General features: G+C 38.7%; 1 protein-coding gene across 1 annotated transcript; it reads left to right on the top strand.

The window, feature by feature from the left end:
• The first annotated feature begins 43,085 nt into the window (after positions 1–43,085).
• HOXB13 (homeobox B13) lies at positions 43,086–68,569 on the top strand. Its single transcript, XM_026669619.2, has 3 exons — positions 43,086–43,782; positions 49,573–49,833; positions 67,992–68,569. The coding sequence occupies exons 1-3, from the start codon at positions 43,086–43,088 to the stop codon at positions 68,567–68,569; spliced, it is 1,536 nt and encodes a 511-aa protein (XP_026525404.2).
• Positions 68,570–72,089: the final 3,520 nt, after the last annotated feature.

Raw genomic sequence — 72,089 nt, 5'->3', positions numbered from 1 at the left:
CAAGCAACACAAACATCAAAGATTAAAACAATTGGGTTAGTACCGTCCTTGAGCACGGTGGTGTGGTTTAGGTAATAAAGTTTTCCTTCCCCTTCAGGATCGGATCTGCCAGAGGTTTTTGGAAGTCCCGCCCATAAGGTGACGTTGAGACGTACAGCTGCCTTGGGATCGTAGCAAATGGTTTTTGAGTTCATCTTGCATAAATGGTACATGGTCCCATTGTTTTGGCAAGTTTTTCCCGTAGGAAGGCACTTCTGCGGTTGTTGGGTATGGTAAATGAGAGTTAGTTGAGTGGAGCCTGCCTGCGTGGTTTTGGTCAGGCAGGGGGTGCAACCATCTGATGCGCTGGCAGAGTTCTGCGATCTCTTAATCCGATGTAGAAAAGGGGTGGCCTGAGCATAAATGTCAGGCTGACTTGCGAATTGTCTGTGATAATGACGAGGTGAACGGGGTCTAAGGACTGTCCAGGATTCATAAATGTTGCTTATGGAATCATAGAGGCGTCTACCGGAGCAATAATAGGTGGTGGCAGTGGGCGAAGTATGAGGAGTGTAGTTCGAGGGGATGTTCAAAAGTGTTGATCTGGAAGGAAGCATTGCTGGAGATGTGGGGCCACGGCTTAGGGAGCGTTGACCATCTGAGGTAGGGGGGAAAGATGTCCCCAGATGCGGTGCAGGTCAGCAGGAGGGGAGTACCTGGCGTGAAGTATGTCACTCGAGATGGAATGGAGACCTTGGAGGCATGTGCAGCAAGAAGGAGGAAGAGGGTCGGCAAGGCAACGAGACGAATCATGTTGATATGTCTGCAGGTGGTGACTTTTCTACCTTGGGGTGGTATGGTCTGATGTGCCGTCCAGGAACCCACAGGACACGATCTGGAAGCTGGATGGCTGCGTAGCCACGACCCCAGGTGAGGAGAGCAGCAGGACCCTTCCAAGTAGGGTCTGACAGTTGGCGGTAGTATACCTGTGGTTTGGGAGAATCAGGGAGGGGGCGGAGGAAAAATGTCGCTCCGCGGCTGTCATAGCAGGGGTGCCAGAGAGGTTGAGGAAGTTGAGTGTATAAAGACAGAGATTAAGAGTGTCTTGCATCGCCGGGAGGCTAGGGGTTCTTTTCCCTTTGGTCAAATGTCTTTCTAACGCTGTTTTTAGCGTTAAGTTAGCCCTCTCTAGTGTATGCAGTATCTGTTTTTATTTCATTTGGGCGTCCCAACGATGCAAAAGTGCGAATGCAATGATTGATGACATGTTTGGAGGCTTCTCCTCTTTGCGGAGTTGCCATTATGAACCCTGAATAAGTATATTGTAACATGCAGATACTTCCAGGGGGCAAATGAAGGAAACTGAGTAATGTCCATTTGCCATATTTCGCAGGCTTTCAACCCGCGGGGATTTACCCCTAAGGGAATGGAATGGGCTTGTTGACTACAGGTGGGGCACTGCTGTCTAATGGCTGAGGCTTCAGCCATAGTGAGGTTGAAATGTTTCATGAGAGCTTTGGTGTTTTGATGGAAATAAGAATGGCTCTCCCAAGGAGTCAATGTGTGTGATGTCATGATGCCTGCAGCCGCTTGATCAGCCACATCATTGCCTTCCTGGAGGATTCCTGGGAAGGGTTGGTGGCTACGAATGTGTGCTACAAAGAAAGGATGTTGACGCTGTGCAACATCTGTGTTGTAATGTAACAAAAAGAGAGAGGAGGTTTTTATCAATTGCAGGAGAGAGGTAAGAGTCATGAATAGTGGAGACTATTTGAGTAACATATAGGCTGTCTAAAATCAAGTTGATGGGTTCGTTAAAATTCTGGAAGACTAATATGGTTGCAGCAAGTTCAGCTCTAAGATATTATGTCAGCAGGCTTTTTCCCCCAAGTAAGGGCTTCAAACAATGGAGAAAGAATATCAGTGGTTAAAGACAGGAAAGGTCGGGCCCAGTTTATGGTACCCAGATATTGCTGAAGTTGAACCAGAGTGGGTTGAGAAAATAGAGACAGAGAGGGAAGTGAAGGATAGGCAGTAGCAGAAAGCATTCTATAGCCCAGATATGCGTATGGAGTTAGTACTTCGGTGAAATCAATCTGTGTTCTCTGGAAAGGCCAGCCCACTAGGGGTTGCCCTCCCATTTCTTTTTTCCTTGCTGCTTTCTTGTTTACTTTCAAACATATAGTCCGAGAGGGAAGCCCCCCCCCCCTCGGGCAGATAGAGGCTGCAGAATCCTCTTGCAATCCTCATTTGCATTTTCAACAGCCAGTTTTAACAGAAGCTTCTTCATTTGAGATTTGCCTATGAATGGCTTTCTGAAGCTCCTCTATGAACGCATCAACGGGACAGAGAGAGAGCTCCTCTAGAGTAAGAGAGCTTTCTCTGCGTCCCTGCACCATGGCTTGTGCGATTGCTCCCATGGGTGTTTGATCCTCCGCTGGATTTGAGTTAGGAGGATTTATGGGTTTAGAAGCTGTGGGGGAGGAAGCTTCTAACAGGAAAGCGTCCTTTGTTTTGGTTTCAGCTGTATAGGGAGGAGGAGGATCCCCAGGGGGGGCTTTGGTCAGCGCTGAGCCATGGATTGTTAAGCATTCCATGACTGTCCTCCACGTGGTCAGAATTTTTGGCAGAGCCCTGGGGTTATCATGAAAATAATCACCCAAACGTTGCCATGTGGAGACTTTCAAGGACCCTTTCTCCGGATAAGCCGGATATTGTGTGTAAATGTAAGTCAAAAGGATGATAAGGTCCTTTTTTGTTGGAACCGGGAGCTTTTTGCCCTGATTCCTAAGAATCCGAATTGAACTCTTCGTTAATTCCCCTAATTCCTGCAAATGTGCCATCTGCTCTTTGGAGAATTTTCCGCCCATACTCACCTGAAGGGAGGATGTCTTCTTTGCTGAAGATTCCTGGGGAGGGATCCGTGACACGAGACGGCTTCCCTGAGTTGCAACTGGCTCGTCCGGCCGGGTGAGATAGGCAGTCGAAGAGAGACGCACCCGTTTCTTTTAGCGGATCACGTCGGGGTCACCAATTGCGGCTTTGCTCCGCATATGGAAGGCTTCTCACTGGGTGGTCGAATGCATCAAGAAAGACACCAACGCAGGTTCTATCTTGGGTGAGCTGCCCCGATCAGGGTTGGGGGAACTCTTTTTATTGGGAACACACAAAAGGGGTGAGTTTCATCCAATCATTATGTTACATGCGTAGGAATGTTAGTGGATGCATGGCATCTCCCAATTGCAATGCCATGGTAAATTTAAACTAGCAAACCAAACTGCATTTCAGTTAACTGCCCTTGTGACGTGTTTTATGGCCTTGTTCCTGGTGTCTGTTTTCAGCCTACGTGAGACCTGGCATGCACCGGAACCATTGAGGTTGCTCATGTGAGGCTTGGCACACAATGGAATTGGCCCATTACAGCACGCATGCTGTCAGCAATGGCCATTTCTGGTTAGCACCTGCTTTCGAAACTCTGCAGCATTGTTCAAGGACAGAGCTTGTTTGTTATCTATTGCCACTTCCCACTTCAGTCTTGTTCCATGCAAGTCACTAACTGACTGGTCAAAGGGCAGAGAAAGGCATGAAGTGAAGTAGGGGTTTTGTTTGGTTTTTTGCAAATTCTCCTTCACATCTCTGATAGAATGCACTTCTTCTGTTTTATGCCATAACTCTTCTTTGTACCTCTAACTTGTCAATAAGGATGCATTTGAACCTGGGCTAAATCCCCCCCCCAAAGAGTCCTAGACTCACATTCAAAAATAGCAAATTCACAGATAGTAGATGTGGAGACCCTCTATATCTGTGGCCAGCTAAGAAAGGCAAAACATACAGATCAAAATATTAATGTTGACTAGGCTACTCCTCCAAAAATTAAGGACAGGGATTGAAACGTGGATAAAACAAAGCCAAGATAATCCACTAACCACTATTATTTACCTGTCCCAAAGTAAGGGTAGCCTTACATATCAACTTTACTTCTAAAGCAGAATTGGACTCACCCAGTGGGGCAGCATATCTGATAACAGCAAAAATTTCCTACCAGCTCAAGAGCTGGTGAAGTCCCCTTAGAAGATGTAATTTCCTGACAGGCATACAGTGTCCTGTCCTATACAGAGGTGGCATTAGCTGGCCCCAGATACTATAATGTGGCTTGCTGGTAAGAAGAAATCAGAAAATAATTATTGTACTGCAAAATATTCACTTTGGCAAGGTTTTGATAGAACATGGTTCCTAAACAATGCTAACGGAGATCTTATATGTTTTGTTTTGCAGCAGTGCCCCTTGTTTTGTTAATTCAGATAAAAAGGAAGACAATAACAGGTGCTAAATACACATGGAAAACACATCCATTTATTTAACTGTTAATAAGTGTAGTCAATGCAGTTTAAATTATAGAGTGTTTCCAATCATCTAGTATAAATTTAAGGGAGTTAGAATTCAATCTAAATCATCTTATTGTGACTATAGATTGGTGGGGTTACCTCCACATATGTGTGACTCATCTCTGTTATCATTCAAGTGTAATAAAAGGGTCTGGTATAAAACTTCCCTTGGCAAAAAAAAAAAATCCACATTCCCTTCTAGTCAAAGGGTTTTCTTCTATTCTTGTGCCAGCTCCCATTAATCTCTGACACTATTAAAAAGAGCCATTTTAAGATCTTATTTTTTGAGGAACTGGATTTTTGGAGAAGGATTCATGTCAGGCTGCTGGTCAACTTCCTGTATCTTATTACCTGCTCTGGGCTCAGATTTCATACTCGAAGACTGCCTCACATTTTACAAGTACAGGCAAGATAAGCACTTTCTCTTCCCTGAAAACCATTTACAACAAGGCATCAAGCCAAATGAAATACCAGCCTAAGTTGTTTGGTTTGGCCAAATGTTCCCAGTTTTTTTTTTTCTAAAGTAGAAATTATTCTGAATTTCAGCATCATCCTGAAACTAGCAGTTAGGTGGAAGCATGTGATGAAATACAAAAGTTGCTTTATATAATTAAAGTGAATCCATAACAATGAAAGTCTCACCAAGAGGTTCAGCCAAAATTGATGATGTACAGCTCACCAAACATATTAAGCAATATTTGTACAAAAGTATATACTTCATGTGTATGCAGGACATATTTCATTACAACCAACTTTTATCCGTTCTAACCTTCATTTCAACCCATCTAGAAAGAAACAGTATTTATGGAGAAGCAACTTTGAATACCAGCATTTTAATTTTCATTCTCTGTCTATCTATGTCTATCTCTGTGTGTTCAAAATCTTGAATTCAAAAATTCAAGATCCTCACTCTTGAACCTTTAATTACACAGTTAGTTTTGAGGATTGTGTCTATGAAAGTAACTGATCCTTCTATTGTAACATTTCTATGAAGGAGAGATAGGGGATATTTCATACAATAGGCTTTGTTTGATATTTTAAAAGGCTTTCCAAGCACATCTTTCTTTCAAATTCTAAAATTTGTGCCAGGTAAATAAACACTACCACTTCTTCTGACACACACACATTAAAAAAAACATTGCAAGAACAAAGTCAAAAGTAACATGAGTTACTACTCAGTTTGGTAAGTCCTGCAAATATATATTACATCTGAATCCTGAACATAAAGCATTTGGGGAAAAGAAGAGAGGAAAAAGGGATAAATCTTTTATTGCATGCCACGAATCAGTCCCTGAATAAAAACACTGTTTAAAATGTACATATTTAAGGCAAATCTGTATTAAATCGAAATTCGTTACTTTCTTCACGTTCACGGAATCATTTACGATTTGTTAAGCATGGCATTAATAATTTGCAATAATTTTTATAATAGCCTGGTTCAACTCTTCTGGAAAAAACACAGATGTTACATATGTATGTATTATAGATTATGTTGTTGTTACGTGTTAGGTTTTCTGTCATGTGTATGTTACTATATATATGTAATAAAATTAAAACATTATTCAGATTATAAATTGGCGGGGAAGAGAATTAAATAGAAAGAAGCGCAGGTTTTCAAAACCCGGGAGAGTTGTGCCGGATTTCAGGCGCGGCGAATAAATATTCCCCAAAGTATTTGAAAAACCGAGGCGGCTGCCAGCGCGCTGCGGAGGGAATTATGCCGCCGAGTGAGCAACACAGTAAGTATATGAATTCTTATCAAAAGATAAGCGCTAAGCAAAAAGAGCAAAAGGTCTAACATACATTTGTTCAGAAGATGTTATGGAAAATACACACTGTATTCCCAAATCGTTATAGGGAATCGTTATAGATTTAATTGTATTGTAAAGAAATCAAACCGGGCAGCAGTAACTCCAGTAACTCTCTGGAAAGTCAGTGGGAAAGCTGGAACGTGGTGGGCCAAACTGGACTGAACAACAACAAAAAAAGAACCGAGATTTATTTTTATCCAGGTCATGACGGAGCTTTCCTTCCTTTCTGACGGAACCTGGCCCCTTGCAAGGAAAATTATTATTATTAACCCAAATTGAGAGAAAAATGCAACGATTCGCTCGCAGGAAGAAAAGAAAGGAATTTACAGCCCTGTTATTGCCAGGGAAACGGCAGCTAGTTTTTAAAATCATGGTTATGGCAAAAAGCCCGGAATTTTTCCTTGTTGTGCAGCAAATACTTGAGACGGGAGTCTGCAAAATGCCGGGAAAGGGGAGGGAAGGGCATTTTATTCGCTCAATAGCGTTTGCGGTAAGACAAGCCACGATCAGGCCTTGCATTCCAACCTCTTCGAAATATTTATAGGGGCTGCGGTATACAAATATTTTTTAACAAAGACGACTAAAGATGTGTTTATCACAGTTTTAGTAAAAGTAGGGGTAATAATGGGTGTGATCCATCCGTTTTACAGAGGTGAATTGTTTTTTCCTCACTCTCGTGAATATGAGTAAGTTAAAAGCACATACCTACACAAAAAGTCAGCAGAAAACAGGGATTCTTACTACCTCTTAATTTATTCTGAGATGCTTTTCAAGTGAAAAGGCACCTTCCTTTTCTCTTTTCTTAATTTTTTTTTTAAATATTTGTTATCTTTGTGTCATTTTTCTCTTGGCTTCTTTATTTATCAAGGACAGTTCAGGACTCAATTCAGAGAAATTATACTCCATAGGAACCCTGGGAATTAAAGATGATGGCTAAAGGATTTCAGCTGCATTGCATTTGGGTTATCCCCACCTTTCATTTATTTATTCATAGTCATAACAATATGATTATGGGTAGTGTACAATAAAAGCGAAGAACAATAACTTCAACAATATGCTGATAATAATAATAATAATAATAATAATAATAATAATAATAATAATAATAATAATAATAATAATAATAATAATAATCATCCTTTAAAAAGATAGGGAGAGCATTGATATTACTACAATTTAGCCACCTCATTCAATTTCACACAAGCCACTTTACTAGAAGATTTTGTCATAATTTATGAGTACAATTATTTTTCTGGCATTGAGTTTGAAGAGGACAACTTTCTGCTGTCTGCTGCTCCCCGTCTTTCATGGCAAAGTGCATGGTTTGAGCCCAAGACATTTCTGTACACCAGTATTTCTTAACCTCAGCAACCAGAGAAATTCTGGGAGTTGAAATCCACAAATCTTGAAGTTTCTGAAATTGAGAAATAATGATCTAGGCTACAAAACTCTATGAAGAACCTTGGCAATAGAAAAGAAGGCAAAGAAGAGGCAAAGATTGTGTCTCTTCAAATGTCAAAATCTTCCACTGTGTATAAAAAAGAAAGTTTCCTCTGAATTAAATAATAATAATCTGATAACCAAACTATCCTAGATCAGGATCAAAGGACCACACCTAACAGAACACTTCCTGAAATCCCATGCCTGCGGCTTGCCAGATCCAAGAGTTTCCTATGATCTTTTCCCACATGGCCCAACATAAGCTTTACATGGCGCAACATATGCTTTATCAACATTTATTTTTACCTGTTGTGTCTTATCTTCATCTCCTCAGCCCAAGTGAGGCAGGTTTTAATGGTCAGGTTGGGTCACCCAGTACTTGGAGTTGACTTGAAACAAAAGTAACAGTAGCAGGATAGAGTCAGCAGTGGAGAAATAAATTTCATGCCAATATAGTTGACATTGCTGTTTCCTAATAGACTAAGGTTTATAAGAGCCCACATGGTTTGCTAGATCTACCAATTTGAGCCAAATGAAGAAAAGTGGGACATATTAGAGGCTATAAACTCATTAACAGGAGTTTCCCAAACTGATTAAAAAAAAAAAAAAGAAGCTAAGATGGCAGTTATATGGGTGCAATCAAAATTCTGCCTGACTTTATATGTATAGTGTGTGTGATTTACATAAAAACAGGTGGGCCTTCTATCACAGCATCTTATTTTTTTTCTGACAATACCCTGCACACAGCCTTGCTAAATAGTAAACAAAAAGTTTGAAGGATTGTTCAGCTCAGGAACTTGTGATGAACCCACACTCAAATATAATTGTTTTTAAATGAAAAGTTTATTTTTAGCTTCTCATGCTTCCAGATCAACCAAAATGTTCACAAGGAGAGCTCTTTAATTTTATTATCAGTTTTATTGATGGTATAATCTTGTGCACAACCATATGTGGCTCATCACGTTGAGTGAGGCTTATTTCCAGGTAAGGTTTTTATAAATTTAGTCTTGAGTGTAATAAACTTTGTTAAAATATCCATACTGAATTTAAATAGATTTTGAAAGGAGATTGGGATGTCCTCAAATTAAGCTTGGCTCCTGATAATCTCATAGAGTTTTCTTGGCAATTTTGAAGAAGAATTTGGCTTCTTCGGAGATACTTTCTTTTATTTCCCATCTAGCCTACAGTGCTAGATTCAGGTATTATAATGATATATCCTTTGGGCTGTAGTAGGCTAGATGCCTCTTGCTAAAGTTTTAAATGTCCAACTAACATACTTGGGGTTGACAAATTCCCCACTGATATCATTCAAAACCACTCTAGCAACAGAATAAATTTCAGATGCTTCATTAAAGCAATAGGAAACATGAGGTATCTATCATAGTCCCACACACTTTTTCCAGGCTAAAATGTTTCTGCAGAATTGATCAGCTTTTTATCTTAAGATTTATGAGTAATAAAAATATTGGACATTCTAAAGCTACTTTCTCTTTTCACTCCTCTTGTCTCTCCACATTATAACAGAGGCTAGGGTCACGTGTCACACCAAACTTATGGTTCGCTTAACCATGCTCTTTTGAATAAACCTGAATTGATTTGGTGTGTAGACTATAACATAAACAAAACTTTGAAGCTACAATTGCTGGGTTTTCTGTAAGGCAGATGGTGGATTAGAATTAGGGTGTCCCAATTCCCAGCTCATCCTTTCTCCATGAGTATCTACTGGTTATAAGGTGCTACAACCACATCCCCAATCAGTGTGGTGGCAATAGCTCCCCAACCCAAATAACTGAGGAAGGCTAGATTAGTACAAAGCCACAGTCGCTACATTTTATATTATTAGAAAAATATAAAACATGTTTATTTGACTGTAAATCCTGGCATTTAAAGTTTCATTGTTGGTGGGGTTCCTCCAGTTGTTATCTAACTGTAGCACATTCCAAGAGAGAGATCTATAGTGAACATTCACTACTTTACAATCGCAATAAAACACAGAAAAGATGCCCTCAATTAAAATTTGATGCTTGGAAATAATGTGGGCACATTCATGCTTTTTTTAGGTGGGGAGAAGATTTAATGAGACTAAAATATCTCTTCTGGGATGTTTGTCAACTCCCACTGTAGCCTAGAGTTCTGGGATTCCAGGTGGTCTCTTTTCCAAATATTAAGCAAGCCCAGCCCTACTTCTATTTTGAGACCCAAAAAGAATGGTCTGGTGCTCCACCTACTCTCATTTCAATAGATGCCTCAATGGTAAATATGTCACTGACAGATTAACAGAGTTGGAAGGGACCTTGTAGGTCATCTAATCCAACCCCCCCACCCAAACAGATCTTATTCCATTTTTGATAGATGGCAGTCCAGTCTCTTCTCGAAAGCTTCCAATGATGAAGCTCCACAACTTCCGAGGGCAAGCTGTTCCATTGGTTGATTGTTCTCACTGTCAGAAAATTTATTTTTATTTCCAGGTTAAATCTCTCCTTGTTCAGAATCTCTCCTTGTTCAATTTCCATCCATTATTCCTTGTCTGACCTTCAGGTGCTTGGGAAAATAGTTTGACTCCTTCCTCTCTGTGGCAGCCCCTCAAATATTGGAAGACCTCTATCATGTCTCCCCTGGTCCTTCTCTACATTAGATTAGCCATACCTAGTTACTGTAACCATTCTTCATATGTTTTGTCTCCAGTTCCCTAATCATCCTGGTTGCTCTTCTCTGTACTTTTTCTAGAGTCTCAACATCTTTTCTGTAATGTGGTGACCAAAACTGGATGAAGTACTCTAGGTGTGATCTTACTAAGGCTTTATAGAGTGGAATTGGTATCTCGACTGTATCCCTCTGTTAATGGTACTTAGGATTGTACTGGCTTTTTTGGCTGCCGCCGCACTGTTGGCTCATATTTAATTGGTTGTCCACTAAGACTCCAAAATCCCTCTCACAGTTACTGCAATTAAGCCTGGTATACACCCAGTCTATATACCGTATTTGCCGGCGTATAAGACGACTTTTTTGCCCTGAAAAACATGCCTCCAATTGGGGGGGTCGTCTTATACGCCGGGTCGCCTTATACGCCGGCAAATAGTAATTGGGAAGCACTGCGGCTGCCGCGGCTGAGGCACTTTTGCGCACCGTGGAAGCGAATCCCGTGAAGCCGAAAGGAGCAGCCAGCCTTCTCCCAGCTCCCAAGGAAACGAGGCTCGCACCGCCCGGGCTCCGCTGAGGTATCCGGCTGGGGCTGTCAGTTGTTGTTACCACTGGCGCGGCTCCGCGCGGCTCCAGTCTCGCGTTGCCTCGGGAAGGGAAAGGCAAAAGGAAGAGCCGCAGCTGCCATTGCAAAGCGCCGCCGCGGCTCTTCCTTTTGCCTTCCTTCCCAAGGCAACGCGGGACTGGAGCCGCGAGCCGCGCCAGCGGTAACAACTCCTGACAGCCCCAGCCGGATACCTCAGCGGAGCCCGGGCGGTGCGAGCCTCGCTTTCCTTGGGAGCTGGGAGAAGGCTGGCTGCTCCTTTCGGCTTCACGGGATTCGTTTCCACGGTGCACAAAAGTGCCTCAAAAAAAAAAAAAGTGCAAAAGTGGAAGGCGTAGCGGAAGAGGGGCGAGTATATAACAAACTATATTTTGAGTGGAAATGTTGGGGGTCGTCTTATACGCCGGGTCGTCTTATACGCCGGCATATACGGTATTTTCTTGCCTAAGTGTAAGACTTCACTTTCTTCTACACTGAATTTTATTTTGTTAGATAGGGCCCATTGTTCCAGTCTGTCCAGATCCATTTGGTACTGTATTCATACCTTATCCAAACTCTTAACTTTATGCTGGAGAAACACTTTTCTTTTAGCTATTTGTTTCTTTGAATCATTCTATCAATCACATACCTGAGTTTCTAAATTGCCTTATTTCATCAATAAATAATCACAAACACCTCATTAAGGATTAAAGATAATATTGGGGTGGAGGGCAGTAGTTTGTGGCAGGGCTGTGCTTCTAATGTCAACCAGAGCCTCTGGACTTCAACTCCCACAATTCCGTAGCCAATACCCTGTTTCTCCAACAATATGGCCTCCCCCAATAGGAAGTCCCAGCATGTTTTATAGGCATGAAATGAAATTAAGCCCCTTCCCCCAAATTAAGGCCTATATTAAAACATGCGAAATGGGGGGGAATGGCGGGGGGGCTTGCTGTTAGGAAGTACTTTTGTTGCACACCCGGATATGTTGCTGCCTGCGTTGACCCTGATACAAAGTGCCCCACCAACGCCGAGGTCAACATCCAAGCAGTCGCCGCCCGCCTGCCCGAAGATGCAAGGGGGGGTGGGAATTAAGTCACCCCCGAAAAGATGGCCTAGCCATTTTTTCGGGGCTCAAAAAAAAATAAGACCAGGCCTTATTATATGAGAAACACGGTAGGAGAACTCTCCCAAAATTTCTCTCTTATGAAATACATCTTTTGTGAAACTATGTCAAGTGTGAAGAGATTGGTAATTGTTTTTCCTGCAACTTACTAGCATGGTTATCCCTCAAGGAAAAAAAGAATACCATAACATGAAATGGCAATAAAGGCAATAATACAAAATAAATAAATAAATAAATAAACAGCTAGTCCTTGACTTATGACCACAATTGAGCCCAAAATTTATGTAGCTAAGTGAGACAGTTGTTAACTACATTTTGCCCCATTCTATGACCTTTCCTGCCACAGTTATAGGGTTAATCACTGCAGCTGTTAAGTTAGTAACCCAGTTGTTAATTGAATCCAGCTTCCCATTGATTTTGCTTGTCAGAAGGTCACATAACCAAAGGACATTGCAACTGTAATAAATATAAATCGGTTGCCAAGTGCTTGAATTTTGATCACATGACCAGGAGGATTCTGCAATGGTTGTAAATGTGAAAAATGGTAATAAGTCATTTTTTTTAGTGATATTCTAACTTTAAATGGTCACTATGTGAACTGTTGTAAGTTGAGGATTATCTGTAGAAGACCAACAGCTTATTAAAAGTTACCATGACTCAGCATCAAAGATGAATAAATGTGAAGATCTAAAAGTACCTTGGAAAAGAAACAGTGATTCCTAAAGTATAACAGACAGAAAGAATATTAAGCCAATTATTATTTTTGATTCAGAGAAGAATCTTTCTTAGACTTGTATCCTCAGAATTTTCTGTACTGGAGTAATAACTTACATGGTTTCTTCTTTTTATATAAATTTTGGCATTTTTCTTTTCTTTTTAATTCTTTCAGAAATTTGGTATTTTATGCAACTTTGTGTCTCGTTCATAGCACATTGACTGTTCGCCAGAACTGCAACTAACACGAGATTAGTAGTAATGGGATGAGGCAGCAATAGCAGTAACTGTTAAACTAAAGACAGCTTTTTTACGGAGTGTTTCATATGAAAGAGCTTTTGCCAATATGGTGTTTATAGATATCAGGTTGGAATTGTTAAATATTATTGTTTACGTTTTAGGTGTTATTTTAAGCCATTATATTTAAATATGCAGAAGTTTCCTGCAATGCAAAAATATAGAAACATTGTAAATAAATAAATTAATAAATAGATAGATAGCCAACATGAAAAGCACATGCTGGAAATAGATGGCAAAGATATTCTTGCTGCCTACCAAATAGCGGTAATTAAATTGATCCAGAATATCCTAGTTATGATTTTTTAAACCATGATTTGCTTAAGCCTGCTGAATATGTTACAATTGGCTCATTTCACACAAAGAATAAGTTGTAAGTATTGGTTCAAAATGACTAGGAATATACTATATATTAATATGCATGCTAATGCATAGTAATATGCATACCGGTATGCCAAAAATAAAAGAAAACCACCTTAACACAATAGATACACTCAAGCTAGGTGTCACTTAATACAAACCATATTTCAAGCTTGTCAATAATGGCAAGTGGTTTAATCAGACAAAAATAAAAAAATAAATAATTTATTTCATTTGCACAATGACTTAGTGATTGTCCAAAGTTTCATTGGATTTCAGTTGCACACAAAAGTGATTGTATATACTCCCATGTAAACATTAATGTACAACTCTTTTCATCTCTTTAAAAATCCAGGGGCTTTAAGACATATAAAATAGAATCTCTGATCACGACCATAATTTGTTCCATAATTTTGGTGATTTTGTCATCTTCTAATGTTTTGTCTTCAGGAATTTTGGGGTCAGGGGTCATGTTTGATCACCACCTGAGTATGTGTTCATGACCAGATTTTAAAATGTTGTGAATTCTTTTGGTCAGAACCCGATTTGGTCATGGTCAGAAGCATTCGTGTCAGAGGTTCTACTGTACCGGTAACTCAAATATGTAATAAATATAAATCCATAACAAAAATGTAACACATGAGTAAGATTATCTATTCATTATCACATCATAGTGAAAGCATCTCAATGCCTTGGCTGCTATGCAAACCTTTGAAGGTTTTCAACTTCAGGAAATATATATTACATTATTATTATTCATGAAACATGAAACTCAGTCAACTGAACATTTAAAAATGTATCATAAATATTATTAACGGGCATTGATGGTTGATACGGGTTGCTGCCAGCATCCTAGGTATCAATCAAATATCTTCTTAAAATGTATGATGTTCTGAGTAGCGCAGTCTTTTGCAGCTTCGCTGGCGCTATAGTGGAAACTGCAACTTCTTATGTATTTTGCAGAATTCTTGGACATGGTACCAAGTGCCCCAATGACAATGGGTATTACTTTACATGTTTCATCCATAATCGCATAGTTTTGATGGCCAGGTCATTATATATATATATATAATCATATATATATTAGTTGTTGTTGTTGCTAAACAAATCCTGGTTCCCTATTCTAGATATCTAGGGGCAAATTTTGACTTAGGAACTTCTAAGCAACTTGGTCTTCATATATTTAAGAAAACATATGATTCATCACTATATCTAAGATTTACCTTGTTGGTGAGATGGGTGGCAAAGATATTTCAGGAATAACTAAATAGCCTGGATCCTATACTTTTCCATACAAGGACAGTTCAAAAAATGATGTGAAGCAAATTGTCTCTCTTTCCAGGACTTATGCATTGAGAAGAAAGATTTGATCTATCACTCACAAACAATGGTTTACCACAAAGCACTCACAAACAATGGTTTACCACAAAGTGCTCATGTTAATTCCCAATAAAATTTCAAGATCTGAAAGCTTGAACCTCTCCAAAGAAGAACCTCTCCAAAGAAGTATTTCTTGGCCTAAAGAAATAGACAAACAACATTATTTCCAATTTGTAGGATCCAATTTTTATTGGTTGAAACCCACCCAAGGTTTTGATATATCCAAATTCCTGTACAAAGCTCAGAAGCAAGACATGCCAGCAAAATGATGCTGAAAAGGATTCAGTGTCATTTTGAAAGCTACTTGTTGCCATCACAATTAGTTATCTATTGTAGAGTGCGGCTTTGCTCCGCATTTGGAAGGCTTCTCACTGGGTGGTCGAATGCATCAAGAAAGACACCAACGCAAGTTCTATCTTGGGTGAGCTGCCCCGATCAGGGTTGGGGGAACTCTTTTTATTGGGAACACACAAAAGGGGTGAGTTTCATCCAATCATTATGTTACATGCATAGGAATGTTAGTGGATGCATCGCATCTCCCAATAACAATGCCATGGTAAATTTAAACTAGCAAACCAAACTGCATTCCAGTTAACTGCCCTTGTGACGTGTTTTATGGCCTTGTTCCTGGTGTCTGTTTTCAGCCTACGTGAGACCTGGCATGCACCGGAACCATTGAGGTTGCTCACGTGAGGCTTGGCACACAATGGAATTGGCCCATTACAGCAGTAGAGGACATAGGGAATGACCCTGGTGGACAGGAGGAAGAGTCACTATCAACTATCAGATAAGTGAGGTTCAAATATGAGCCAAGAAAATAACCTAAAAGAACCGCTCAGACAAACCCCTCCCTAGTTCAGATGAAATGGGCATGAGGGAGAAGGGAAGTACGTTCAGATTTAGAAGATTCGGTTACTATAATTGTTACAATAAAAGTAGTCCTGACATATATGACATTGTTTCTTAGAGTGGTCTTCCTTGTAGGGTTAAACATCAATCAACTGAAATCAACCAACCTTTTTCTTCTGCTCATCAAGGCCGTTCTCTATTCTTATCTTCAATGAGTTTGTCCGCTTTCCTTTAAATACAATAGTTACACATTTTATTATCTGATTTTACTATTTTACTATTTGAACAGCATCTAAGATAATTAAAGGCCTGGAGACTAAATGTATGAAGAATAGTTGCAGGATTTGAGTTTGGCTAGTCTAGAAAAAAGGACTGGAGGGGACGGGACATGATAGCAGTATTACAGTATTTGAGAGGTTGCCAAAAAGATGGGGGATCAACTTATTTACCAAAGCACCTGTAGGGAGGACAAGAAACAATAGAGGGGAACTAATCAAGGAGAGAAGCAACCTGGAATTAAGGAGAAACTTCCTAACAGGGAGGACAATTAACCAGTGGAACAGCTTGCCACCAGAAGTTGTGGGTGCTTCATCACTGGAGGTTTTAAAGAAGAGACTGGACAGTGATGGTATAGAATCTCCTGCTTGAGCAGTGGGCTGGACTAGAAGACCTCCAAGGTCCCTTCCAGATCTATTCTGATTCTGATTATTAAGCAGCATTTTATCTGTCTTGAGTATTTAATCATTCAACCTCATTAGATGTAAATGGGAACATTTTCCTCAAGTTTAGCTTGCATCCTGGTCAGAGGTGGTGTTCAGCAGGTCCTGATCAGTTCTGGAGAACTGGTAGTGGAAATTTTGAGTAGTTCGGAGAACCGGCCAATACCACCTCTGACTGGCCCCACCCCCATCTCTTCTCTGCCTCCCATTGAGTCCCAGCTGATGAGCTGGGTCTTCTTTTGTTGCCCTGCACAGGAGAACGGAGCTGGAAAGCAGGTTAGTGGGGTGGGGAAGGGAATGGGATTTTGCAGTATCCTTCCCCTGCCATGCCCACCAAGCCATGCCCACCAAGCCACGCCCACCAAGCCACGCCCACCAAGTCACGCCCACAGAACTGGTAGTAAAAAAATTTGAATCCCACCATTGATCCTGGTGACAATCAACCTTCCTGAGTAAACCAGACAGAAAAATAGCTAAATTTACTTTATTGGTTAGTTGCAACAACATAATATTGCAAGTCTGAAAGTACAGGAAACCTTAATTGCTTGAGCCAAGAGAGCAGATCTTTCCTAATGGTTAAGCCACTGGGACTCCTATTTCTCTTATCTAATTGTTTTCTAAGCAGTTTCTCTTCCACTCATCTCCCAAGGTCATTCCTTTTTCAGGAACTTTATGAATACATCCATATATAGCAGTTTTCTTGGTAATAATATGGAAATGATTTCACCATCATTTTCCAGGGCTTTTTTTGCCTATCCAACCCACAGCTGGATTTCCTGGTCTCTAATCCAAAAATTAACTATATTCTAGTCTGCTTACATTTTAGATATCAAAGTTAGCTAAGTATTTTCTGTCATTTGTTGACTCATCTATTCTGAAAAATGAGAAAAACTCTGCATCCAAATTTCTCCTTAATATGTAATTTTATATACTTCTATATTGACCCCACAGCTCTTTTTTCTTAGCTAAAATTGTGGTTTTTCATAGTGTGTTTTTCATAGTGTGTTCTGCCACTATGATTATTTGGGATTTCTTCTGCTGAGTTTTTTACTTGTACGATAACTCAATCTACCTTGAAGCATAGTGGAGCTTCAAATACTTTTAGAGCTTCATTGTCTTGACCACTGTTAAAATTACAGTTTTCCACTCTATTCACGGAGTTGACTCTGAATAGGAAAAGTTTAAGCAGAGTCATCAAACATCCATCACTTTGGCCTAAGTGGCCAAAGTGAACCCCTCTTCTTAAATTTACATTTATGTTTAATGGAATTCCATTATACTCTTATTGTCAATGTGATTTGCGGGATATTAGTCAAAAACAAACAAACATGCTGAATGTTGTGGTAATGTGACTGACTTTAACAACGTCAGTTGCTTCTGCCATGACCATTTTTACTTTCTTTGACATTCCTCTCCCTTGTTTCATTTTCTTCATTTTTACTCACCAGAAACTTTATCCCAATATATTAAAAGGCTTCAGTGTTCCCCCTCATCCCCCCTCGTGCAGTTTCTGTGAGTTTGTGATTTCTGCATTTAATTGTTTACCTATGCTTTTAGATCATACCTGGCCATTTCAGTTTCTTAGACCAACCTAAGTCTAAGGTCAACACACACCCTGAAAAAGTGTAAACTTTGCCTACTTTTACAGCATGAGATGGGAACAGGAAAAAGGTTGCTTTTCTCTTTCTCTCCTTCCCTGAATCACTCTTTCAAACAAACAAGAATCACATGATAGGTGGATGCACCTTCCAGAAGCTGACTGAAAGCTTTTCCCTTTGACCTTTTAAAATTACTATTTGGCTGGGAGACTAGCTACTGGTTTTTATACATACACCTCTCTGTTGTCATATTTCCAGACATCTCTTTTAAAGAAGCCTGCAAACAGGCTAAAACCCTTTTCAGCTGATATTTGCTTAGTGCTGTATTTGTGTTTGCGTCTCTGTGTTAAGCTAAGAGAAAGTACCTCTAAAACATTGTTATTTTTCAGGCTTCTCTTGTAAAAAGAAACTAGGATTTGCTTTGTCTGTTGTGTAAAAATGGAAGGAAAGAAGGAAGGAAGGAAGGAAGGAAAATAACATAAACTAATAGTTACATATATTGTTGTTTTTTTGAGGTTCACTTTCATGATGAAATCGACTCCAACCTACAAAGGTTCACTTCACAATCTATAGGTTTCTATTTAAGGATTCTCTTTCTTCTTAGACTAGAGCCCATAATATAATAAAGGGAAAACACATCCATTATTTTGCACTGCAAAGACAACCAAAAATATAGTGACTGTAGCTGCCAAAAAGGGAGTTTCCTTGGGCTACCCAAATGTTTTGTTTGTGTTGCATCTTTCATATCTTTCAAAGACAAATATACAATATTTCTAAATGATACTCTATTGAAGTACATCACATATTTTGGTTGTATTTGTTTGTTAAAAAGGTGACAATGAACAAAGTTTAAGAAGTAAAGTGCAGCTTTATGCTAGATTGAGGGGACAGATGGAACTAGATTTTTCTTCATCAGCAAATAACAGAGAAATATATCAATGTGAGAAAGAAAGTTTATTATACATTTATTGATTTAGAGAAATCAATAAATGTGTATGTGTTTCTCTTCACAGTGCTATATGGAACTAAGAGTTGGGTATGTCAAAGAAACAAAAACAAGTTACATGCATTGAGAATAGATTATTTAAGAAATATTTTGTCTGTAAAACAAGAAGAAAAGCTATCCAGAGCAAGTGGATTAATTAATGACTGATGATCGATCGATTGATTGATTGATTGAATGAATGAATGAATGGATTGTTTTTCAAAAGTGAGGAGTCAGTATTTTGCGTAGCTTGGAAATAAGAACAGAATGAATGAGGATTAAATTGCAAAATAAATATATGAAGGATGACTGAATGGGTTAAGAGAAGGAAAAGATCCCAGAGATTGTAGTTCAACTGAGTTTCATTTACATATATGTAACAATGAAGAAAGGGGAGGGAAGGGACCTAGTCCAAATTAAATAATTTAACTTAAACTAAACTGCAACAAATGTAATTCAGAGACTGAGGTATTTATCAAGCACCCATCTACATTATGTAGTAAGATACTATATTATCTTTGGCTATATATGGAAAGTATTTTATTCCTTCTCACGCATAACTTTTTGTTAAGTTCAGTTTACTAATTGTTTAAAAAGTATTGGCATCATTCTGTTTTGACTAAGAAGCAAGAATAAACAATCTTGAACATTTTAATGGTTGCAACTAAGTTATTTGTAACAAAAAATAATAAAGATAGCAAAATAAAAAAAAACAAATAAATTTATGCCATTAACCATCAGTTATCCCTTAACAGCTCCATTTGTTGCAACCAAAGAAGCTATTTACCCCTTTGGAAATGGGCATTACACGTATGTATTTATTTTTAAAGCTGCCCAGCTTCTCAGTAACTCTGAACAATGTACAGATTCCAGATACTGGAAAGAAGAAAGGAAAGATGGTCACTCAAGTGGAACAGATATAAGAACCTCTCACAAAGAAATCATATAATCCCTCCTAGTTCAAAGCCCGAGGAAAGAGCCAGGTCTTTAGGACTCATTGAAGGGGAAAAAGCAGGGGAGATGCTGTTCAGGAGGATAGTTCCCATCAGATGGCATTGTTTAACAGAAGAGTCCTAGAGCATGCCAACTCTGGTTTAACAGTATGGTCAGGAACAACAGAGAGAGACAATCCTTGATTAATTAGGCCCATTTGTGTTAACTAACATTTTGAAGTGCACCAAATCTACTGATAAGAATGCAGTTCACAAAGCAGAGGTATTGTATGGGCAAAATGTGGCATGTCCATTACTGCTCTCACTGTTGCATTCTGTACCAATCGCACTTCTAAATGGAGGTTAGCCTCAATAAAAACGCACTGCAGTAGTGCACACATGAAGCCAAAGCATAAAGGACAAAGAAAGAACATCAGGCTTGGTGTGAATCCGAGTGAAGATCCTCCTGGTTAAAAGTGCAATCTATTCTTAAAGCAATATGTGAGAGTCCCAACCTGTGCACCGGTTTCATTCTTTCCCGAAATAATCGATTTAAGTCTTATTTCGTAATCTATTTCCCAATCTCTCAGCAAACAGAACAATAAAGTCGCAACAACCACCCGACAAATATTGCCGCTGCTATAAGGGAGGGAAGTCTATAATCACACACACACACACACACACACACACACACACACACACACACACTCCCGAAGTGAAATCAAATTCTTGCACCCTCCCTTCTCCTTTCTCTTGGAGAAGTAAAGTTTAGGATAGCGCCTCAAGAAGGCTTTTAAAAAGCCCTTCGCCGCAAAACAGCCTTTCTCTTATTGGTACCACTCGCATTTCAATCGCTTTCCCCGATCGCAGTGCAAACTAGTTTCTGAATCCGCATGAATTAATTTCAATAGCAGGAAAAGAGATACGTAGTCTTCTGTATCAGATGTAGTAAAGATGCGTAAGGGTCCTTCGTTTTCCGAGAGCATCAGCGCATTCTCCGGGCCGGGATATCAGGCCAGACGTTCAACACTCGGCGCCACAGAATGAGCTTTGCACGCACTCTAAGAAAGCTCGCTGAACTCAAAGGGAAGTGGCACCTGCCGCTCGAAACACATCTTCACTGCTCGAAGATACGGATGGCTGTCGCTGTGCCGAAGGCGAGCAAAGGCTGTGCCTTTCTCCGTCTGATGCATTCATAGAGCAATTATAACTTTGCGATGAAGACGGCAGTGCTGAAAGGCCTCAAGACTGACGCCGAAAAGGAGTAAATCTGCAAAGGATTGAGGCCGTTGTCTGCAAATTTACTCCGAAATAATCATCGGTTTGTGTTCTACAGTATTTAAATGTTTGCGCTTGTAACTATGCCCGGACGATTGGCGCGGAAAACACTCAGGAGTTCCAAGGGGGCAATTTTTCTCCCCAGTTTTTATGGTTGAAACGCCAAGAAATAATTGCCTTTTCTGAGTTTTTCTCTTTTCTTTCTCTCAAAGCAAGAATGAAGTAGAACTAATACACGAGATAAAGGAAATGTAGTGAGATTCCCTGGATGATTTGTTCTGCGACTCTGTTATTTAGCAAGAGCAGATTAAAAAAATAACTTCCCCCTTCAGAACTAAATTGTATTGCTGAAAATGGGAACATCTGAGCATCCTGAAGTGATCCTAGCGCCTGTGCGCGCTTCAGCGTGCCTGAGTGAAAACTTCTGGCGCGCGCAGACGAACGAACTCTGGATTCCACGTGTAGATCCTTGACTAGGTTGGTGCAAAAGAAGTTGCAGCAAAACCAAATAGTGAAAAATATTTGAACTCGAAGGGAAGTGGCACCTGCCGCTCTAAAATACATCTTCGAATGAATTAAAGAATTAAAATCGATCACTCCGCCCCACAGTCGCCTATCATTTCAATGGCACCGCCGACAAAGATTATCCGGCTACTATGATACCAAATCTACTAGGTATATCTAGTTCTCCTGTTCAGTTTGCAAAAACCTTCGATGTGTGTAAGGGACGAGAAGTCAAACCTTGAAGATGGCCCAATCAATCCCAATCAACACGAACAATGCTAAAGCAGAGGGCTGTCCAAACATTTGAAGAATCTCAGCTTCCCTTAATGGGTTACAGGTTAATTAATATTATAACTTTCTGACAGTTTTTTCAGGAGTATGACTTTTTCAAGAGGTCAATTTGTATGAGAAAGTAGTTATTATATTTTCGATTTCAACCTGGCATAGGAATATTATATTAATATTCACAGATCACATGTCCCTACACCATTTTTTTTTAAATGATACATTGGGGGAGGAGTCTCCATTTCTTTGCTGCTTCTTCACCCCTTCAAAAGTCAGTCCATTTCAGATTTCATCTCAGGAATCCAAGTAAACAAATATGAATCCACAAAAATGTAATTGTATTGTATTTTTCTATAGTATCCTTCCTTCCTTCCTTCCTTCCTTCCTTCCTACCTACCTACCTACCTACCTACATACATACATACATACATACATACATACATACATACATACATACATATTTTGTAATCTAGCATCCCTAACATATCTCCTGTCTAGTCTGGACATTTTAATTTTTTTATTTCCAAATGACTCCCAATCAAAAAGCAAAAACATAAATGTTTTAATCTAATATTTCTAAAAACATAGATTAGTTGTTCTAAGTACCACTCTTCCAGGAAATGTGCATAGTAAATTTATTCAATCTGGTACAATCCTGTTGTTTTGGGTTACAACTTAGTTTCTTGCTGGCTACAGAATTAGGGAGCTTCTAGCTTTCTTTCAAAAGGAAAATTAAATAAAAGGGTCCTTGTCTGCATTACTTTTAAGCAGTCTGATCCAATATGGAGACAATATCTGTTTCATAACTAGTGAGGTTTATCCATGGCATAACTATTTCAAATAGAATAAAATGGAGTAGAAAGTTACTTTTAAAAAAATAGATGATCTTTCCCCTCACCTCCACCCTTCCTCCTCCTCCTCCTCCTCCTCCCCCTCCCACTCCTCCATCCCTAAAATCTAATCTACCTCTCTCTCAGAAATAAATAAAAGAGGAATTTTAACTCTGTTGCAGACTGACTGGAAGGAAACTAGGTCAGAAGCCTCAATCCAGAAGCAACTGCAAGAGAGAAGAGATGCAAGGTTGGTGCCAATGGATGGAGAAATGTATATTGAACTCACAGTTTTCCAACAGCAGGGCTGGAACAGCAACTTCATATCTCTTCAGAAGTATATATTATATAATTTGCTTTGTCAAATTAAAAAGAATGCACATACATTCAAAATACACACACACACACACAAATCAGAATTAACAGTGTAACACAACACCAAAAATAATAGGGAGAGAAGGAACACCGAATAAATGCATAAAATCTGGAGTCTACAACAAAACCTTGTAGTTTAGATGGTCCCTATTTGGAGTGGTAATCTGTCAATTTTGCCATTTCCTACAGTATTCCATTACTTGTGTATTTGTTCCTCCCTTCTGCAGCTGTTAGCCCCCCTGCCTTCCAAACATGTTCAGGCCTCGCGGCACTTTTGTCCTTCTAAATATTTACCATACTTCTACAAGCCACACAGTTCCCCTGAGCTGCCCTTGTGAATGAATTTTAGAGAATAAAAAGATCATATATCTAATCTGGTCTTCATATACAGTAGGAACCAATAATCTTAGCTCAGGAACCATATACAGTTCCCCTGGTCCCTTTTGTTGTTTTAAAGCCCCATCCTTTTAGGATTTGCAGCACTGATTCTCTCACAGATTTTAATCTGAAAATGCAAGAGTTTGCTCTCCATGCCTAACAAAGTTTTCAAATAGAACTACAAATCCCTGCTACCTGCAAAATAGAATTAAAAACAAAATTGGTCTGACATACTTGACACAGCTTGGCTTATGGCTCTTGTAGATAAAAATAACCCAAAAATGCATGCAATCCCAAGCGGTTGACCTTCTCTGATATATAGACTAGGTAACATAACCTTAAAGTTGAGGCAGATAATCCCTTTTATAGAAATTCACTGGCCAGTTCTTCTCCCAAAGTCCACCAATGCATTTAAAACCTTATGCAGTGACTGATAAACAGCCCCAATTTAACATTAGATACAAATTATCAAAGTATCTTGTGTTGTGTTCAATAATACGTCATGGTTTATGTCCAATAAAATAAACCATATTATGGCTGAACACGATGACTGAATTTATGTAAGATGCTAGGAGATTAGAAGGTTTCCACAATATACTGAGTCACAAATAAACCAATCCCATTTTAGTCTGGGGTATAATACTGTGTGAACCTATCCAATTAGGTTATCCAACTCTAATCTGTGACACTTTATGAACTTAAAATTCCAACCCCATTCATACTGAAAAGTTTGAATGAGCTTATCTGCAAAACATATTATTTGAATAGTTATGACTATGGAAGTAATTTGTTCCTTAAGACTGGAGTGTATGGGTATTAGAGAACATATAGCTAGTGAATTATTATTATGAATGAGGTATCCCCTCTGGCTTTATACAAGCATTTACCTATTTATTTTATCATTAATTTGAACATCTTCTCATCTTCAAAATAACATTCTAATGATTAAAAATTTCAGTTACTCACAATAATGGGACTTGGAATAAGTATTTTTATTTGTCACTGATTGGAAATAAAAGCAGATTTATGGAAAACAGTTAAAAAAAAACCTTGTAGTTGTAATAACCTCTTTTTACAGCTATTTCTTCCACAGCAAAATGAAACCTACATGTGAAAGAATGTTTAGAAGAAAAACCACATTTACAAGGTACTATAATTGCTAGTTTGAAGCTTTGAAGATTTCATTCATGGACATCTGGTTTGAGATTGGCTTTCTCCAAAGAGTGTGAACTATTTTTAAAAACTTTCAGAGGAACGCAGGTCCTATGTCTAATCTCAACTTTCCCAAGCTATACTATAGCTCCTAATATTTCCAATCGTCAGTTTTTGTCTGTTTGAAGAAAACATAGCACACAACCCAACAATCTTTCAGCTCAAATCAGATATAGATTTAGAACTCTGTATTGAGAAGCACAATACAAAACTAATTCAGATTCAGAATCATGCATTTTCTTCCAGATTTTGCATGTTTTAAAACCAGCTGGAGTTTCTCAACAGTATGCAATCAACAATTGTTTATTTCTCGAGTTACTGAACTCTTAACAAAGGAACATAATTCATAGGTTAATATTTCTTGATTTCTTTGCTAAATATTAAGTTTTCTCATTCTATTAGAGATAATATTTAAGTAAGTTATGTAAATAATTATAAATGAAAAAGATCTTGCAGATGCTGTCTTTTCCCCAGCTGAAAAATCCAGTAGAAATCTGTCTAGATAACATGCAAAGTATTAATTGCAGTTTCTGGGAAGTACCAGTTTCCCACTTCTCTTCCCAACCTCTGTAATTGTCAAATTGAATCAATGTAAATATATGAATATTCATTAAATGAAGTCATAACTATCTTCTGTTCTGCTTCTGCATCCCATCTGCACTATTGACAATATAGTATATCCCAATATCATATTTCTTTCTGTCCAGGGATTCATTTAGATTGATTCCTTCCTTCCTTCCTTCCTTCCTTCCTTCCTTCCTTCCTTCCTTCCTTCCTTCCTTCCTTCCTTCCTTCCTTCCTTCCTTCCATCCATCCATCCATCCATCCATCCTTCCATCCTTCCATCTCCATCTTCATCTTCATCTTCATCTCCTCATCCTTCATGTTTATATTATACCCATTCCCAAAGATAATTAAGAGAAATTGACTCTGACCTTCCCAATCTGGGTACCTTCCAAATTTAATCCTAGAATCTTCTTTCCATCATAGTTTTCCAGATAATCACTCCACATATAATAGAAGTATTACTGTTCATTACAGCAGCTTTATTTAGATGTACATGGGGAATAACAGATAAGAAATAATTGCCTTAAATACAGTTGAGATTTTTTTCTCTTTTTTGATTTAAAGGGTCTTTATGAGAGTCTGCTTGCTAGTCAGTGATTTGGCAAGACTGGATCTTTTAAGTCAGTGATCCCCAACCTTTTTTATGCTGCGGCCCGGTACCGGCATCAGCTGGGCGCCGCGACCCGGTACCGGCATCAGCTGGGCGCCGCCATCTTTTTGATGAAAAAGTGCTTCCGGTGACCTCACCGGAAGCACTTTTTCATCAAAAGATGGCGGCACCAGCGCTTCGATGAGCTTTTCCGGGTAGAAATGGCTTTCTACCCGGAAAAGCTCACCAGAAGTGCTGGTGCCGCCATCTTTTGATGAAAAAGTGCTTCCGGTGAGCTTTCTACCCGGAAAAGCTCACCGGAAGCACTTTTTCATCAAAAAGATGGCGGCGCCCAGCAACCAGCGGCCCGGTAGGACTTGTTCCGGTCCGCAGACCGGTGGTTGGGGACCCCTGTTTTAAGTGATGGCCTGCATTTTTAGAACTTTCTCCACGTACAATTAAATGGCTGTTTTAATAGAAATTTCTGAATTTTTCCAGTTTGCTATATTTTACTGGGTACCAATATAGTGCTCTTTTAATTTTTTTTTACAGTGTCAAGGGATTGTGAAAGATGAGTTGATTTCTTTTAATCCATTAACTGATGAACTGAGGCTTTTTAAAATGTTCTATAGGTATCTTCAGAACAGATAAGCTATGATTCCATATATGTTTTTTGGATTACATTTTCATCATCCTTGATTATATACCATTCCGGCTGGGCAGATGGAAATTGAACAAGAGCTATGACTGTGAGGCCTCAAACATAACATTAAAGAATAACACTCTCATTTTAATGCTTTTCAGAAGCAAATGTTTTTCTCCCTCCCTCCTTCCCTCCCTTTGTTTTAATCATATATAATTATGTAATTATAATCACAGTTTTCCAGGAAAGTGTTTCTCAATCTTGGCAGCTTGAAGACATGTGGATTTCAATTCCCAGAATTCTCCAGCCAATTTCCAAGGTTGAGAACTCCTCTAGATGGTTTCCCATGAAACTTTATTATATTAATTGCATAGTTACATATGATGAAAACAAAGGAGGGGAATGAAGGATAAAAATAATCACTTTTGAAAAGTTATTGGTTTAAAATACGAGGATGTTATTGACTGACGAATCCAGGAGTTGAAATCTATACATCTTCAAGTTGCCAAGGTGGAGAAACAGTGCTCTAGACCTATATAAGGAAGAGGAAGAGGAGGAAGAGGAGAAGAATATAGCTATTGCATTTCATAGCAGTTTACTAAAGGACATAAAATATAAGAACCTGAAATTATGCTGTATGTTGAATTATGTTCTGATGGTGAGGATTCAGTGTGATAGTCCATAAAGTTGTGGGTTTAGAAAAAGAGATAGTGGCAATATTTATGCTTTGCATTTATTTGATTACTGGGGACAAATCTAGCATCTTCAATTAAAAAGATGTGATGTCATAGACTTAAAGCCATGAATAAAGTTTTAAACAATTTATTTCATTTTTCAAAATATTTTAAATTTAAATAAAAAGTTATAGCAAATGAAAAACAAAAATAGGATTGCAAAAACAATATTAAATGAGAAGGAAAGTCTACCTTATGTATTAGAGTTTTCAATAATCACTGATTCACTAATAAATTATTGTATAATAAATTATAATACAGTACTATTAGTATAAAATCTTATTGTAGAATAACACAAAATCTCTGCCAAAGTAGTACATATTGCTTCATCCTTTGATTAGTAGAAAATATTGTCTTTTTCAAAACAAAGAGATAATGCATTTCCAAAAGCATTCCTTAACATCTGAAATAATATTTTTTTTCAATTTTTCAATATTATACTTTTAGCCACTCAATACGACAATAATTCCTGAGAAACAGTCAAATTCAAAAAACTCTGGTATATAAGTCAACATCGCATTAACATCTTAAAATTTAAAGATTATTGCATAAATCTATTTGTACACATTAAAATATCATTCCAAAAGGATATCAGATAATCATGTAACCACATGTCCAATTAACCCTCACATGTGTATGGCTTGAACACAGACAATCTGATGTCTATCCTTTCAAGTACATTATTTAGGAATTCTCAATACAACTTTTGATAATCAACTTTATCCAAAGCATTGATACCATTTAAACAGTTTTATGGACATGAAACCAGTGATGGAGCAAAATTGAAGATGCTAGTTCTTTAGCCTTGGAAGTGTCTTCTTTAAAATAACTTTGAACTTTTGATAGGACTTGAACTAATGATAAAAATAAAAGTGGATCATTTAGGGTTATACCAAAGTTAACTCAATTTTACTCTCAGACACCTCAGCAAGCAATTCAGGGTTCTAGCAAGAACAACTTATCCCTACACACCAAGGGCAATGTAGCAGACCTGCCTTAGCTTTGGGTGGAACCAAGTGGCTGGCAGATGTTAGATAGGAAGAGTCAGTCAGCAATAACTGGAACTGTGCGTAATGTAATCCACATACCACTTAAGCAAGCCATCTTAGATGAAATGGTGGAAATATCCATTGCTAGTTTTAATATAATGTTAATGTACTGGCCTAGATGACTTTTGAATGTGAAGAGAGGTAACATCAACTTGTTTCAGACAGCAGATAGTTAGAACTGATCCTGTTGATCAGAGAGGAACTGAAAATAAAACATAAAACAAGAGAAAAATTAAGATGGCAAAAATAGAGAAGAAGCAAAGGAATGGCCTTGGCAATTTTTGGTACCAATTTTGTCCAACACTAGTTCTGCCCCCTCCTATCCTTAACCTATCCTGAAGCCAGGCTGGGCCTACCATTAAATAAATTAATGTAGTCACTTCAGAAAAGAATGATAATGAATTTGGAATCAAATCTCACCAGCTACCCTTTCAAGTTACTTCCTGAAATAAATTCTTCATATTTGCTTCAGGCTCTGTTCTAATTGCCATCCTGTATGCAGAGCTGCACTGGAGGTGGACCTAATGTCTGTCTTTAGAGGTAACTGCCATCACAGACATGATGCATTAGTCTGAGGCCTGCCTTATAACAATGTTAACCGGAAAGCTGTAGGCTAAGTAGAAGTGCTATTGTTACCAGAGGTATGGTGCATGAAATTGACTGGAAACATTATTAAATTATGAAGTCCACTGGTTGTTTTGAATTTTAATCTATCAAGTCAAGTTGTTTTGCTTTTATATTTATATTTATATTTATATTTATATTTATATATTACATATGTTTTCTTAAGTTTTCACGGGTACTTACATGTATGGTATTCAGCTTTGTTCGGGTATTTTCCCATGTCATTATAGTTGTGCTTTTAAAGTTGTAGCAACATTTCAGCAGAATCTCATCTGCCATCATCAGGCTACTGTATTAAATACAGAATACACAATACACAATACAAAAGCCTGATGATGGCAGATGAGATTCTGCCGAAACATTGCTACAACTTTAAAAGCACAACTATAATGACGTGGGAAAATACCCGAACAAAGCTGAATACTATACATGTAAGTACCCGCAAAAACTTAAGAAAACAAATATATATATATGTATATATATATGTATATATATGTGTGTGTGTGTATATATATATATATGAATGAATGAATGATCTACACGTGGAACACGAAGATCTGCTTGTAAGTTTCGACGTGGTTTCACTCTTCACTCAAGTCCCGATAAAAGAAACTCTCGAAATCATCAAAAATAATTACCAACCACCCAAACACCTCATGGAACTAACAGAATACTGCTTAACTAACACATATTTCATATACAAAGGACAAAGATACAAGCAAATTGAAGGAGCCCCTATGGGATCACCACTGTCACCCATCATTGCAAACCTGTTCATGGAAGAATTCGAATCCAGAGCCCTAGCCAATGCCACCCACAAACCCAAACTATGGTTAAGATACATCAATGACACATTTGTTATTTGGCCCCATGGAAAAGAAAACCTAAACAATTTCCTAACACACCTAAACAGCACACCCCCCAAAATCAAATTCACCATGGAAACGGAAACAAACAAACAACTACCATTCCTAGATGTACTAATCTACAAAAAACAGATGGCACACTAGGACACACCATATACCAGAAGAAAACACACACCAACCGCTATCTCAACGCCCAATCCACCACCACCCAGCACAGATAAACTCCGTGGCACTAATCGCCAGAACCAAACGCCTGGCAGACAAGACACACATAAAGACTGAACTATGCACCCTGACTAAAGTACTGACAGCCAACGGCTTCCCAAAAGCAAAATCACTGGCTTGATCCACAAAAACACACTGACATAATGGAGACCTAGAAGATGAACAGACCTATGGAACAGCTATCCTGCCCTACATAAGAGGTACTACAGACAAAATCAGTAAGATATTACACAGGCATCACATCAAGACTGCCTTCAAAACAGACAGAAAAATAGCAGCCACCCTAAGAAACCCCAAAGATAAAATTGACCTGGAAAACCAAAGCATATATGAAGTCCCCTGTGCATCATGCCCTGCCACATACATTGGATAGACCAATAGAAGAATAAGTACCCACCTAGATGAACACAAAAATGCAGTAAAAAAGCTGGAACACACTTCCTCACTAGTCCAACACATGAAAGACATGAAAGCCACAGATCATAGCATCGACTTCAATGGCACCAAAATCCTAGCCAGTATAGAAAACCCCAGCCACAGAATTATCAGAGAAGCCATAGAGATTGAAAAAAGACCTGAAAGCATTCATAGAAGAGATGATTCCACCAGACTGTCAATTATTTGGAAGCCTGCACTCACAAACAAAAAAATATCCACACCACAAGCCAGGCAAACACCTGGGCACAAACAGATCCCCCCTGATACCTCCAGCTCAAACACACCCCAACCAGGCACCCAAATGAAACCCAGCTTCCTAATAAATGATAGCCGTCCGTTTACTCGGAGCCAAGCCACACTAAAAGCCTCCAATACAGGAAACACAATGTTGCCAGCCAATCAAGACAAAAAAAACTACAAAACAGACAGAAGATATTAGAAACACCAATCAAGCAGAACACAGCAAAATCCAAGACCAATAAACACAGACCAAGACTCCCAACCAATCAGGATGAAGAAAAAACCATTCTGGCACAGCGTAGGCTAGCACCAAATTTAAAACAGAAACGGCTGTGAAAGTCTGACTCACAGACGAACACTATACAGAAGCCTGATGATGGCAGATGAGATTCTGCCGAAACGTTGCTACAACTTTAAAAGCACAACTATAATGACGTGGGAAAATACCCGAACAAAGCTGAATACCATACATGTAAGTACCTGTGAAAAGTTAAGAAAACATATATGTATATATATATACATACATACATACATACATACACATATTACAGTGACAGGTTAAAATCACAGAAGCATATTAAGATTTATATACCTACAATCCCAAAGCTGTCTGCTATTGAAAATCTGGAGGATTGCATCAGCATTTTCTAGGAAAGAATTTGCCACCTCTGAGACTCCAGATGTTAGTCTTCAGCAATATGAGATCTATAATATTGGGGATTATTTTATCTTCAGATTATAGAGACAGGGAGTCAGTTGAGAAATAATTATTTACTAGACCATCTAGTAAATGAAATATACGAGCAGGAATTGACCAATAACTGCCTGAAACCTGATCCAGATATTAACCTATGCAAAATTGTATGCAATATGTATGATACATCATATGCAAAAATAAGTGAATGAGGAGCAGAAGAAGGAAGAGAAATAGCTTCCTAGATTTTAAAAAAATCATATATGGTAAATTATTGCTAAAGGCAAATTCAAAACCTGAAAAAGTTTTTTGCAATTATTTGTGAGCAAAAATCTAAAACAAAGATGTTTAAATTCAGAAAATGTTAGAAATCTGGATTGGATTAACAGTGTGGTGTGAATGTGAATTTTTCATGAACAATTCTGCAGGTGCAAATAAACTCTTTTGCAGAAGATGATCCATAAGCCAGAAAAGCATGCATCTTCCTCCCTCCCAATTTGCATCCTTCTCCAAGCATTATGAAAGGAGGGTGCATGCTCCTGTCATGGATCATCTATTGGAAAAGGGTTGACTTAGGGCTATAGTATTGTTCAACAGAAATACAAAAACAAATGAGGAAACATATGTATGAAGGATTGTGCCACAAATTTAAGCTACAGTCATCTTTTAATTTCACCTTCCTGAAAATGAGACATTTTCTGGCTTCTGGTGCATACATGTATGCACCCCAGGCCAATGTGTTAATTTGAAAGCTCAGTTGTTTAGGTAGTGTCTACACAGCACGCTAAGACATTTTGTTGCCTGAATCAGAACAACAAACAAACTCTCTGAAAATTAAGCTGTATAATACTCAAATCCAGCCAAATACCATGTGAGACATTCTTCCCTCACACTTAATTAAATAACTAATAGTTTACTTATTTTTCATGGCAAAAGAAATTTGCTACTCAAATCTGTTGTGTGAACCTATGCAGTGATACCAATGGCCCATAGTAATTCCACAAGTGAGCCAGTACAGGCTTAATAAATTACCATCAGCTTTACAGTTCCAGAGCTTGGAATATAAAAAATGCTTTACTGGTCTTTTACGGAATATGAAGTTTACCCTTCATCATAAAAAAGCAAAATAATTCGAGAGTCTGATTATTTATATAATTGAACCATTTTCCTAGTTTAGAACAAATTGGTCATTAAATACAGCAGGAATGCTCATTAAATAGTAAACAAAATTTTTCCACTAAACCTCCCTAACAGAGGAAAGGAAAAAGGAGGAGATTGCTTTGAAAATAATAGGTCTAATCATCTACTATTTTATAACCTTGAAGTAAATCTACATTTGTTCTCAGAATTGAATGTAGGAATGAAAATGTTTAGAAAAAGGTGACCATAAATGACATGATACAGGCAAATCCAATGACATTAGCTAAAGTGATAAAATGGCCTCAGCTAGGAGATAAATAGAATTTATATGACCGCCCAACTCAAACAGTGTGACTTACAAGAGACTTTCAAGAAACAACCAAGAGAAAAACAATACCAGATAACAACAACAATATGCTGAAAATTAGGGAGTGTCAGCAATATGTTAAACTTGTTAACTTTATCCTTCAGGCAGAATTGTCCCTTGTTAAGATTTTACCGTATTATTTTTCCTCTTCCAGGTGTCCCGTTTCTTTGGGTTTCTGGGACTTGCCACAATAAGATACAAGTGGCATTTCTGAATGAGAGGTTCTTGAACAAGTCCACTTCTTTTCTTTTTTTGAAGATATTTGTATAAAATTCTCCTATTCTCCTACTTTTTTTTTTTTTTTGCCAGATATTTTTAAAAAGAAAGACATAGTGGAGTTTTGACTTTGCAGAATTTTGAAATTATTGCTTTTGAAATTATTGCTTAGCTTCTCCAACTTTTTGTCATGTTGGATGGGAATTTGGGGAATTACATATCAGAATACCTAGGCACTAGATTGAGGAAAGGTGGAACAGGACCCAATAATATTAAGTATCACTCTGTTATTCTCAGGAAGGAGGGTTATTTTCTGAATTCAAAGTTAGAATTGAGTGAAGTAATGAGATGTTCCAGTTCATTTGATTCTTTCAGTTATATTTCTACAAACCTTAAGAAACATACTTAATGACTGAGGATTTTAGAAGTCTGGGTGACACCAGATTGCTGGATTACCAGATTTGGAGTCAAATTTCATTTCTTTTTTCTTCTTTTATAGTTGAAATAAATTTGTCCTCCCCTCTAAATATGTGCTGAATATTCAAACTTTCAGTAAAACTGTAGCAAATCTTTTTATAATTTGTATTTGATATCTATTCTGTTTTCCTTTCTACTAAAATAAATATTTAGTAAGTATTTATTTAATCCAATAGGGGCTTTAGAAAAAGAATATTCAGAATGGAGCCTCAATGTCAAAATTTCTACATAATGTGAGGAGACAGAAATGTCAAAATACTGCTGTCAGCCTTTTAAATTACTCAACTTAAAATGATTTCTGGAAGACAACAGAATTTTATCCTTTACAATAATTCTTATCATAACTTATAATTTTATTTCTAAAACATTGAATGCATCAGGAGGATTAAACATCATTTAGAATATAGTTCACAACAACCTTTCAAGAATTATTTTAAAATATAACATTAAGATACCATTATTTCTGGTATGAAATATTGTAATAATGCAAATATTATTATCATCTCATTAAAAAAATCCAAGGATGTTTATTTTTTGAAACAGGTAATTTTTTAAAAAGCAAGGGTTTGTTTCATTTTAATCCCAGCAGAGCCCTTTGATTTTAGACCCCAATTATTTCCAGTTTGCAATTCATTATGAACTGTCATTTTATTTCACAACCTAATTCTACACTTGTCCACTTGGAAGTAAATTAGAGAGATATTTGGAACCCCGGGTAATTATCTTCTGTTTGCATAAAGAAGTATGTTAGCTCATCTGTTTTTCTAAAGCTGCTAGGAAGAATCATGTGATTTATGTTAAAAAAAATATTTTTTTTTTAAAAAAAGTCCTTTGAGGGAAGACACATTTATTTCAAAAAGCAACACTGCCATGTAACAGCTGTAAACAGGACTTGGCCATCTTTGCCATAAATGTATAACCTGAACTCATTAAACTCCAGATCAGCAGACATTCAGATTAAGATCTTAGTCCGGTCAGTTGCAGACTGTTAAATGTACGCTGGGCTCTTTCCCTTGAAGTACCTGGGGAAGCTGAATGAAAAGGGAAGGTACAGGGGTGGGATTCAAATTTTTTAACAACCGGTTCTGTGGGCGTGGCTTAGTTGGTGGGTGTGGCTCGGTGGTCATGTGACTGGTTGGACATGGCTTGGTGGTCATGTTATTGGCTGGGCGTGGCTAACTCAATATCACTCACATCGAGGCACGCATCTCCTCACCTGGCCTCTCATGACTGTGGGGATGCTGCAACAGTTGTAAGTGTGAAAAATGGTCATAAGTCACTTTTCTCAGTGCCATTGTAACTTTGAATGGTCACTCCACACAAGCAAAGTACCAGCAAAGGAGGGGAAAAAACTCCAGAGGAGTTCCAGAGACAGGAAGTCTAGTCCTGCCAAGAATGTAATAAGGGTTAATGGAGAGGCAGTTTCTGTAAGCAACACCAGAATGTTTCCTTCCTGCTTTCCTTACAGGATTAGGCCAGTAATCTCTTCTAACAACCAGTTCTCCGAACTGCTTAGAATATTAACAACCGGTTCTCCCGAATCGGTGTGAACTGGTAGAATCCCACCCCTTGCAAGGTAATGGAAATCTCAGTACATTTGCAAAACATTGAGTTTTAAGTGATCAAAGGACTGGCATTTACAATACTTGGGGACACCTGGTTTCTGATCTTAATTCATTTAGTTGGTTTCAAGAATGCTACCCAGTTCTCTAAAAGTTTATAGAAAAATAAGTCTTACTACTTGCAGTCAAGTTTATTCCCAGATGAACATACATAATAGGCTGCAGCATCAATCCTGTAAAATTACTCTAAGAACTACATGCAAATTAGATTGAAAACTTGCATCACTCTTTTTCCCAGTACACTTTCTATGCCCTGGTTTAGAATTCTGGGATTATCTTTACCATCCAGAATTTGGCAGTTTGTTCCTCATTGATTTTTCCTCAGTTTTGTCCTCATTCATTCATTGCAGGTTTTTTTTTCCTTATGAAAATCTTCTAGATAGATAGATTAAATTGAATAGATTAGATAGATTAATGATTGGGTGGATGGATAGATGGATAGATAGATAGATAGATAGATAGATAGATAGATGATAGATAGATAGATAGATAGATAGATAGATGGATGGATGGATGGATGGATGGATAGATAGATAGATAGATAGATAGATAGATAGATAGACAGACAGACAGACAGACAGATAGACAGTTAGAGGCAGGCAGGCAGGCAGGCAGGCATACACTTCCAAATATGAAAATAACAAAAATATGTACTCCTATGAATCCTAGACTTTCATCTTATTTTCTCTGTCTGGTTTCCATATATTTGTGGCATTTCAAAAACCATCTTTTCCATCCAACAGTTACATTGCAATCCAACTTATTGGATCAGACTGGGAAGAAAGGCTATTCTACATATTCCCCTATAGTTTTTAGTTTGAATACTTAGACATTATAAAAACTGTGCATAGCTTTGTAAACTTTCATCTAAGAACATTGTTGTTTGAGGCAAATTTTGGAATAAATAGATTAGAGCAAGCCTTCTTAAGAAAGTACTGTTCCTGCTTATGCTATGCACAAGTATTTTTGGCAGTCATGACCAAATATCTGATTTTCAAATTTAAGTACATCCCTATTAAATTAAACCTGAACTGCCAGGTGTATGGATGTGTGTGACAGATTATAACAATAGCAAGATGAAATTAATTACATTAATTATTAGACTGTAGAAGCGGCTCTGATAAATCATGCTTATTTCCAGTTAATTTGTTATTATGTGCAGATGGAAGAGGCTAAGGGGAACATTGCTTTCTCACATAAACTTTGTATTCAGTGAATTTAATTAATAACAAAGGAGGATGAAGACAATTAGGAAATGCACAGATATTTTTCATTAATTTATCATCTAAAACACAGATTGTTTAAAAGGTAGTCTTAAGATTTAAACCGTAAAAGCTGTTGGAAAGTAGAATGAAAAACTGAGACACTTTCAATATTAATTTTATATTTATTTATTTATTTATTTATTTATTTGATTTGCCAATTGTTTACAAGATAATAAGTATAAGTGTATACATAGTTGTGAATACATGAAATGGGTACATATAAGAAAAATAAAAGAATAAGAGAAACAATAGGACAGGGACGGTAGGCACGTTGGTGCGCTTATGCACAGACCTCTTAGGAAAGGGGTGAGGTCAATAGTAGACAGTCTAAGGTTAAAGTTTTTGGGGTTTGGGGAAGAGACTAATTTACGTTATAATTACATCTATAAACCTAAACAAACACACTCAGAAATTTCTCCAGTGCATAGGGAAAATATTCTGCAGGAAATATCTTAATGGATGTTTTCACCCTTGAGTATGCAAAAAGTTACAAATAGAAGTAGGAAATCAGTGTGATGGTAACACCAACCAAGAGTTTGAATCCTGCCTTTCCTTTCCTTTTACAGCCACTTTAGCGGTAATATTCGTGCAATCCTTTCAATTTTCAGAATTTCTCAGACTACAGTTGTCTCCCATTCTGCTTATACTCGATCCGAAGCTCTTTTTCTTGTAATCGGGGGTAACCTGCATTTATGAAGATTCTGCCTTCCCAACCTGGTGCGTTTGGAACTTCGTTTTCCATGCTCCCCAGCCAGCATGACTTCAGATGTTGGCTTGAGAAGGAGAGGAACGCCGAAAATGGTTTCTTTTCCGTATGCTCGGAGTTCAGATCAATTAGTGTTCAATGGATAACTTTTCAATGGCAAGAGACTAATTTTTGTGGAGTCGCCTCGTTTTTCCGAATTAGGCAACACGGCTAGAAAACTTGCTTTAGGGAAACAGATAAAATACATACAGCCCTGCAAACTTGCCCTCCCCCCAAAAAGACACAAATTTTATGTGCATCTTATTCACAGGTAAATAGAGGATTTTATTATTATTTTACTTAATAGTCAGTTGCAATCTGATTATTTTCAGACACCTCATTTCTGATTTAATCTATTTGCACAAGAAAAGTGTGTTTTCGAAGCGACAGGAGATAAGTTTTTATACTACCAGTTTGTTTGGATTTTTCACAATTGCATCTCAAATGCATAACCTTTCAATCGGAAAGAAACGTACATGCAGATTGTAGACCGGAAGCTTCCAAAGTTATTTATTTATCAGATTTTAAAACCGCCCATCTTCCTCTCAGAGTTATATTGGATTGAGGAGGGATAATTGTCCTATACGTGGAAACGCTTCTCCTCTCCAGCTCAGCTCGGAGAGCGTTTATTAAAATTGGCCTTTCCCTCTGAGAAACCTGTAAAATAAGGAACGTTATAATATGAATCCACAAACGGTAAAACGAAAGGGCTTCCAAGTCAATCTCAAATGTTTATTTTGGCATGACTATGCAGAAAGGAAAGGTCCAGCCTTAATTTCCTGAATCTACTCCGTAATTCTCCATTCATTCGCTTGCCGTCTCCATGGGCCCTCCTTCTCAACTCCCAATTGCCAGGCAGGCAACTCGGCACAGACCAGCAGCCTCTTGATTTCTATGGGGCTTCCACTAATAATGCGCCCGGGTCGTAAACCTCCCCTTTCTGTCGCCATTGCATCTTGGAGCCTCTTCACCCTCGGCTAACAGAATTGGGGCATGCATAACTGCAACCCCCTTCATTTAGCCTTTGATGCACATCGCACCACAAACAACTTCTTTCCAAATCTCGTACGCCTCGCTTTACAATATCCCCAATAAAATAACTTCTGGTTGTTTCGGCTTCCCCGAACAGATGGGAAAAGGGGAATCTTCAAAGTGCCCGGAGAATCTCCGGGTGGAATTTAATGGCAGCTCCCGATTGGGGGAGCGGATGCAGCGGAAGGCAATAGACGCTTGACTTTCAACTTGACATTGAACTCCCCTTCAAGGCTAAGGGATGACGCCTCTCTAACCTTTCCTTGCCTTCGAACTAGATCGCCTGCAGGCTCTGATCGGGTCTCCGGCCCGAATGTCTGCGAACTAAAAATGGCTTTCCCAAAGGAAAATTTCCAGTTTCTAGGCACTGCTGCCTTCTGCTCTTATCGGGCAAATGAAACGCACATTTTGGGGGCACAACAATTTTCGTCCTTAGTAGAGTACAAGCCACTATGACAGAAATCCAGTCTGTTTTTCTACCACAACCCATAACTTTGGGCTACAAAATCCGGACAAGTAAAGGGGACAATAAAGAAGTACAAGCTCTTCCTGTCCATCACCCCGTTAATTTCTGTTGGACTCTAACTGAATAAGAGTGGATGACTCAAAAACATAACTTGGTTTTTTTTTTAAAGAAAGACTGTACTTTAGAGCATTATCTGTATAAGTTTTCCCCATCAACATAAAATGTTCTACTGCAATCCCACCAGCAGCCCTGGGATTAGGGCTGCAGTCAAAAGCTCATTTACTTGGGAGTAAAACCCACCCAATACAATAAGATTAATGACAGAGGAGGGTAAGACTGCACTGCCAGACTCCATAATAAGCATAGCTGAAATAAAAAGAACTTTCTGTTGAGCTGTGACACACTTAGGATTTATATTTTACGATATTATTTTTAAAAGTTAAGAAGGAAAGTCTTAAGACTTTAACATTTTTCATGGAAGATGCACAACATTGTCCCATAATTAGAAGTGGGGAGGGGGAGGAATAGAGCAATAATTTTGGAATGCCTTTGATTGTTAGAAGAAACATAGTTTAGTAATCTATTTTTGTAAATACTCATGGAGGATTTGAAAATATATTTAACTTCTGTCAATTTGCACAGAGAAAGAAAGAAAAAGTGTTCTTGGTGTATAAGACAAAGGCTCACAAGCACAACATAGGGAGAGGCAATAAATTCTCCATTGTGAATTTACAATCTTAAAACCTAGCTTATTCCCATAACTGAAGCTTTTCCTAATATATTTTAAGTAAAGTGCAACATGTTGGTTATATATTGGCACAATAATGAAGGTTGAAGGTAGCAAATTTATAAATCTTCAGTGGCCTAGATGTTGCTAAAATAAACTATTTTGCTAATACACTATCTTTATTTCTGCAGAATCGTTTGGTTAGTTTCAAATTATTTTTTTCTTTAAAAAAATAAGGAGGAATAAGCCAATGTTCTTGAAAGAGCGGAGGATGCTGGAGCAGGAGTGCACAAATCTGGTAAGATCTGACAAAACTGAATACCTGAGTTTCGACCTGATCCCATTTCTCCAGGCAAACAAATGCCATTCATCGCCCAAACTATTTTCCCTTACTTTCTGGTGTGAAGAAGATTTGCCAGAGTTATTTAGTGTCTTCTGCAGAATCTTAATCCATATATTCTGGCACCAGGAGCAGCATCTTTGTCCATTAATGAAATCCTGTTTATATTCGTCCACTTACAAATAAAAATAATAATGTCATTCAGCTAACTGAAAAGAAAAAAAAATGGAAATTCTTTGCTTCTGTTTACTGTCTCGAGGCTGACTTCACATAAGACACTCCTGGTTATGAAATTAATCCTTTTCTGGCTTCACAGAAGACATTGGATCATAAGTAAACCAATGGATCAGGACATAAGGGGAAAGGGAGGGGAAGGGAAGGGAAGAGAAGGAAAGGAAAGGAAAGGAAAGGAAAGGAAAGGAAAGGAAAGGAAAGGAAAGGAAAGGAAGAATCAAACATAAGATACTATAAAAAAAACAGACCATGACTTTAACAGGATCAAATCCTCTGTAGCCATCCTAAGCATACCTGCTTGTAAGTGTAACCTATTGGCATCAATTTCAAAAGTTGGCCATATGAGTCTTTGGAAAATAAAAACAATGAAAAAGCAATCGAATATTTGTCACAGCATACCATTGATGTTAATGAGGGTTACTTCTTGGTAGCTATACACTTCAACCTATTCGTAGCCTAAACTGTTGGTCCAAATGGGTTTCTCTTCCTCCTCTTCTTTCTCACCATCCACCTCCAGTTTTCAAGACAGAAGAGTGCAGCAGGCAATAGACACTGTTGGATGTTGTTTTTTCCATATGCCACATTAATTTTAAAATTAGAAACCTAAAAGCCAGCATCTATTTGCTGTTTCATCATCAAAACATGCTGAGTTTTGCTTGGCAATTTAAAGGCAGAAAAGACCTTACTTCACAAGCAAGCATTTGGAATTTGCAGGACTGCTATCACTTTAAAGTAATTTTTAGTTTTAATTTCAATTACTTTTTTTAGCCTTATGTTTACCTTTTAGTTGATTTAACTGTTGTGGGTTTAAATGAATTGTTGGGAATTATGTTCGATCTATTTGTGAATCATCACAAATCTTGTGGATTTGGAGGCAGAGGACATAAATCTTGCAATAAACAAAGAAATAAATCATTGCCTGCCAGCTGAATCCATTCATTTACATCTGCAGCTTTTCACAGAGAAGCTTGCAAGTAAATAGCATGCAAAGTGCCAAGTAAGAGTGAAAGTACAAGAAGAAGGTATGTTAGGATAGTTATAGTTGGGTATTATCATTCTCTTTTTGCACATACCTGTTTTGGTGAATTCATTCTCCCCCCTTCTCTCTTCCACTCCCTCCCTCCCCTCATGTGTGTATGTGTGTATGCGCACACGCGTGTGCAAGCATATTTCTCCTGCCCGCAATCTTCTCTGTATACTAGCAATATTGTACAGAAATCAAACAACTCCTAGTTTATTCAGCAACTCCTCTATCTTCTCACAGAGAATAAATTTGGATTTGAGTTCCCACCATCACTTAGGCTTCTTGTCCATTCATGGTACAATATGGCAGAGTAATTAGTTGAAAGAAGGAAGTACCCTTGGATAGTAAAAAGGAAGGGGGCAGGTAAAGGAAGGAGATTTTAGTTGTGGGGAGGGATAGAACTGGGTTTTTTAAATTCATTTTTTAAATTAGATTTCTATCCAGCCTTTCTTCCAGGAACTCAAGGAAGCGCCCTGTGCTACCTCCAGAGCCACAAACTCATGGCTGCATTGAGACAAGATGACTGGTCAAAAGTCATTTATACTTTATTGCTTTCTGAGTGAGATATAAAGAGAGTAAAGTGGGGGAATAAATCTGTTACTGAAAGGATATTTCTGTTTTTGCTCCTTGTGTGTGATTAGTTGCAGCCAAGAAAGAGGCAACAGCAGTGCAGATACATAAGGAGATCTCTGATCTCCTCTGGCTCCCTGTGGTTTTTAGTTTCTGGAGAGATTAATAGAAACCAAGAAGACCAACTGTCCTCCATGCAAACAGATACTTTGGTGGGCCAAGAAATATAAGAAAGGGAGAGAAAGTTTTAGAAATTCAACTGAATTTGCAAGGGGTGAGGAACAGACTGAGATGAACGAAGAGGACCCTGTTTGGCCTCACTTCGCTTGCCCCTTTCTTTTTACTATCCAAGGGACGTCTTTGTTTCAATTAATTACTCTGCAAAGACAGTCTGAGAGATTTCAATAAGTTGGGAAATCTGACGAAAACCTTCGACATGAAGGCATTATTTGGAGTCGTAAAAGCTGCTAAATAAATATGACTGCTAGCCCTATACCAGCGTTTCCCGCCAGTCCGTTGCCCAAGAACCACACACCTTTCAATTTCGGTGCAACCAGGTATCTGCTTCTCTCCCTTTGCCAACTGAAGAAGGTCCCCAGGGGCCTTTCAGTTGTGTTGCTTGATTTTACACACAGCACTCCCTACTCCACAAACAAGTTGTAAATGTGTCAAACGGTTGGCTTCTAAAAGGCATCACTTGAGGTGGAACTCGGGCGCCTATCTCCTTCCCATTCTGTGACGGCCAAAGCGAAAGTCTGACTCCTCAGGATCCTCCCCGATTAAGAGCAAAAAGGGAAACGATCTATCAACTACCGATCGATCTGTCTTTCTGTCTATCCTTCTGTCTCTTGAAAAGTTGTCAACGGATGAGATACATTCCCAGGGGAGCCAGTATCCAAAAGTACCAGGGAACTGTTCAGCTAATTTGGCTAAAGAATTAACAATTGAGACGGGAGACAGGACGCTGTAATGGAAACACTGAAAACGTCTCACACAGATCCGAAGGGAGACAAAGTGTACCCAATTCTTTCTTTGCTGGACGGGCAACTTCGGGGATCGCCGTCGTTTCTCCCTCTGCCCCTTGAATGGTACCCATTCTCTGGAGGGGGAGGGAACTTGGTACTCTCCCCATCCCCACAAGGGAAGGTGCCGCCACTACCACAGACCGCCCCTTTCCACGAAGAGGAGACGATCACCTGAGGGCGCTGCCCCTCCCGCTCTACTCCCCTCTTGCCACTACAGCATTTTCGCAATTGTTGCCCCCTCCCCCGCACGTCTTCTGCCAAAGCGCCTCAGCCAATGAGCGACGCGTTCTGGGAAGCCACGTCCTTCGCTTCGGGTGGGAGCGGGAGAGGGGAGAAGCGTTGTGGTCGGGCGCCCGGGTCTCTCCTTCGGTTGCGGCCAGACTTTTAAAGCAGTCCTTCCGGCCTTGCCTGCATCCCAGTTCTCGCGTCCCGCTCGCTTCCATTCCCCGGCCAGAGCGAGGCGAGCAGCCGCCGCCCATGTGCCCTTCGGCCACCCTTTACTCTGGATGGAGCCCGAGGCAGCCTTCGGAGGAGCCCGGAGGAGCCTGGACGAGGCGCCCAGCAAAAACCTGGATGGGTTGCTGAGCTTGCCTCCCTTCCCGGCCGGCGGCCCCTGCAGGAACGCGGCTCTCGCCGGGGCGGGCGGCGCGTCCAGCCCCCCAGCGCACGGCCCCTCCGGTTACGCGCCCTTGGATGCGCCCCTGCCTCCCTTCGGCTCAGGGGAGCCTTCTTTGGCCAAACAATGCATCCCGTGTCCGGCTGTCTCACAGACGCCCTCAGCCAGCAGCACTTCGCCCTTCCCTTACGGCTGCTTAAGCGGCGGCTGCTATTCGTACCGAGTGGCCCGCAGCGCCCTTAAGCCGTGTCCAGCCCCGCCCCAGGCCGCCTACACAGCTGAGAAGTACTTGGAGGTTTGCGGGGCTGCAGCCAGCGCCCCCGCCGCCCCAGAGGATTATACGACTCGCCCGGCTGAGTTCGCATTCTACCCGGGCTACGCTGGACCTTACCAGTCCATGACCAGCTACCTGGACGTTTCTGTGGTTCAGACTCTCGGAGGACCTCCGGGAGACCCCAGGCACGAAACTCTCCTGCCCGTCGATCCTTACCACGACTCCTGGGCCTTGGCCGGGGGCTGGAACAACCAAGTGTTTTGCCCCAAGGAGCCCAACCCTCCAGGGCCCTTTTGGAAAACTGCCTTTACAGGTAAAGCTTAGTGCCTGGAGAGGAAAGAACACACTGCCACTCTCGCAGGTCTTTGGGGGGGCGGGCTAATGGGAAGGGTTGAGGAACCAGTCCTGGAGCATCAGAAAAGTGTTTTGGGTCTATTCTGCTTGGAAGACCCAGTTTCCAGCTAGGGGTGTGTTTTTGTCCCGAGAAGTAATTTTGCAAAAATGTGGGGAAAGTAATTCAGTTAGGTAACCTGTTTGCATGATAATTTTCCACAGATTGGATTTGGGGGATTGCTGGCAACAGTCAGGATGTAATTTGTTCAGGATTGAACCCAATGCCTCCATGGTAAATGGTTCCTTTTCCCTTAGCATGAACCCAAGTGTCCACTGCAGAGTTTAATTGAGGACAGGTAAACTTCAACTTGATATTTATTTAGTAGGCTTTGCCCTAATAAATTGTCTATATAGAAGAACTGCAAACTAGACGCAGAAGTGACATTTTGGAATTTTATATTTTTCATTCCTTGGTGTCTCTTTCGATGCTTCTGGGCTTCTCTTGATTCTTCATCGACAATTGAAGCTGTCCTGGAAATAAGACTCCCCCCAAAAAAAATATTGGATAGGACAGAGTGGCTTCAAACCCTTTTCAACAGATGCAGAAAATTGTTGGTACAGTGCCTCCCTCCATATTATTAATCTGCTATCAGAGATTAACCCAAATTTAAGATAGAGGCATGCAGGTTGGGGTATTCATTGCACCAAGAGGATTTTTCCAAAGTTAGCATTTGCCCAGGAAGGAAGAGAAAAAGGAATTTGGGAGCTCTCCTGCCTCACAAGGTGTGCTGGGCATACATCATCTAACGCCAACAAGAGGTTGTAAAAACTACTAGGTTGCAATATTACCCAGAACAACCTTCCCCAACTTACTGCCTTTTTTGAGTACAACTCCCATCATCACCTTCCATCAGAATTTCCTAAAAGGCCCAGAGCTTTGTGAAGAAGGTAGCTCAGACTAAGAATTCAAAAAAAAAAACAAAAAAAAACAGCCAAGACTTTCCTTGCAAAAACTGCCCCTCCAACTCCAATTCTACATGATAGTCTGAATAATCCTATCCCAGTCTAGACGCCTACAGAGTTCTCTGATTTTGTGACTGCAAAATGTTTTCCCCTTCCCCTATATGATGACTCTCCCTCCCCTTCCCTTTATTTGCCAGATTCATTTTAGAGTGTCCAAAAAAAGTGAGGGTGGGGGAGAGGGAGAGGGAGGGCAACTTAAATTGTTTTTAAATGTATCTTGGATCAGACAGTCTTTCTTATGAAAAGAAAAAAGAGGGGGTGGGAGGCAATTTGAGGAGCAGCCTCTCTAAACACCATCCCTTTGCCCAGTGTTATGATTCTCTTTGTGGTCTACAAGTGGCTGGGGGTTAAAATTCTGTCTGATTTAGCTTTAAGAGATTGTGGGACCTCCCTCTTCCTGCTACTTTTAGTGCTGTCTCAAGGCCAGGCCACCACAATTTATAGTTGCAACCCATCAAGCCATTACCGGCAATTTAAGCTTGTAAAATTTGGTGAGAATTCTCAGGGAGTACATGTGCTTCTCCATGCAACCCTCATCAGCAGTCGCCAGGCAAGTGTTGGCTTAAAAGTTAATTTGTTATTTTTACTGGCTATTCTGGAAGCTAATCTAAATAGGCAAGATAGCACAACAGAACAAAAATAAAAACCTTCCTCTGTATACTTCTACATTTCAACATGCTTCTGTTTAAGTTACTTCTACAATAATTTTCTACGAATGTCAAGCATAAGAATATATGTTTGCCCCAGCTTATGCTTAAAAGGTTATTACCAGCTCTAGCCCAATATTTTTGAGAGGGGGAATGTCAAGGGGGAAAATGACCTATAATACAAGTGAATATTTTTAATTGAAAGATAATCAGTTTATTTTCAGTGCTGTTCTGACTAGCAACCACAAATCCAATCATGTTCTTTCCCATGTTGCTTAATTTTTATGTTTTTTTTTAAAGTTTATGCTTTTAACATGTTGCTTTCCCCCATTCAAGTAAGTATTGATTCCTGGAACTTCGTGGACAAATCCATGTAGTTATCTAGGCAGAATTTTTTGAAGTGTTTTATCCATGCCTTTTTCCTGTGGTTAAGAGAAAGTTACTGATTCAAAATTATTCAGTTGTCTTCTGGGCCTAAAGCAGGACTAGAACTCAGGTCTCCCCACTTGTAATTCAGCACCTTAATCATTAGATCAAACTAACTGTCACTGCTTTAATTAACAATACACACATTTGAAAGAGTCTGCCCAAAGTGCAGTATCAGGAAAGAAATTTGCCTATTTATTTTGAGCTCAGTGTTGAAAATTCTTTCTCAAAGTTTAAATTAAAATTGACAATTCATTGAAACAGTATTTTGTTAATAGGTATCTGTTCTAAGCCATAATATTAATTTCATTTTAGTAGCAACAAGATCTCAATGGTATATTATCCAGCCAATATTTTAAAATACACTGTGTGCATCATTTCATATTGTATTCTCTCACTTTTATTTATTACTTACATTAGTACAACTTTATTAAGCTTATCTAGTACAGTTGAAGATGAATATGATTACATATAAAATACTATCTTATAAAAATTATATAGATTTCACAAGCTAAACAATTTTGTAATCTATATCAGAGTTATAAGTCACAATATAATGTTTCACAAATGCATAAATAGCATACACCCTAGTGGCTCATCTTTCCAGAGATCACAAAATCACATTCTTTTAAAAGTGTTTATTTTAAAACACTTACTTAGATAAAGTATTTCAAATTAGTTACCATATCAGTTATTTCAGAAAATAATGATAATGATAATAATAATAACAACATATTAAAAAAATCCATAAAAAAGGAATGGGATTAGCTAAATGGGGCATTTGCAGGTCATTCTCCCTGTTAATGGCTGTGGTCCCAGTGGTGGAATGAGGTAATTTTAGACTCAACTTATTCATTTTCTGAGGAGTGAAGAACCTTCTTAAATGGTGAGTGTATTATTTTACTTACTTGAAAATGTAGTAAACTGATTGACTCCATTATGACTGTCCTCTGATTGATTGTAGGTGATTTGAAATAATCTCCCTCCTGTACATCAATTTTGGCTTCTGCCACTGTTTTACTTTGAAAGCATCACTTGAGTTCCCCTCCCCAACTGAGTTATTAAAGCACAATATTGATACAGTTATTGTTACTTGTTGAGGAGTATGTGTGCGTGCATACGTGTCTTCAAGTCAGTGTGGAATCCTGGTGATTGTCTGGGCAAGCCCCTGAAGTTTTCCTGGCAAGATTTTGGAAGTGGTTTGCCATTACCTCCTTCTTAGGACTAAGAGAGTGTGACTGGCTCAAGTCACCCAGTTGGCTTTGTACCTAAAATCTCCCAATTTCTAGCCAAGTGCTTTAACCGCTATACCAAACTAGCTCTCATTATTGTTACTTACAGTTGCATAATTTTAAATAAATTAAAAACTATTCACATTCTGTAATTCTGCACAATTCACACTGCATAAATGTGTATTGCTTTTTGTTAATGCATCACACCATATGTAGCTTGCAAGAAGCATCTATATCTTGCATTAATGTTTTAGCATTACACATACTGCTGTGCAGTATACTTGCCAGCTTCTCTATATATTTGCAAGAAAGATTGTTATTAGAGAGTAAAAAGATAAAAAAAAGTATTAGAAAAAAACAATCTTTAAATTCCAACAAATCTATCTTACAGGTCAGGAATTTTCCAATATTGTTATGCAACTTAAAGCAATTTAAAATCTAAGAGATTACCATGTTTAGAGGATAAGCACTGAAATTTAAAAAATTCATCAGTTGTGATTTTTAATTGTAAAAAGCATGAGTAATGATATTTAACTAAATTAACTCATTATGTGAACTCATGCTTTTCACCAAAAATACCATATATACCATATACCATATAATACCATATTATATATATGTATGTGTGTGTGTGTGTGTGTATATATATATGGGGTATATATATATATGGGGTATTCAGCTTTGTTCGGGTATTTTCCCACATCATTATAGTTGTGCTTTTAAAGTTGTAGCAACGTTTCGGCAGAATCTCATCTGCCATCATCAGGCTTCTGTATTGTGTTCGTCTGTGAGAATACCATACATGTAAGTACCCTCGAAAACTTAAGAAAAGAATATATATAACACATTGTATAATATACATACATACATACATACATACATACATACATACATACATACATACATACATACATAGAGAGAGAGATCCAGTCAATGATGTAAATTTTATACACTGGCAATAAATACATTTTATTTAACTTATATAAGTCACAACTAAATTCCTAGAGTGACTCATTTTACATTAATGTTCAGATCTGTATTGATTTATTTCATGTATAAAGCATGAAAGTATGATGACTGAAAGTAGACACCTGAAATAATATTTATTTGTTGAAATCAACAAATAATTTTGAGTAAAAAATTTCTCATAGACATTTAGACATAGACATTTAGATTTGTGCTTTTTAAAAGGAATGTATAGCTAGTAGTGACAGAAACAATTCCTATTTTCTTTCTTGTGCTTGATTAAAAAATGCAGTCTGGGTAGTTTACAAGTATAAGCTAGAGTGGACTACTATGCAATGTTAATATGAATTGTTTTGCCTTGCAATATTTAATGTCCAAAGATTCTCCCAGATATACATTTGTATTATTTTTAATTTAGTTCACTGCAAAATTGTACATTTGTGGATATGGAATTTGCCTTGTAACAGCACTATGAGCTGCCTGGGTGCAAGGTCTGTGTTGTTCTTATATTTAGTTCTTTCAGCATTTCAGTAAAAGGAGCAGTTTTAATAGCATTAAAAGAATAGCTACAATACACTCTTCCTCCAAAAGAACCAAGGGGCAAGTATTGAATTCCTTGAGCAGCAATTACTACTGCTCAAGTAGCTTTGTTTAAATTCAGTAATTAAGTGCAAGGAAAGAGTACACCATTAACGTTTGCAGAAACACTGAGGACAGCAAAGTGCCTTGTATCTGCAGATTTATATGAATTAACAACTCCAACACCCTGGAAGTACAATAGCATGCTAAAACACAGAGTTATGACCTTGAATAATAGCCTAAAGGTTTATCCTGCTTTAAAAGTTTTACCTGGGAATAAGGTTTTAGAGAAAGGGATTGGGCTGCACAACAGATTTTAGCTTAAAATCAATTTGCTTGCAAAGATCTGACCCCACAACAAGTATGCTACCTTATCCGAACTCCTTTGTGATTTTATTCTCTTTCATTATCAGAATAAATTAATCTCTAGGGCTACTTTGCCTCGAGATAGAAGGTTGGAAAAATGGGGGGGTATTGCAAGGGTAACATGGTAGGGTAATTGAAAGTAACACTAATTATTTGGACGGGGAGGCAGAGAAATTCCTCCTAAACAAAGACCAGTTTCCCTCAATGCTTCTTGGCTCACGCTATGGGCCTTGCTGCATTTTGCGCAGATATTTTGACGGAGATTTAATATAAAGAGAGTGGGATTCCAGGCTCTCCACCCCGGTCTTGGAGAACCGGAATGGAATGTGAAAATAAGAGGGGTCAGGGATAAACTGGGGGGGGGGAATCCCAGCGCCCACTGCCCTCTCCGGGCCCCCCGGAGAAGAGGCCAACAAAGGGCTGGAAGGAGGGGGGGGGGCTTTACTGAACATGTGCGCCTGCCAATCTGCCTGTTTGCCCCTCCACTCGCGGCTGCTTTAACCCCCGTCTCTCTTTCTTCCCTCCGGTCAGACGCTGTAAGTCAATCGCCCCCCGAGGGCTGTACCTTCCGACGCGGCCGCAAGAAGCGAATCCCGTACAGCAAAGGGCAGTTGAAAGAGCTGGAGAAGGAATATTCCAGCAGCAAATTCATCACCAAGGACAAGAGGAGGAGGATTTCCGCCGCCACTAACCTTACCGAGAGACAGATCACCATCTGGTTTCAGAACCGGAGGGTGAAGGAGAAGAAAGTGGTGGCCAAGGTCAAAGGCGCCAGCGGCAGTAGTGGAGGCGGTGAGGACGCCTCTTGAGACACGCGCGAAGGAAGGAAGGTGGCCTGGAGGCAAAGGAAAAACCAGGGGGAGCAAGGAGTCTCGTGGGGTCGCCCACGTGAGGCCTCCAAAGGCTCCCGCCCCCTCCCTCCGAGGCCTTCTGCTAAGAGGCGGCGGCCCTATCAGGGGCCTCTGTTGATCTCTCGTCACCTTTTAAATTTGTCCTTAATAATATATTTTTAATTATTATGGTTGCTATTGCTGCTTTGTTTCCCCCGAGAAATTAATTAAATTAAATCAAATCACTGCGGGAACAGCCGATGATTAAAAAAACAAGCGATACTCTCCGCTTTCTTTTCCTGATTTTGTAAGAGCGGAAGGAGAAAAAGGAGAAGACCGTGTGCAATTATTTTTCCTTTCTTTTCCTTGAAAAGAAGGTGCCTTAGGGCTTTTCTTCTGCAACCTTGCTTTCTTTGTCTGAAATTCAGTAATCCAGAGCTGCTTTAAGGGGCAAGGAGGGTGGGGAAGTAGCGAAAAGGCACCCAAGAAAAAGAAAATCGCCTAAAATCGACCCGAATGTAAAATAAATTTTCAGTGACCTCGATGGCTCGTTTGCCGTGGGAGCCATTCTCTCTTAGCTGAATGAAGATAGAATGAATAAAAATAGAGGTAAAAGAATAGTAATCTCTAATCTGTATAATATTGTAGTGTATGTATGTGGTGTGCACACAGTACAATATTATGCTATATATATATATTGTATTACTCACCTATGATCATGCATACTTAGCATAATCTGTTTTGCGGAGGGGTCAGATAATTGCCTACACTATACAATTACTATTATATATTTTATTTTAAGACTTCATGCCGCATATGAAGGTTGACCACCCCCGGAAACTTTTGTTCATATTGATGGTGAATCATACAATATTTGCATACTACCAAAAACTAATTAAAAGTGCCTTTGAAGACACTGAAAAAAGCCGTGAGGGAATTTGCAATGTAATAAACACAAGTTACTGCATACCGAAGGAAAAGCCATCTTTAATGTTTTGTATTATTTTTATTCCCTCTTAGAGGTATCCATCAAAGTAAGTTTTGTTGCTATAGTTCCGGGCACAAATTTTGCCCTAGTCATTCTGGAATCATAACGTTTTTGTCTATATATTTAACAAAGGGGCATAGAAACATGCGTACGCGCTTTTGCAAGCCATCGTGCAACTTTTACAGTTCCCGCTTTCTATTGCCTTGAAAGTCTGCTCAGATCTTCAGACGTTGGAAGGGGGATCGTTGCAATCCACGGAGCCTTCAGAAGTGGGGGGAGAAGAGCATTCGGCGACTTAGGAGCAGGTTCCATCATCTTAGTGGTGATTTACGGAGTGTTATATGGCGTCATTCAAAGGGTCGCGGAGCCGACAGAACAGCGATGATGTCATCGCTAAAACTTCCAACTGAGTGGAATGGAGTCCAATGGAGTCTCCAAGTTGCCTTGGCAACAGGCAGGCTTTGTATAGCCACAACAACGGCTGGGTGACGCTGGAAGATGCTGTAAATCGTTCGCCGAGAAGTGGCCATTCAAAGCAACTGATTTTTTTCCTGGTCAATACAACGAGAGAGATTTACGTTTCGAATATCTATTGTTTATATATTGGATCTGGAGGCTGAGATTTTGAAATTGCCATGCAAAGTGGCGCATAAGGCTTGGTTAGCCCTCGGATCTCCACACTTCCACTGCAACCCACCAGCCGAAGCAAGCGGAACTCTGCGGGAGGAGCCTGAGAAGGGAAGTGAGGCGCTGCCCTCGAAGTACCTCTAAACAAACAAATAATCTTTCCTAAAATTCTAATTTTGCAGAAGTATTTAGAAACGTCTCTGGAGCTCACACTGATTATGATTCGATAGGAAAGGACACCCTACATATCCAACCGCACGTTGCTTTACCGAAAAGTCTGATGAGAAGATGTGCAAGTATATTGTCTATTTATATATTTTTGTATTTCATAATGCATTATCCAAAATAATACAGAGATTGCACAAGCGGTACTGTATTTATTATTTGATCAACGATAGTTAAAAATGAATACATATGTGATATAAAATGCATGAGAAACCAAATATGGGACCGTGATAAGTATTTTGAAACTTCCAGCCTTTTATTCTTTAGCCCTTTCTTTCTCCGAAGAAACTTTAGAAAGCTCAAAGAACAGAATGGAAATAGCTCCTCGGTTTACAAACAATTTCCCACTCCTCGTTGGGATCCAACTTCGACCTTTTAATCTGTAACAAGGGCCTACGGCAAACGACTGCCTCTTCTCTCAAGCGTCGATCATAAACCTCAGACAAAGGTCCCGTTTTTTATTTTAGGGCCTCAATTTATTTCTCTCCGTGTTGATAACCACACCTTTCAACTAGCAGGCTTGCTTCACACCCTCTCCGGGGGCTGTTGTCTCGCAGAATTAAATGCATAAAACTCAACGAGAAGTTGACACAAAAAGAAAATGCGCTGGTCCAAGTTCAAGGATAAAAATGCTCCCTCAGTCTCCAGGAGGTTAGACGTTTTAAAATGACTTTGCTTGTCAAGTGATTTTATAGCATCTGCTGTGCGGTGCCTACTTACTTGGTAGGTGATGGAGGGGAGGAGAGAAGCTCCGCAGTTATGCTCCTTAACCATATGGTAGAAAGAAGCAGAAAGCAAAGCACTGGCCAAACTACCAACAAGGGAAGCCAGATTTTTTTCTTCAATATTTTTCTTCTTCAGTTGAATGGTGTCGTCTCTGCTTGGACAAGTCCCCAAATTTTCCTGGCAGGTTTTTTTGAAATGTGTGTGTGTGTGTGTGTGTGTGTGTGTGTGTGTGTGTGTGTGTGTGTGTGTATATATATATATATATATATATATATATATATATATATATATATATATATATATATGTGTGTGTGTGTGTGTGTGTGTAGAAGTGATATATATATATATATATATATATATATATATATATATATATATATAGATAGATAGATAGATATAGATATAGATATAGATATAGATATAGATATAGATATAGATATAGATATAGATATATGTAGAAGTGATTTGCTTTTGCCTCCTTCCTAGAATAGAAAGTGACTGACCCAAGGTCACCCACCTATCTTTGTGCCTAAGGCGGGATCCAAACTCACTCTTGATGCCTTAAAATCACTACCCCAAACTGGCCCTGCATATTCCTCAATATGTACTTCTAAACTTGGGAAATTCGTATTTTTTATTTTATTGAACATGAAATGCCTGTTGATCCTCCGACCCAAAGACCTAGAGATTTCTCTCTAGGCTTTCTGGAGATCAGCTGATACACGATGTTTCCAGGGCTTGACCCTAACTAAATCCATCTAAAAAGAGGGATGCAGGAGCAAAAAAGGAGAACCTATATATTTTGGAAACGGGGAATACTGGATATCCTCTGGGATGATCTCCAGTTCTGAGTCTTCGTGCGCATATACCCTCTCTGTTGCACCCCATATAATGAAAATATCAACCTGAGAACGCAAGATGAAAGATTGGAAGGAGAGAGCTTACTTTAGAGGTGCTTTTGCAACCAATATTTGCTATGTCCAGTAGCAAGGTAAGGGGAGAACAATTTTCCATCCACTTTAAATTATGGTTTAATTTTGACTCTAGAAGTCAGGACTTGGTTTATTCCCAGCAGATAGGTCGTTTTTAACTTTGACTCAGGTCTCTCACCCTGGGAAGTAGAGGTTCTTAAAAAGCCAAATAAGTTTAAGAAGCTTCCCATAGAGGAAAATATAGTGTATATAGCTTGGTGCTCTCTCACCTTGTTTGCTTTGAGACCTTTCATTACCCAACTAGGTAACATCATCAGTACTAGCTAGCACGAGGTCGGCTCCCTGTTTACATAGCTTGTCCTGCCAGTGTTGATGGGTGTGGTTTTTAAAGGTTTGTTAAGGAAACTATGCTTGCTTTCAATATTAAGCCAGGAGCACCACCTTCTGGTTGCAAGGTTTAGCACAGTCGGCAGTGTTTCCTTCCCTCCTCCCTCCTCTCTTTTTTTTCGCCTTTCCCTTTACTCCTTTTACTTAATGTGTTCCTACCACATTAATGAAATTAGTCTACGCCTATGTCTCCTTTCACATTTTCTATCAATTTTGGCGGATTAAATAAACCATTAAAAATTACCTCCAAAAGCTAGAATTTCCTATTTTGTAGATCTGAATTTAGGATAAAAAGTAGGACAAACTTGATTTGGAGCTATTAATTTTACAAACATCGCAATTAAATAGCCAAATCTGCCCCTGCCATATTTTGAACTTAAAAATAGTGAAAATTAGTAAGTTGCATGTTCAATAAGCTCTGTTATGTGTATTCTTCTCTCTCTCTCTTTTTTTAAACAATAAACTTCTATGAATATTTTCGTGGACCTTCATGTGATTACTATCATTCTGAACTAGGTGAACAAGGAATGTGTCTAAGTGGATAACGCTATGTAAATTAAAGAAGATACATTTATACAACATCACTTACCTTACCCACACAATTTTAATCACACAATTTTAAACGGGGGAGGGGAGAAAGACATCTTCTGTATGTGTGAAATGTATTGTTTATTTCAATGTAGGTTGCTTCCAAATCAAATCAAAACCTACCCCCATTCCCTTGTCTAAAATAAAATACCTTCATTGTTTGCCTTCCCTATTTCCAATTCATGGAATGTCCATTCCCAAATTATCCTTTTTGTCCCTGACTCAATTCTTCTAAAAAGATGAATTCCTGAAGCCGAATGGAGAAGGCTTTGCCTTTTGTTTGCAGCCAGAGAATTGGGGGGAGGGGATGGGGGGGAGGGAGAGAGGATTTGGAAGAGACCAAACCTCTGTCTAGTTGCTTTTTCTAAAATTGCGGCCAAAAGAACCAGATGAACAAAATGGCTGGCACGCATCAAAAACACCAGGGTAAGAATGTGGGGAAGAGCACGTCATCGGATCTACTCACACTGATCTGAACAAGCACACCAATGCTGATAATAATTTTACCACACTGCATAAAATTCAAACAGCAAACCAATTCCGTGATCGAAATTGCCCATTTATTCATTATCTGGACCTTAAAAGGATTTAAGTTTGATTTTACTAGAGCGTCTGTGTTCAGAGAGACATGTGCAGAGACAAATGTTCGCAGCGCCAGCGACGTGTGCCCCTACTCACACTTCTTTCAGATGAACTCTGTTCGAATTCTGCTTTCAAAGCCCAATTAATTTCAGCATCAGGAATTAACGCTACAGCAGAGTATTTCAGTTCACCCTAGATTAACTTCAGCGGGATTGGCCTTTACAAGTTGGTGCCTCTAAATGTGCTACATGCTGGTTTGGGATTAATGGCGATTGTAAGAGTATTCTAGAAAGACTACTGGGTTAGATTTGGGAGTAGGTAGGGACCCTGTGCCAATTTATCTTAGAGGAAGTCTAATGAATCAAGGGAAGTATTGATCTTTGTAGGGACAAGAACAAAGTACTTTCTCTCTTCCATCTATACAAATGTTGTTTCATCTTTAAAAATCGCTCACAACTCAGGACCTTAAAGAAAAATATTTTAAACTGCAAAATCTTGAACATATTTACAAGGGAATTAGTCTCATGGAGTTTAATAGCAATTAACTAAACGAGACTATATATTTAGGTCTATATAAATCTACATATTTAAATTTTCTCTAAAATTTGTTCTATCAATATTAGTGTCACATATAAAAACCCCGTGTTCTAATTTGAAACAGCAGCAAATATCATCTAGGTAAATTATTTCTGATTGCCTGCATATTTGCAAGATTTGTTCATTACCCAATGGATGTAAACATACAGGCTAATCATGTACAGTGGGAATTAGAGATCTGGGAAAGGTTGCTACATACAACTCAGTGGAATGTTTATTGTGTACTCCCCTTTGTTTCTTGGAAACCAAAGTCAGAAAGATGTTGGTAACATCTTTTTCTCTGACATAAATTTTATTAAAAGCCAGAAGTTTTTATAAAAGGTGAAGGTGCTACTAGACTTTTCCTCCTGATTTTTGGCTACTATAGACTAATGTTATTGGAGATTAAAAAAAGTTTCTCAAAGGCTTCCTTCCTTCATTCCTCCCCTGCTTGACTTAAGATAGGTCCTTCCACTTCCTTTCCTTTCCCTCTTCCAAAGTACTTAGATTATTATGTACCCCATTCCTATAAATCACACAGCCTTTAATGACAGCTGTTTTCCTTCCCTTCTTGTGGAATACAGACATTGGTATGCATATACATCCTTCTTTTCTTTTCTTCCCCTCCCCTCCCCTCCCCATCCTACCCCCTTTCTCTTTTCTCATTTAGATTCACTTGGGGACCTGGGATGAGGGAAGGGGCCAAGGGCAACTTTCCCAATGCTACAAAACATTGGGATGGGAGAGAAAAACCTATAAAAAAACCTTTCCTGCTGCTTGCGGAAGCATGCCTGAAATTCTTCTTTAAGGCCTTAGAAAGAAACAAAACACACCATACTCACGCTTTCCCCTATATTTAAAGCATGGGGTTTGTCTTTAATATAAAATACTTTTTACACAAAAGGAATTTGTGTTTTTGCCTCTGTCTCTGTGCTTCACCATCTGGTTAGCCATTTTTGTACTATTCAAAAATTCTCTTTCTCTCCCAGTTCTAGTTTAGATGTCCCATTAACTAATCCCCATTTTTCCTTTTAACTTCTAGCCCTCCACCCAAATTTATGTTCCTGGGTGAGGTTTTGTACAGACCTCCCACGTCCTTATACACAAAGCTGTGTGGACAAAAAAAGGGGGGCTAAAATAAGTTTTTTTATTGTCAAGTTCAATGGCAAAACAGCAGTTGTTGCAGTTGTTTCCGGAGAAAGAGCTAACATTCCAGTCTTTAAAGTTAAGAGGGGGAGGGGAGGGGAAAAAGGGAAAGGGGAACATTGGATTCGTTTAACTTGCATGGCACAAGCATGAAACGTGTGTATGAGTGGGAGAGAAGAGTTAAATATATTAGTAACTACTGGTAAGGTGTTTTTTTTTCTCAAAAATGAATGAAATATTTTAGTCTTTTTATTTGAAATTGCCCAGTTAGTTTCTGGATGTGCTGGAAAATTTCCCTAGGTACAGAAATAATAAAAGTGATACCATAATCTATGACAACTTCTGCAACTTTTAGACATTTAAGTATGAATTTATTTATTGGCATATTTCCTGCTTTTATGCCATCTAATTTGATAACAGTTTTGGAGAACTAAGAAGTTTGCAATCTTCTACTACGCAATTTGGCTAGTTTTAACAAGAATTTTTTTGCCTTGTTAAAATTAATCAGGGTATAACTAAGTTAATTCTATTGCTCTCAATAGGATTTGATCTAATTATAATCCATCCCTTGCAAAAGCTAAACCTAAAACCAGCTAAACAAAATACAATTGCTGTGTTCACACAAGTTATGTCTTTTGATACACATTATAGTTTAAGGATGGCTTGTTTACTCAACATTGGCTGGTTTTTCATAACCTTCTTCCTCTTAAACATTCTTCAGGCCTAACTTTGAATGTTCAATTAATCCATCTAACTAACATGTCTCCAACTTAATGTAAACTTGTTCTTTTCTCCAACTAGAGAAAAGGTTTATCAAATATTCTACAAAGGTTTGTGCCATTTATTTCCATGAACTTGATATAATCTTATGTAGCTTCCTGTGTTTCAGGAATCCGGTATTCCTTCCAGTAATTTTGCAATAATAATCTCTACTCTGTAATTTGTAGTTTACAGAGATTTTAAATGAATCCCCAAGGGACTGTTCAAGCTTTTGGGATTATATTTTTGAAGTGCTAGAAACAGTCATAATTTTAATTCAGATATATTTTTGATATAAAGCTTTTCCATATTATATACCACTTTTTCAAATTATGTGCTGCTAAACAAATAATTCTTATTGAAATATTAAACTGAAATAAATGGAATATCTTTCTCAGATTAGCCTGCATAGCAACCTTTTTGAACTTTTTGAAAATACACATTCCTATCTATAAGACAAGGAAATAAATATAGGCAGTAATTTTTAAATAGCTGAGTAGGACACACTTAGTAGATCTGACTGAATAGCAGATTTAGACAATTTGATCTAAGTTATAGCATATAGCTGTAAGAAAGATAAGAACTTTTGCATCCATTTTATTCTATCCTACTTTTTTTCTATGTATGCTTTTAGAAAATACTTCGGAGAGAGAATGGAACATATTTTATGGTTTTTATTGTTTTAGATCATGTTTTGTGAAATGTTGCTAAGTAAATAAAAAATCGAATAACAATAATCTAGATAATGTTCAAATAATTACCTTTACCTTTATGTACCTTTATTAGTTGCTGTTACTTTATCTACCCAATTGTCATGACATCATTGAAGCCACTGAGCCCTTCTCTATAAGATTTGCTGAATGCTCAGGAGCTGAAAGGCAACCAAATAAACATACTTGTGTGTGTGTGGAAACTTGGCTTTAATAAATGTTTGATGGCCCCTCGGTTTCTTTCCTTGAATCCTAAAATCTCTACTGAAGCTGCTATTATTTAATAAAGACAGGATCTGGGATCAGGACTCAACTTAGCAGAATGGAATCCTTTCCCCTCAAACCTAAGTGGACCGACTTAGCTGTACACTACCACTTAAAGGACCATCTGTCTCCTTATATATGTCGGTCCAAAATCTGAAAAAACCTAATCATATCGCAGCTGTGATTCCAAGACCACCATCTCCTATGATCTTGGGCTTGGTCATCATCTCTTTGTGCTTGTTTACTTCATTTAACATACTTAGACTAATCCCCTTTGCCTAGAGTGCAAATGGCAGCACTTTGCTAACTGGATTTGACTGACCAAAGACTAGTTTGATATGACTTTGGAGTGTTTGGAGAAGAGGCCAAATTCCCAGGGCTATAGATTAGAAAGCAGACCCTTGGCAATGTCAAACCACTTATGTATTTTTGGTGTGCGCGCGCGTGTGCATGTGCTTACGCGCGCACACACACACACACACACACACACACACCGACCAATAACATAAGAATATAGTATCAGTAGAACTCCACTAGAAGACTTTCCTGTACCTGTGTTGCCAATGTGTGTTCTTTGTGTTCAACATGCATGACATTTGTGCAACCTATGTTGGGGCCCCTATTGCTCATTCTGCTGGGATCCACTCTAGATACATACCCCAAAGCCCTGCCTAAATCTCCATTTATTGATTCCTTCTAGGAATTTTCATTCCTATCTTGCAAATTTCATAATTTCTCAGCTTTAAATATTGTCTATGTTGAAACTGACCTCAGTGGTCTCCAAATCACCTTTCTCTTTCCCCCAGTATGTCCTCTCCAAAAGCCAAAATCCCAGTTCTCCCTTTCATTAATTTTCCCAGCATCTGCACCATTTTTTTAAACCATGTGGGCTTCCCCCCAGATTATTTGGCAATCTTGTGTTATCTGTGGCTCTGGGAAATCAAACAATTCCCCAGTGAACGATTTTATTGCCCTCCTATCCTCCTTCCTCTCCCTTCCCTTCCTTTCCTTTGTCCCAAGTTCATGGCTACGCCGTAAAAGGTTGTACTGATTAGCGGGGAGGAGGTGGGCAAGAATTTTGCTACCGATCTTAAAATCGTCCTGCTTCCTGCTCCCTACCCACTAACGAGTAACACCCTCCACGCCCCATCTCCCTGCAGCAAGAGCCTAGAGAGAACATTATTAGAGAAAAGTTGTTTCCTGGGACGGCTGAGTAAGGTGTGTGTGGGGGGGGAGTCGTGTGACCTTCCTCCTTTACCACCAGCCTCTCATCAAAACAAAACAACAAAATGGAGAAATCAAAAAAATATAACCACCTGGCTTTTTCTAAAAGTAACATTGCACATACAAGCACGACTGTTACTAACAGAGGCGTCAGAGCAAAGAGGAGGCGAAGCAATGGCTCTAGGAATTGTTCGAGATGATGCAAGAACACTTGGGCTATAGAATTGCCTACTTCTCCTTCCCCACCCACAAGCGAATGGTAAGTGTAGCGCTACGAACCGCATGTCCTGTAACAAACCGGGGTGGGGATGTCTCATTCACTGCACCATTGCTAAGCAACTGAAAGATGAGCCCTCCGGGAAATTCTCCTGCTGAAACCTCCCTTACGCAATAAAATTGTTTTAATTGCGCAAAGTTCCTTCGTTTTCTAACAAAATGGCAAATCTGAGCCTTGTTCGTGCTATATATAGAGTCTGTTGTACAGCAATGAATAGAAAGGCGAGTGGAGTCGAGCTTTACGGTAAACTCAACGAAAGAGATTGCTTTCTTTCGAGGCAATGTTTGGAAAGCCAAAAAGAAAAATGAAAAACTTGCCTACTTATTTAAAGTTGAGGGGGGCGGGGCTGAATGAGCCGTGTTCATATTTAATTATTTTCGGGATAGACCACTGAAATCCTAGAGTAGGTGATTGAGGCATTTTTTTAAAAAAAGAGGATCTCCTTTAAATCCGTGTAGCTCTGCGTTATTGTAGATTAAAATACTGGAGGAAATTTTCCTGGATTTTTTCCAGACGGGACGTTTGTCCCAATTCCCCCTCTAATTTGCACAAGTCACCAACTACAGGCACCCGTGATCCAAATAGAAACCAAAATATCCTTTCTGCTCTCCCCCAGCTTCAGTTCTTCTCTGTGGAGGCTTTCAACCTTGCTCAAACGTTTTTAACTCTGCCTGTTCTAGAGGAATCACTTTACAGTTTAGAAATTGTTTTTCCTGTTTGTCAGAGGGACTTTGAAAACCTTGGTTGCTGCCTGAGATCTTCTGAGGTGTTGTTGCCTCCTTAGAAAAGGCCAGATTTGCCAAGAGGGATCCCAATGGAAGCACCTCAAAGGCTTCCCCTACTTTCTGCTTGAAGATGTCAAGCCAAGGACACCCATCACAAGTCTGAATAAACGGTTCCATCATCAAACCAGTTTAAGAAAGATTCCCCCCCCCTTTGATCTCCTATAACTTAAGCACATTTTTGACCTTCAGTCTAAGCTGAAGGAGGACAGATCTTGACCTTCTGCAAGGTCACATCCCCACTTCTCTCCAGGAGAAATACACCCAGGTTGCTCAGTCTGACTTGGTCATACCCTTCTTATTCAGCAAAGTTTCTAAAGCATCAACCTTTTGCTTAAGGGGAGTGATAAGGAGTCAGCAACTAAGGGGGAGAGCAGAGTCCATGGTCAGGCTCTGTAGACAGCACCCTTTCACATTCAAATCAGATACTTACTGTAAAGTATCTGATAAGTGAACAAGAGGCCTGGATTAGGAGAATTTAGTAACCCTTGAAAAGATAAAACAAGGTTGTCAGAATTTGCCCCATTGATTTCAGTGGGATTTTTGTGCAATTTGTAGTCTGGATTCTACCAATTGCTGCCTTTGGCTTCAATAAATGCCTTTTGTGTGTGTTCTTTAGAAATGTTAATAGTAGTCAATAATAAACACAAACGTTCTTCCTCTCATTCCTCATATAATAGTTTCTAAGAATTGAGTGAATGTCAGATTTTAGATCAAAATAATCTCCTATAAAATAATTTTCTAGGCTTCATAATTAATATAAATTAAATCTTGAAGTGAAGGAGCCTGAAGCCTACAGATAATGATATGAATGAGCTTGAGATTCCCAACATAATTGTGTGCTTTTTATAGGTGTTCTTTTATTCTCTTCATCATTGGTGCTATTTTTATATTGGAATTTGAGGATTATTTAATTCAGATCCTTTTGCATGAGGAGATACCATATTTGTAAGAGGATGGTATTCAATAAAAACCAATACAGCAAATATAAAGATAACAAAAAGAACTAATAATTCTGCTCAATTTTTATCTTTTAAAAAGGCTAATATCAAAAAATTTCCTTTTGTCAACCTTTAAATTACATTTAGCAATCTATATTTATTTGTCTTACTTTAAATAATACATAACCTTATCTAATTTGCATTGGATTTCTCTCCTGCAATTTGATATTCTTGAAATTAGAAGATAATAAATAATGATAGTTTTTAATAGGTGAAAGTGTTTTGTTTTTTAAAGCAGCCAATTTAAATTAGGATGTTTTCTTTGCAAAGGAAATCACAAATTTTCTAGATAATTTCTCAGGAGCACATTTAAATGTTCAGATCTGATAGTCAAAAGCTGAATCACTTATAAACATTATTTAGAAGGAGTTTGTTTGAATTAACCTGGGGAAGATTTGGAGGCTGAAACTTTTTGGTTGCAAGAATGAACATTTAATTAAACTATTGAAAAGGCTGATGCCCTTTCTGAAGGGGCGAGATTCACTAGTATTTTTCATTCATTTCTGTTATATGCTTTACCTATGAAACAACATCCGACATTTTATCACTAGGATCCCATTCAAGTGTTTTCTCTTTTGCATGAGTCTATTTGCAAGTATTTGTATTCACTGCTAATGAGAGTTAATGCATCTCATACACAGAAATGCTAATGAATTAAAATTAGGCTGTAAGGAATATGAAGTATTGTACCTCAATATATGTTTCTCTGTGCATGCATGTTTCCTTATACTTTTGCAAGGCTATCTTGAATTTATATTATCTTGAAATCATCTTGAATTATACTGAATTAATAGATAAATTATACAATAAATAGACTGAAGGATGCCATTATTCCATTCACATGGTGTGCTCCCCCCTCCCCGCAATTTTTCCATTTGTTTCAGCTCTTTGCCAATAAAGTAGGCAGTTTCAGTCATATTCATTTAATTTAGAATGAATCAGATTGATCAGTATTCTATATCCAAGTAAACGTATTCTTGCATTTCCTTTTCACTTAAGCATATATTGGAATTCCAGCAAGTTCATTCTAACTTTCTGAATTCTATCCATTTTCGATATAGCACCCTTTAAAACAAGCCCAAAGCAGCCTTTAAATATCAAGTCCATGTTCGTAGGTATGCAGAGAGGAGGTGTGGATTTTTTAAAATCTTTTCCAGATAACTAGAGAATGGACAAATTATTATTTGAGGAAGGGACACGGGAAGGAGGCAGAGGGTGATTTCCTCCAAGTCTTGAGATTTTATTTATAAAAGAATGTAGACTAAAAATTAATTTTATGATGTTGTAGTAGTGGTTTAAAAATTTATATCGAAAGAGTTTAAAATTACACCAGTCTTAGTACAATTCAGATTGTTCGAAACCAATTGTATGATAATTTAATACAAGTACCTCAACCATAAAAGTGATAGTGGAACTTGAAAGCGAAGATCACTGTAATTACTGTAAACATTGTAATTAAGGCAAACTATATAAACTTTTTTTTTGTATGAAGGGGTTTTCTAGATCATTATGTGCCAGAGTTTCGGATCCTTGCGAAAGGCATTGTGATGATGAGAGTTAGAAAATAAAATGAACTCGTACGTTCAAAAACGAAAGGAGAAACAGTCACACCACCAGGTTAAGAAAGAGGAACGCCAACCTCCCTTGTTGCATACGCTGCTTACGATCTGGTTAAACATGTGACATCACAGGAGCCAATTAGAACGCAGCATTCGTGTTTATCCTGAGTTTTATAACATTTTTGCCGAAGCTTGCCTTAAGGGAATGAAGCAGATTGTGAAATACAGATGAATACCAAACCAGTGGGTACTTAAAAGTGTTAATGCAATACTTTCTTAATGTATTGAGATAATCTTACAACTGCTTGTAAATTTCAGTTTTTGAATTGGTCAAAGCGCTAGAATATATAACTGCAATGCTAGGAAGAGTGAGATTTCTTAAATATATTTAAGTAAACAGTTGCTCTGAGCTTGTATCCACCTTATTTTTTGTTGTTGTTCTAGTTAATAATACTAGTAGTGTCAAGGGTTTTCCGGTAGACTAGTTTATCATTGTCACTTACTAAAACCAGAGGTTGATGCCTTGAGTGAGATTATGGTGATGGTGGTGATATTAGAAGACTATTTAAGAATGAAGATCACCATCTAAAATCCTGCATGAAATCTAGAGGCATAAAGGTCCCAGTGTTTTTAGTAGAGGATTTTATTGCGCCAAATCTTACCTTTTTCATAAAGGGTTATAGGAGCTCCATCATCTTCCATTAGTGGCTGTTCAGTTCTCTATTGTATTAGAAAATGTATTAAGCTGAAAGAAAATTGTACCAGATCTTTTGACCTGTAGAGCTAGTATTCCTACATATGTCAACAGAAAGAGAAGTTTGTTCTATACAAATCATAGTATGATTTGCTCAACCTTAAATATTCTTTTATTTAACAGAATTCTTAAAAACATTCTGACTAACAATATTAAATAAATATGGCACTAACATTTTATCTTACGTTTAGAAGAAAATTATATTTATTCTCTAACATCACATAATTAAAATTTCCTATCCAAATGCCTTTATTATTACAATATTTCCCTTAGTTTCTCTGTCATCTATTTCCTTAGATTAATGTACTGTGTAGAAAAAAGCAGGATTAGAACTCATGGTCTCCTGGTTTTTAGAACTCAACAGTCTCCCAGTTTTAATCCTGGTGCCTTAACTGCTAGACCAAACCGGCTCTCAATTCACTTAACAGCAATGGAAAAGGGATAATAAAATGTGAATGATTTAATGGTTACATTGCTTAACTTCAATAGTTTCAGTACCATTTGTGGTCATACAGATAAGTCAAGAACTATCTGTAATAAGAACAAGCTTTTCCTTCCCACAATAGTGCCTAGGGAATAATGTAAGATGCTATAAATTATTATTAAGAAAATGGTTAGAGAGAAGGCATGTTTTCATATTCACCAAAATTTATGTACAACGTTTCATTTACAGGTAGTCCTTGACTTACGACCATAGTTGAGCCCAAAATTTATATTGCTAAGTGAGACATTTGTTAAGTGAGTTTAGTCCGATTTTACATTTCATGCTACAGTTGTTAAATGAATTATTGCAGTTGCTAAGTTAGTAACACTATTGTTAAGCGAATCTCATTTCCTTATTGACTTTGCTTGTAAGAAAGGTGCTAAAGGTGATCACATGACCCCAGGACACTGCGACTGTCACAAATATGAATCAGTTGCCAAGCATATGGATGTTGATCACATGACTGGGAATGCTTCTATGGTTGTGAAAAACAGTCATAAGTCACTTTTATCACAGCAATTGTAACTTCGAATGGTCACTCAATGAACTGTTGTAAGTTGAGGACTATTTCTATTTGTCTGTCACATCCACATCGTTTGCAAGCAAATTTCTCCCATATGTATTTCTCTGAACCTACACATTTTTATGTGCAGCCTCTGAAAACTGCATTGCAACATTCCAAGTCAATTTGGAGGATGGATGTAAGGTTTTACATTTTCCTAGCAATGCCACATAAATGTGGCATTTCAACTGTTGAATTTCAGTGGTGAAATCTATGCTGATCTAAGAATGCCCTAAATGGGTGCTCTGAGTCATGTGTGTTGGAAATTTCCCCATTCCTGCTCTTCTGATTAATTTGAATAACCAGAAAGAGCTAAGGGGGTAGGGCTGAAACACTTAAGAAAATACTACAGCCATCTTTGGTGTTATCTTTGGCCACTTTGTGGGTCTAATTCTGTGCACTCGGGGCTCTGGCATTGTTTATTGCCAGCATTTGGTCTCCAAGTGATTATTTCTAAGGGAGTGTACAGCTATCAACTGAAGGGAGATTTATATACCATGCCATTTGAAACATACTGTTTTTTTCCAACTCAGTTGTGTCCAGTTCCTGGACACTGCTTGTAGTTTTCCTGACAACATTTTTCAGAAATAGTTTGCCTTCTTTCTAGGGCTGAGAGAAAGTGACTGGTCCAATAATCAGCCAGATTATTTTATGCCTAAAGTGGAACTAAGAATTCATTGTCTCCCAGTTTCCAGCCAGATGCTTCAACCACTTAGCCAAATTGGCTTGCATTTGAGAGATATTCAGAGAGTTAAAGGGAATTCAAGAGATGGTGGAAGAAGCTTCAAAACTTCCTACTCATGCAATCATCATCTTGATTACATAACAGTTTTCAAGATTGTTGGAAATTGCGACCCTATATCATCCAAAGGCAAATATCTATACTTCCTACCATTGAGGGTCTGTGCTGTCCAGACAGTTTAGAGTTAATGGGATTTGGGATAGTTAGTTAGGAATTGAGAGCTGTCCCCTTAAGGGAATGCATCATGGTAAATGTAAACTAAGGTATCCTGGGAAATGTAGTACATGTCATGTGGTCATATCTGTAACCCTGATTTGTCACTGAATAGACCCTTGGTGGGTCGGGGGAGATTTCTTCACTTTTGCCTGAACACAGCCTCATGGTGGCAGCTCCTCCCCCTGATTCTACGACTATGGGATGAAATATGGGATAGAAAGATTGCTATCATTTACACTACGATTTCAACTATGCAAAGAATTGGACATTATATGCATCTTGACATAACTGTGAGTTACTTTAAGGATACCTAATATAATCCAATAAAAGAAACTTTGTATGGAAGAATTTGTAGAGTTATTCTATCTGTCTTTATATTCAGCAAGTGAACCAAAAGACAGAATAGTAAATGATAGTACAAGCTTGAAGTCCTGAAGCCCATCAGTAAAAAGATGATTAATTTGGACTCCCAAAAGTAAAAATTTGAATCCCTGCAATAAAGACTAAGATATTTTGAAGGCAGGAGTAAATGTGCATGCTACTCCCTCAAACCTCTCATCGTGGATGCAGGAAGGGGCAAATTCCCCCCTTTTTCTCTTCAGCAAAATAAGTGCTGTGTCTCAAGTTACAGCTCCTAACTCAGAAAGAACTAATTTGCAAACAAAGGGAGGAGCCAGGTATGATCCATGTACCCCTGTCTTCCCTCAGTTACTATCTACATACTCTTTTCAAATGCAGATGAAGAGTCAAAAGTAATCTCTTCTTGTGTTCTAAAAGGAAAGCTAAATTTGCTCTGCTCATTCAAACTGAAAAGCTTAGCATTTCTTAGGCTCTTGGCTGCGTCGAAGATACAATAAAGTGAGGCCCCTGCAGTTCTCTGGCCACTTTATTCGGGTTATAAATCATTAGTGGAGGATCTTGTTCAAAGCAAAGGAGCACATTCCCCCCCTTCCAAGACACAAGGCTAATTCAAGCAGCTATATGAACAAAGGAGCAATCTCTTTTTGCTTGAAAGCCTAGAGTTTATCCATCTTCTATCTTTACTAAAAAAAAAAAAAAGTATAACACTGCATGCAACCTTTGGATTGCTGCATTTGTTTGATGAATTTCTCTTCCAGCAAGTAAGCAATAAATTCATTTGGCGCTCACCCCCTCTAAAGTCTCAGGCAAAGCAGTCCACAGCACTATCTGGTGGTCAAAGAAGAAATTTCCCAGAGAATTCAAAGAATTTTTTTCAAATTTTCACAAGAATTATAGGAACTTTCCCAAATTTAACCAGTGTTTAACCAATGAAAATTCTGATTTTTGTGACTATTGTGGAAACATTTAACAACTTAATTCAAGGTTCCAGTACTACCTGCAGCCTAACCTGTGCTTAGCAACAGTGTCTTCCAGACCTAGCCAGTACCACCAACAGGCCTATTGTGCCAACTTGTGTAGCAAACAACACTAACAGGCAAACCCGTCTTTCAGACTTAGCGACAACGCCTCCTATAGTGCCAACTTGTGTAGAAAGCACAAAACGCACTCTAAAAGCAGCCATATTGTGTACTGTATTAGCACCGCCCAGATCCTGCAGCACCACCTATGTGCTCAAGTACTAAATTTAGCAGAAACTCCTACTTTCTGCTACCTGCGCACAGCGCCCCTTAGCAAAATAAAGGGAATTACATGAAAAACCACTAAATTTTCCAAAATTCACCTTTGCCAATTTGAAGCATGGCAACTTCTTCAGCCATGACAGATGCCCTTGAAGTACCAGAGGACTTGAACCCTCCACCCACCCTAGATATAAACATGGAGCCCAGTTCCCAAAACCAGAGGTAGCTGGACCTCATGAAGCCTACGACCTCAGGAAGAATAAGAAGCTTACCAAACCCATGGAAGCACACTTACAGGAAGATTGGGAGGGGCAATATCGCCACTATGCAGATTCATGGTTGGAGCTAGAGGAGATCTGTGATGCCCCAAACACAAGCTGCCCCCCAAGAAAATCCGCACATTGCTAGATGATCTAGATGCCCTTCTCGCACGGTGGAGAAACAGTGAAGATAAACTCAAGTCCATCCAGTCAAGACTGGGTGACCCAAAACTCCAAGCACACATCCAATCCTTTGAGGAGTTTCACAAAGAACGCGAAGACTGCATTGAGGAAAGCAAAAAAGCCCTCCATGCAGCACTCCACAATGTGCTACAGCTGGAAGAAGTGTCAGTGGAGTGGGCCATGTCCAACATAGCTCCTCGATCACATGTGGCCTCCTCCCACCATTCCAAGAAAGCCTCTTCCCTCCATCCCAAACTGACTAGATCGCCAGCAGGTTCCAGGGTCTCACGCCAATTCTCTGCTGCTGGGTCTCACCATCCCTCCAGAGCATCCTCCCGTCACAGAGGTGCATCTAAGGCCTCCAAAGCAGCAAGTTATGCTGATCGGGCTGCAGAAGCTGAAGTAGAAGCTGCAGTAGCAGACACAGATCTACGCGCAACAGAGGAGGTGACACGGCAGAAGGCAGAAATAGTGGCTCAACAGGCAGAAATAGCTAAAGCTCAGCCCACAGCGCAGGCCAAATTGGAGTTGGACAAACAGTGAAGAGACTTGGCAACAAAGAAGGTACGGGCTGCAGTATGGCAGAAGATGCCAGACAATGCCCCCTTCAACTTTGACCTCGAAGAGTTGGGAGAAGAGAGCCCAGATACACAGGTCAAGGGCTATGTGGATGAGCAGCACTCACTACGAAATGAGCAGGTGGAACTGCCTCAGTTACTTAGAAATCTCCCACAACCAGGGGAGTACAGGGAAGAATCTCAACCACAGACTCTAAACGTCAGTCGCGCAACTGACGTTGTAAGACCTAAAATACGAGATTCACTTCCCACCAACAGCAAACCTTCCCCAACTGATGTTGTATGACCTAAAGTCCGAAATTGTCTTCCCAGGATCAGCAACCCTACCCCAATGTCTCATGGCCTGCCGGGCAAGCAAATTAGCCCACCAGTGATCACGACGACTTCTCGACAAGTAGACATGCAACCAACGACACCTGCCACACTTAATCCACAGGCAGTAGCATTCCTGCCACAACCTCAATACTACTCGAGCTCACAGGTACAACAAGATAACCACGGCCGGCCTACACAGCAGCGTGAAGCTCCACCATCATCTCTGGAATGGCAAGACGACTTTCTCCATAAGTACTAGGAGGAAGACTACAACCCATCGTTGACATGTAACCCGAACCCACCCTACAAGAATCCAAGAGGAGAGGACTTCCAGTGATGAGATATGGGCGAACGCAGGTGCTGAAGCTTGCTCTGGGTTTCATGCTATCTCCTCTTGCTGTTGGAGTGACCCTTAGGGGTGCACGCACCTTATAGAGAAGTGTGCCAGTTGGGGAGACTCAAGTCGTGGTGTTGAAAAGGCGATTCTCATTGCGATGTAGAGAAACCCTGTGGAGACCGACAACAAGAGACTGTCAGCAATGGCGGTCCTAAAGCCTTGATCGTTGCATACAAGAGGAAGCGAGTGAGTGACAGACTGTGGTGAATGAAGAGTGCAAGTGAAAGAATTTGCGATCCTGATTGAGCATTGAATATTGGAGTATCTTAGTCGGAGTGAAGCCCGAAAACAGCGGCCAAAGCAGATACGAGCGGCGGCGAAAGCGAAAGGGCTCATGAGATGGAAGAGGGTAAGGACGCGAGCGATCAGACAGAGAAGATAAGAGAATTGGAGGGATCTGAGAGACTGATAATAATTGGGGGAGAGGAAAAAAAGAAGAAAGAAAGAACAATAATGTAATTTAAGGGAACTTTGAAGGATTTGAATTGTGGACTTTGGGGAAAATTGGAAGGACGAACTTGAGATGGGGGGAGATTTGAAGTAAGGAATTAAATTACAACTTTAAATATTCCACGAACGAAACTGAATAATTTACTGCTCTCCTTTTGGATTATTAGACTGGAGCTGTAGTAAGTGGAGAAGATTTATTAAAGAAAGAGACTTTGAATCTAAACATTGACTTGTTAAACTTTCAAACGAAAGGAGAAATGACTACAGCGGAAAGTGTGGTGAGATAGTGAAATCAGAGACATTACTCAGCAACTCTTCCGGTGCGCTCGGTGAAGGAATCTTGAAGAACTGAACAATTATACTAAGACACTTTAAGCTTTTAAATTTGCGGATTGCAACAATTATTTCTTGACACCAACTTAACTGATTTTTGAATGTGGTAAATATAATTTATATATATTTAATTGATACATTAGTAATATTGTAGTTTATATTTGGTTATAACACACACAAAAAAGGGAGGTGATAATTAATTATTTAGGTATAGATATTTGATTGTAGGCATTGATTAGATTGAATTAAATAATTAATTGTGATTAATTGTGATTATTATAGATTAATTAATTAATTATTGTATAGTAAGGTTGATATAGCTTTATTTAGATTTGTAAGTATTTGAAATATTATTTCATAACACTATTTTGAGATTTGGGATTCTATAACATTTATAGATATACAGGTTAATAGTATTTAAATTTAAATAGAGGAATTTGATATATTATTAAGATTTACAAATCCAGATATTTGATTTAGAAATTAGCTGTAAAAGTGTTCTGGAAAATATATATATATATATTGATAAGAGAGGTTAATCCTGTAACATATCATATTAATTAGCGTGGCCATTTATAGTTGATACTTCTTAATAGTGAATGTTAATTTGGGACAACATATTTAATATAATACAAAAACAAAAACAAGTTTTACAAGAAATGACCTCTGTCACTAATACAACGCTTAAAACTGGAAAGAAGACTTCTTCAATACAAACAACTTCAATGCCATCAACCTCAGTGATGGCACAAAAGACAATTGAAGAAACTTTACCTGGAGAAAAGCAACCTAGCATCACAAATGCCAATATTCAATCGACCCTTCTTACTTTACAAGAGTCCATGCTGAAGCTTCAGGAAATAGTGGTAAAAAATTATATCGAATCAAGAGCTGACACAAATGAACTAAAATAAGAGATGGGAAACTTAAAGGCAGAAATGAAACTAGACATCCTAAAGTTGGATCAAAAAATTGAAACAATACAGCAAGCACTAGAAAGGAATGAATCAACAATAAAGGAGGTTGAGAAAAGAATGACACAAACGGAAAAGAAGCTGGAAATGGTTGGTCAGCAATTAAGAAATGTGAGTAAAGAAATGGACGACTCCTTGGTATATTTGGAAATGGATAAGGCCGCAGCATATCTAAGATTCTAAAATATAATGGAATCTAAAGGAGAGGACTTAGAACAAGTGATGGCAGGAATATTAGCAGACCTATTGGAAAAAGATGATATTCTGAAAGAGTTAGACGAAGTATACAGAGTGAGCACAAATTACGCAAGATGACATAAACATCCAAAAGAGGTCCATGTGAGATTTGCTAGAAGGAAAGTTCAAGATATTATACAAAATTTCTAGAGAAGAAACAATTACATACAAAGGGAAAGAAATCTTGGTGCTTAAACAAATCCCAAGAAGAGTGAGAGAGCAGAGGCGAGATTATAAATTCTTGGTGAACCAATTAAACCAAAAAGGTATCATATTTAGATGGCTAATCCCAGAGGGAATGCTAATCACTTGGGAAGAAAGAAAAATTAAAGTAGACTCCGTGGAAAAAGCCCAAGAATTTTACGAACGATTGATAGGCCATGAAGAATCGAGTAGTAGAGACGAGTTAGAAATGAATTCGCAAGACAACCAAGACTACCAAAAAAATAGAGATGGGAATTGTAGGAATTCGAAAAATAAACAACATCAAGAGAGAGAAGAACTGAAGACGCACAATCAGCCACAAAGAGAGACAGGAGTAACTATAAGACAAAGAGCAAGAGTCAATTAGGTGATGGATGAAGAAAAGAAAACACTATCAATTAACATATATGGCCTAAACTCTAGAATAAAAAGGGAAAGAATATTAACCAAATTAATTAAACAAAATGCAGATATAACATGTTTACAAGAAACTCATATAAGGAAGGAAGAAGAAAAATATTTAGCATGCCCCAAGCTAGGGAATTTGTACACGTCACCAGCAGATTTTAGGAAAA

The sequence above is a fragment of the Notechis scutatus genome, chromosome Z, assembly GCF_049901735.1.
Source record: "Notechis scutatus isolate UNSWTSFEM ecotype Mainland chromosome Z, rNotScu1.2, whole genome shotgun sequence".
Taxonomy (NCBI): domain Eukaryota; kingdom Metazoa; phylum Chordata; class Lepidosauria; order Squamata; family Elapidae; genus Notechis; species Notechis scutatus.
The sequence above is the reverse complement of the archived record's forward strand: the minus strand, read 5'-3'. Positions and strand labels throughout refer to the sequence as shown.

What these genes read in the sequence shown, in the direction of transcription:
- HOXB13 (XM_026669619.2), top strand. Translation starts at nt 43,086, where the DNA reads ATGGAGCCCGAGGCAGCCTTCGGAGGAGCCCGGAGGAGCCTGGACGAG. An exon ending in TTGGAAAACTGCCTTTACAG is followed by an intron (nt 43,783 to 49,572) that starts GTAAAGCTTAGT and finishes CCCTCCGGTCAG; the next exon opens with ACGCTGTAAGTCAATCGCCC. An exon ending in CAGCGGCAGTAGTGGAGGCG is followed by an intron (nt 49,834 to 67,991) that starts GTGAGGACGCCT and finishes GCACATTGCTAG; the next exon opens with ATGATCTAGATGCCCTTCTC.